Raw genomic sequence first — 72,089 nt, 5'->3', positions numbered from 1 at the left:
GGAAGCTGGTTAAATAAAACTGAACTCTAACATTAAGTTATCATGACACATCCACAGTCCATCACATTAAATACATTTTGGTTGTGGTGGTTTAACTTAAAATACACATTTTAACAGCAAAGTCAGCAAGTACCAGCATTCATCTGCCCAGCTACTGCACTTACTGTAAGTCTGTAGTATGAGCATTTTTGTGACAACTATATTAGATTCTTTGCAAATTACATGTAAAAAACTACACACAAAAATTAAACAATTTCCCTAAAATATGATGCATCAGTACAATTTAAACTAGTGCAATTCCTCCAGGCCTGCTACTGTACAAAATTAAAATAGAACTGATCAATAATTCAACACTCCGAGAGGGACCATTCTTCAAAGATAAATACTTTGACTTGTTTTTTATTACCATTTTTTTCTGCTACTTTTCACGTTAATATTGAAATTCATTAGCTAATGCAACAGTATTTTAACACTGCAGATTTCTGTATTCATCTAACACTAGGAATTGACATTATTATATTTCTACCTTGTTTTCACTGAACATATTTTCCTATAGTAACACCTCATGACACGTTCACCGATGTAGCAGAAGAATAGCACTGTTCATTGTGGGTGTGGCTGATATGTTTTACCTGAGTGTAATATGCGCTTGTTGCTTGAAATAATCTTCTTGTCCAAACACCTCACAAAATTCCATGAGAATGAATTGGACAGCCGTGTCCTGGCCTTATTTCTCCCTCCATTTTTCATTCACTTCATCCTTTGGTCTCTCTGTTTTACTCTTCCACTCATGTGGCTAATGTCATTTTCTGTTCATCTGTCTCACTCATCTCCGCTCTTTATTGTTCATCTGTCTCCCTCCCTCTGTCTGCCCCCAAAATCTACTGTAGCTGTAGAATGAAGGGCTTGTTTCATTGTTCTCCGTTAGCTAGAAAGCTAACCCTGGTTAACTACACTCCAAAGATAGTACCTGATGAAAGAGCACGTTGCTTTTCAGCTTGATATAATGTTAAAGTCTTTTTCACCAAAAACATCGATGCTGCACATATTTACATTATCTACTATCTGATATATCATCACTGACTTTATACCAGTTGACTACAGATATGGTGTATACTACAGTATTTATGTAGTACCAGGCACTATTGGTTTTCATTCTCATAGTGATATTAAAATGTGGGCATATTTGATCCATGTGGCCTCCACAGAAGTCTCAGCTGTCCCTGGGCTCCTCCTGTGCATTAGATAGTTGACAGTCTTCTTATAGCAGAAATAAGTGGAGTGCTCTGTGACTGATGGAGCTCCTCTGTCAGTGACGGGGGAGCTGCTGCTGGCAGTTTTGGGCCAAAGAACAGTACAGATTACATTAACATCAGTCAAGCTGTTGTCAGACTGCTAGGACATAAATAGGACCTTATTGATGCATAATGCAACAACTTTTCATTGTGAGGTTTTCTGAGTAATAGGATCAGAAAGTGAGTGTTACACCAAAACAGATCTGCAGAAATGTTTCAGAAATAGTTTATCAGGAGAAAAATGAAATCGTACAACAAAATATCAGAGGAAATCGTATAAATATGTCATTTTCTGGTTTGTCACCTTCTTACTGTGCAGGGTTGAACGTATAGTGGATGAACTGATGAATGAAGCAGGTTGAAACCATGGTGACATTCAGAGGGATACAACATCGGTGGTCATCACCACTTTAAAAGCTGCATATTCAGCAGAGTGCTGTGACAGTTTTGTAATGGGAAAACTCAGCTTTACGCCCAGTCCTTGGCACTGAGCTGTTTGATCACTACTGACACTGCCCGCACTGCATCTCTCCTCCCACCTCCGTACAATCAGCTTCACAGAGACTCACAAAATACAGGTGCAGCTAAGAAAAGAACTGGTGTGCACCCAAGAAAAATGCCACTTTACTGGCACAGAGAGCGCCAGCATGTGCTGCACTGTCATCAAAATAGAGCCTCATGAGCTCTGGATGCACATTGTGCTCCTTTAGCGCACAACACCGTTCTGTTTGTTACCTCGGCTGAAGTTTATTTTAGGAAAGGATTACATACGTAGGATATCAATGTCTGGATGGTGATCAATATTGTAAACAGTGGAGTTGGATGGATAGAAAAATACAAATTAATGTGAACGACAGAATATAATGTCAGAGAAAGCTTTTTATAGGAAGTGTAGTGAATTACATAGAGACCATTTCTGTTCTTGGTACGATTCTAAATATTCGAATGAAATTTTTATGTTTTGTGTGAAGTGTCTTTTACTTGGAGAGAAGATGGAATTTATGACTGGCCACATCGTCTTTTAGTTTTAATCCTCCGTCCTTCCTGTGTTCCTAAAGAAGGCAGAATTTTTGTGCTGTGGGCTCGAGGAGAGAAAGCTGAGGACAGTTCCCCGGAGTCCGGACACCAAGGCCCCCAGGCCTCCACAGCTCATAAACAGATGTGTCCTTGTCCCCAGCCAAGCGCAGCCACTCAAGTGGCAAAGCAGGGGCCCAATAATTGTGAAGAATTGAAAGCTAAATATTGGCTTTATCTCCTCAGTAATAAAAGGGCCATGAAATTGATTTAATGCTGCAGCGCTTCTCTTGGGTGGCTTCTTACAGCGTGAGCACAAAACAATGAGCAGCAGCCATCTATTAATTAACCCACCTAATCCTGCAAAGTTAATCTCTCACCACAACTTTGCCCGCAACTAACTTCCAAGCCAGTGGGTCTATTGGGGGTGTCATGACAATGGCAGCGAGGGGAAGATAGATTCAGCACTTAGGAAAGACAAGAAGAGAGAGAGAAGAAGAGGCGGAGAGGTTCTGCATGAAACACTGGTCCACACAGCAGCCGTGGGGGCTCTTAAGTGGAAATGCAGGGGTGCATGGCCGTCATTAGCATAGCATCAGAGTTGATTTGTGTTTTTGTGAAAAGAGGCTGGGAATATCTTTGAGCGGCTGGAATCAGATCGTGGTCCAGTGCAGTGGCATAAATGTGGCTGATTTATTTGCTTTCTTTTTCTTTTTCCTTCCCGCCTTAGTCCCTTATTCTCTCCTGAGCTGTTAGGTAGTTTGGGGAAAAGTGGCGTTTCTTTCTCTTCTTCACCTGCCTGCCCATCACAGTGTGATGGCACCTCACACCCCACACACACATTCATGGTCATATTGTGTCGACAGAGTTGTGAATTACCTCCTTCTCAGCCGGCTGATGAAAAGCTATGTGTTTTTCTCTTTGGCTGCAGCTCATCTGACCCAGCCCCCCACACAGACACACACCCCCACCCCCACCCCCAATCAGTCTTTTGTGTGAGCCCCTCTTCGTGGAATAGCAATACAAGGCTGGCTCGGAAAATAGGTCACCCGCTGTTGCTCCTCTCACCTCCACAGCATTCAAAAAATAATCCTCTAAGGTGTCCTGTGCCATTTTGTAATATCTAAACCACAGTCTCCAGAATATGGTCAAAACATAAGACACACACATTCAGCTAAAAAATATCAAGAAAAACTCCAGTTGAGGCCATTTTGAGATTATTTTGTTAGTGAGGAAAGCATTTCCTGTAGAGATAATTTTAGGAGGCTGATTAGGCAAAGACGGTGTTGAGCCCAGAGTGAAGAATCTCATCACCACCACTAATGACATGCCATTCCTGTGCTGAGAAAGGAGCCCAGGCCCTGGGCATGGACTAGCCTCTGTCAGCCACCTCGAACTACTGTGTTCATTAAGGCCAACAACGTAATTACAATTCACAGATACTGCATTCGCTTAATTACCCACTGATTATTAGGCGGATATTTGTTGGAATAATCGGACCCTAAAGAAGCGGATTTATATTTGCATGGTATTAAGGTCTTTATATTTTATTAGTGAATCATAAACTGACAATTTGGACACATTTAAAGACGTGTACGTACATGATATATTTTAAAAAACAAAATCTCAGCGCTGGAAAATATAAATTTTTGTATAAGAAGAAAGGAACTCTCAAGAATTGTTCAGTCTTCATGTAAACTAACAGATTGAAATCTCTTCTGAGTGACAAATCATCCGACAGATGTCTCCATCTGATTGTGGGCGACGTTATTTTTTTACTGTATATCTTCCAGCTGAATAGCCAAACAAAAAAACAGTGGAATACTTTGCCTCTTGCTTTACAGTGGCTGATTTTGATTCCATAGAAGCTCGCTGTAATTGGGAGCACTCCCGAACAAATGCAGGGATAGTCCCCAGAGGTAGAGCTATTATGCCCATGTCTATGCTGCTCAGAAGTGGCTATAATCTTTCATCCAAAGCATGTGACATAAACACCCCCCAAAGCCAAATTCTTCACTAATATAATCAGGGACTTGGTGATTTGCAAACACACCCAAAGTCAGTTTACAAATGCAAATCAGCTCTTTCTCCACATGACAGAAATCTACTATGAAAAAAACAGGGGATTTTAATTTGTAGTAAATAGTAGTAGTAAATATAATCACCCGTTTTTAAAGTTTTAAAAATCATAAATTCATTCATTTTCTTTGTGTGGTTCTACATCATTTGATATTTGTCTCATGAGGATCACTGCAGTCTTTACATATGGATCTTTGTAAACATATAATTGATTGTTTGAAAGCAACAGTAATCCATAAAAATCTGAATCAGTCTGGATCATTCTGAAGGTTTCTGAGCAGAGTATTTTACATGTGTTCAGTGTTTGTCTGCATGATTCAACAGTGGCGGGGTCAATGGCCGCAACAACTCCTCACACCTGAATGTGTGATCCCTGATGAAGTGTGAGGTGCGAACACGTGCACAGGATGAATTTACAGGGACAGAAGTATTGACTCTGTGTTTGCTCTTGACCAGATACTCCATCATCATGATGTTCATGTTATTCAACCTTTATTTAACCAGCACGTCTCTTGAGATACATTACCTGGAAACTGCACTTTAGTCTTCTTAAACATCTTTTCCCTCCACTGTTCAGTCAGTTGCTCATAGCTCCCTTCCTGTTTCTTCCTGTTTCCCGTGTCTGTGTGGATCTGTGGATCTGCAGGGTTTTGAATATCACAGTGGGTTCTGTAAGAGTCTGCTGATAGATGTTGCTCTGACATGAGCCCCCGTCTCTTACAGCTATAGTTTCATCCCGTAGCTCAGCGCAGGTATCAACATTCTCCTGTAGCTCTGGGACATACTCATCCATGTGCAGGAAGTGATGTATGTGTGTGTATGTGTGTGTGTATGTGCCTGCAGGCTTCCCAGCGACAGCATACGGACCGGTGGCGGCGGCGGCGGTAGCAGCAGCGCGTGGCTCAGGTAGGGGGGCCCGTGGAAGAGGCGGCTACTTGGCGTACCCACAGAGCACAGGGCCAGGTAAACGCTCTGTCCATGTTCTGTGTGGCTGCTGCTCTCTCCAACTTCTCCTGCTCTGCTTCCCCCCATAGACATAGTCCCCCGAGCCCCCACGCACACTGACAGCAGCGTACACACATACAGGAGAGGCTTAAATACATGTACATGGTTCTCATGTTTCCAGGTTTGAGTTAAGATGCTGAAAGGTCAAATCTGCTCTGATTCATTCATCAACCATCTCAAAAAAACATGATGTTTCTCAGCCTGAACAGGACCGCTCTCAAACCAGTGCTTCTCAAACGATGGTCCATGGTCTTTCCAAAGGACACTTAAAGAGGGCTCATGGGACCGAAGCAGAATTAGATGAATTATAGTCAGAAAAAAGATTCCTGTCATGGTTGTTAACAAAACTTAAATGAAATAATCTGTGGTCTAAAACATCTGTACCTGAAGCTTCTGAGGGTTTTACATATATTTGCACATACAGCAAGAATCTAAGAGGACGTTTCAGTAGTTCGAGGAGTTTTTCCTTGAAACCTTCGGGCATCAAACATCTTGGTAAATAAAGTTTAAACGTGTAGATTGATCATCTCTGGAAACTAAGCAGTACTTTTCCACTCCATCTAAATATTTGACTTCCAGATTGAATATTTTCTTTGCCAGATAAGAAATAATTTTTCTTTGTCATTTGATTAGATACGTTATCATCTGTGGTCTGTCTCTTACAATAGTACTGAGTAGAAAGATAGAAGTGTTAAACAGCAGCAGTTTAACACTGAAGTCATTTCTTCTTCTTCTGTGACGTCGGATTTGATCACTTTAGTCGAAGCGCCCTGAACTTATGCTACACGGATACAAAGCGTATTCTGTAAAGTGTATGAGTAAATACACACGTTTAAAGATTCAAATAGAAAAAGAAGTCAAAACACACAAACAATCCACTGAAGCGTAATCCACTCTATATTAACATGCTGCAAAATATCTGTCCCAGATTTTTACCTAAAACAGGAAGTAAGTTTCTGTGTCTTAAACACAGCATTGCTTTTCTTGTGGGCTTCATTTAGACATCCTGCTTCTTCCCTGCTTACAACTGTAGATCATTCAATAAGTGTCAATAATAGTTCCCCTGACTGAACACTCAGCCTCTGGGCTTTAGGGAAGTGTGTCTCTCCTAATCAGACACACTATTAGACGCTTGTTGGAGGAAATCTGTTTTAATTGTAATTCAGATGTTGTCTGGTCTGTGCAGCCGCTCACTGATGTAAAGTACAAAGACATGTTATTTAATGCTGTGATACCTGAAGCTGCACACCAACACACAGACACGGTGTGGCTTGTGTGCAGACCACCTGCATAGACACAAACATACAGACGAACAAATGAACCCACCTGTCCTCATCTGAACTTAATTCAAATCGACAGAGGGAACACTGGAAGCCACTCAGATGCTCGTTTCTTTCACATGAGGCTGTGTGATTTCACATTTTCAAAACAAACAATTTCCCCAACAATTGCAATGAACATCACTAAGAAGCGGGAATGTTGATTTGTGGTTAGCAGCAGCCAGGGAGCAGGAGACATGATGGCGACTATTATGTACAGTTTAATTCTGACAGCTGCAAAAGGAATGGAGACAAGTGAATGATTATGAACGGGGGGGAGGGGAGAGGGTGGGAGATGGAGGGTTAGAGTGGTAAACAGTGACATCATGGGCCTGTTGTCGAGCGCTTAAACAGCCATGAAGCAGCTTTAAGGGAAATATCACTCAGAGAAATAGCTGCGTCCTCAGTGTGTGGCAAATCTGTCTGCAAAGCAAGAACATTATCACAACAACAGCAACAAAGTCTGGATGAAAAATGAGATTTGAAAATATCTGTAGCTTGTTACCTCAATCAGCTGTGTTCTGTGTTATCGTTGCTGTTTACGAACAGTTCTGTTCTCTAGAGAACATCGAACAAGTGCAGTCCTTCTTATGTGGTTAATCCGTCCAGCGGTCTCTTCGTTCTGTGCAGACAGACAGGACAGAGGACATAGACTGTTTAGTCTTGACCTTCCTCCCTGTGTATCATCAGGGGATGTCGCTGCATCTCTGTCCCATCTCAGTTTAATTTGCAGCACACTCAACACAAAATCAACCCAGGGACAGCGAGTCTAGTGGTTTCCGTTTTGGTTCTAAATTCTCTCATTTTAGTGCAGATGAGGGTTTTTGTTGTTAAAAAAAAAAAAAAAAGCTTCATGTATGATGTCGGTGTGGATTCTTTGGGCTTTGACTCCACCTACAGTTCCCATAGAGCACCACATACTGTATACTTTGTCTACCTTGACCCAGCAGGAGGGAAGCAGGGACAGCAGGGAGCCGCCTAAGAAAGCACAGAAAAAACAAAACATCATCAGAAATACTGAAATCCTCCTCATTTATACTTTGCTTTTTGTGTAGACGTTGCCTTGGTGTGAGCTGAGACTTTGTAGATTGTCAGCGATGCTCAGAGTGTCATGAGAATGTGGAAGACATTTTCCATCCTGACAGAGGACACTTCCTCTCCACTCCCAATGCTCAACAGACAAGATGACAGCATGCTGACTTCCCTCTGTGTGACAGACCGCTGCTGATGACAAGGTGTATTTTAGGCTTCTCACTGTGACCTGGCACTTGTGGCAAACTGTAGCCCGACCACAGATGCAGCAGCAGTTGTGTATCAGGATGAGAAAAGTTACTGAAGATGGAGACTCTGAACCATCTTTCAAACTTTGCTAAGATACTGAGATATATCCTACATACAGTATATGTTCATCTTTTTCTATTTCAAAATTTTGCAACAGCTTCTTCAGTATACTAGTAGTTCTCCAATAAATTAACATTTGAATATTACACAAGAAATGGAAAGCTTTACTCACTGTATCAGAAAATACAAGTTGAGGTTTTGAATGTTTGTGACAGCAGACAAGTTTCCAGTCTTAAGGTCAGAAATCATCATCGTGATCAAAGGAAAAACAAAACACTGAGTTAGTGGTTACTACTCAGACAGGCGAGGTGACATGTTTTATTTACTAAAGCTGATGTTGTAGAGGTGGGTATTTTTCTGCCCTGGTGTCCAGCTGGGAGCACGTTTCACCTCTACAGTGCAAGAACAAGGATCTTGATGATGTTTGTGAGGACATTTGAGAGACTGTGGCTCAAGGCGAGAAGCAGATCAGAGAGATCTTACGAGCGGACAGAGTTTACCTTCGCCTGGAGGTAAAGTGGTGTCAGCTCTGGCTCGCCTTTGTTGGCAGGAATCGCAGTTTGAATGTGATCTGAAGCAGTGCCACTGGAGGATGCAAAGGGCAGTCACATGAGCTGAAAATCTGCACAGTTGGTTCAGCAAGGACCTGGGCTGCATTTAGTATACGTGCACTGTGCTTTAAGTATAAATGTGCTTCAACCTCTGCTTTAGAAACGACAGATAAACAAATTGTCCACAGTTATCACTTTAACTGAGAACCACAGGTTCATTTATTGGAAAGCTGAACGCTAACATTCATATCAACAATATGTACAGTGAAAATCATTCTAAAGACATTTAATGGATTTAATGTCTGATGAAATAGAATGAGCAGGTCCATAGTTTTTTTCATTCAGTCTTCTTCATTTTAAAGTAGACCTATCTAAAATCTCCTGTGCTGCTTTGTCAGATAAAAACAGTGAAAAATGCAGGTGATGCAGATGGTTCTGACAGTCCAGGGAACACAGGCCCCAGTCTACCCTGGATGAGTGTTTCCCGAGTCCTCTGAGCTTTCTGAGAAGCTCAAATGTCAGTCTCAGATCCCGGCTTTACCTGGAGTATACACAAATCCCCATTCAGCTGCTTTTAGAGGGTACTTGCTATGTACAGTACACCTGAACTGACTCAGGTGTTCCAAACTGAAATAGAGTTGGCTGTGGTCAGTGTTGAGCAGAAAGTGGACAACAGTATGAATTGCAGAGGCGTCCAGTGTCCGGTCTCCACATTTGAAACCTCACTCCTCCCCTCAGTTAGTTCTTTGTTTGGTTCTCTCTTTTATTCATCTCACTTCTTCTCCCACCTTTTTTTTTTCTTCACCAGTGAAACGATGGAAACTCATGTGACACACATTAAGATCATTATGAATATCCTCCCAACAAGGTCGGTGGTCTTCAGCAGCGCCTGAGAGGAGACCAGGGACGCTGTGTGCACTGGACTGAGCTCAGGTCCATTTGTCCCAGATGCTAATCTGCAGAGCTCAGCTCTTAGGCCAGAAGTGCTCGACATGTATTTGGTGCAAAATAACATGAGCATGCATGCCAAGCCCATCCTGCCTGGGTTTTTGTCTCAGGCCCAGGGAAAGATGTGACACATCAGGGAGGGCGAAGTGTCCCTTTGTGCCTCCACCACGAAGCGGCGGCTCTCACAGCTGTGGGTAGCAGATGCTCTGAGGTTACAGCCACAGGCCTTCAGGGACATCACTACTCTGCCCTCCGGGGGCTGCATACATAACACCCCCCCCAAGAAAACTTAGTGAAGGCTTAATGGGAGTAAGGTACTTTGTCCTCAGATGGAAATACAGAATGTGTTTTAAACATTTCTTTACTTTTTTGTAATAAGATACAGATAGATAGATAGATAGATAGATAGATAGATAGATAGATAGATAGATAGATAGATAGATAGTTAATACTTCATTACACATGATAACATCATGTACTGTTTATGACATAAATGCCCAAAAATTGAATTTGTAATATCTTAGTAAAAATTGCAGTGAAGCATAGTTCCTCTTCCCTCTGTATCTAAATGACCATGAGACACTCTGATTTCAGTCATAGTGAGTCTTAGATTTCTTCAGACCACATAAGCCTGACCAGACATGTTTGAAAAAATGTGTTGAGCCAAAAGGTCACGGCTGTCAGCTCTGAGCCTACTCACGATGGGATAATCTGTGCCGACTGTCGATAACTGAGCGCCCTTTCTCAGTCCCAACTTGACCAGATCCCACACAGGTTAAAATCTGCATTAAAATCATTTAGTGTGGCCTGTGTGGGCTTCCCTGCAGCAAATTAGTGTGAACTGATTCACTTCACTGTTGCACATTGCTTTACCCACGATTCACTGTTCAAGTTTTCTCCTCCTCTGTAACTTCCCACAATCATTTCCAGCCAAGGTTGAAGGTAAATATAAATCAGGAGCTCTGTTGAGTTTGTCCATTACTGGAAAGAACAGCAAGAAAAGTGAAAAGCAGGCATAAAATGAAAAGTCAAAAAACAGAGGCCTGAGTATGGGTGAGTAAATGCAAGAAGAAATCATCTGTTAAAATTCATTAGCCAAGCTTCTCTGAACACAAAATGACAAGACATTAAATATGTATTATTTATGAAATGTCTGTGCTCTCTGAAAAGGGTGTCTAGTGCTGTTAATTACTCAGCCATTCATTCAGAAAAGATTATTTCAAATGGAAAGTGAAAGCAAGGCTAGACAGCAAAAGAGCTGTTAGTTTCTTTCACGCTATTTTTAAATGACATTGGTGAAAATGGAAAAGCTAATTATGGTAGCTCTAAAATTCAAAGCTAATTTGAGAAGCAGCATGTCAGGTTTATTGACATCTTCTGTAGAATGATGTGGTTTGATGGCCACCAAGAAATCTCACTGTCACCACGAGGGAATGGAGGAGTGACTGCATAAAAAATCACTACTTGCAGAAATGAAAATAACTTCTGCTAATAGATTCTTATATTCCCCAATTCCCAGGAATCCCTGTTTGTTGGCTGTAGAAAAAAGTAGTGCATTCATGTATATTCAAATAGTCCGCTTATATATGAAAAGTCAACATGTTGATTATCAGAGTTCAGAATAAGGGCCTTTTAAATGATGTATTTTCAGGCATTACTGATTTTAGCAAATATTTAACAAAAACATTACAAAGATACACTATTATTTGAATTTTCATAATTCAGCATCTTAATGTTCAGAACAAATAAACAAGTGGAGATTTTAAAAACAAGGAATCTTCTTGTTGAACCAAATTTAACTTGATTTCTGACTCGTTGAGCAACTGAACACACTTCGTTCTCTCCGCAGTGGAAATCAAACATTGTTTAGATCGTTTGTCCCAACATCGTGTTTTCACTTCCTGTCCACTTCATCCCAAACCAGCTCCATGAGGTTAAGGCTGTAGACTGAGCTGGTCTTCATCATGTGACCTGGTCTTTTAATGTTTGGCTCATCATCTGTAGGATGAAGCTCTGACCAACCAGTCTGACTTCCTCTGTTACAGAACTACTTCCTGCAGTGTCTTAATGAAGCATCAGAGGGTGTAGGAACACCTGTATCAACCTGTTGGGATTGTTTGCATTGATTTACTTACTTTAATTTATTTCCTGCAGGAAACTGTAAAGTTCACCAGTTTCTTAATCCCAGAAAAAGGCCTGTTTTCTATGAAACGCATTTGATGTTTCAGTTTTTTCACCTCAGGCAGTTTACCTCTTAGCTTTGTACTATCTAGGGATTTTTCACTGGATGATTTACAGTTCAATAGAAACTGTAAAAATTTTCTCAAATTCTTGACAGGTAGTGCAGGTTTTTTGTGCTGGTGAGGTTTCTGCTTTGTTAACACCTGGATCACTGATTATGCCTTTAAACGTGTGTGTGTGGATATAAATAAGGATAATGTCAAACTCGGTGCAGACCACTGGCAAACTTATGACAATATTTTTCAACATCCCAAAGTCACAGCAGCTCAGGGAGCATGACGCTACTTTTTATCATCAGCGTGATTAGTTTTATTTTCCGACTGCTGAGAAGAAGAGCCGCAGCACTTTCAAGCTCTGTGATTCCTCCTTAAAGGCAGTCACCTGGCAAAGTGAGAACAAGAGCAGAGCATTTATCCACTTAAAGAGAGCCACCCCGATGATGTCAGTAACAGATGATTGCAAGACACTCCCCTCTCCATCGCCTCACAGCCAGCTTTGGTCACTGAGGGCAGAAGGGAGAGAGGGTGGGGGTAGGGGAGATAATTATCAGTATAAATGAAGCCCTGCAAGCGATCCGCACTGCTGGGTCCCCTGATCTAGTCTCCAAGGCAACCTCACCACGCTCATTTGTTTTGTAGATGAGTAATTACATCCAATTAGTGGCCAGTGGAAAAAAAGGAGTCCAAGAAAGGCCCATTGTTCTGGATAGATTGTGTGAATATTAATAGTGGGACGGTCTGAGGCACAGTGATATGATCGGTGATACTAATGCAGCTGTGGGCCCAGTCTCATCCTGCATAACAGATCAGATAGCCACTGATGAAAATATATGGCTTTGAGAATATGTGGCTGCATGAGCGTCTGAGCCGTGCTCTCGTCCAGCTGCCTCTCTCTGGTAAACACAGCCAGTCTCTCACCTGAGCTGCCTCACCTGCAGACAGTGCAGCGCCATGCAGGGTCTGAAGATGCCCAAATGTTCCTTAAAATCTAAAAACGATGTCTTGATGTGAGGAAACATACATGTGTGCAGTACATGTTTTTGTATTTGAAGGGTACATTCGATAAGGTTGGTGCTCTGGGATAGGTTGTTGTTTTGAATGGCACTTTATGAGATTTGAACTTTTCATGAAGCCTAGCAGACGCTGGATTCAGCTCGATTTTAACCACAAATTGGTTGCTGCTGACTAATTTTTGAATCGTGCCTCTGTGAGATTGGTTGTCAGAGATTTTGGTCGGCTGTCTTGCAGTTTGAGCAGTTCCACAGTTCGATTCCCCATATTGCTTCTGTCAAAACAAACTGCAGTGAGCTTGTTTTAATATTAATGGGGTGGTATTTTACATTTTGTGGCTAAGACTGTAGTCAGCTGTGATATAAAACTGATCTCTGCCACACAGAACAGACAATCCATATTGTCTGCATCTCCAAGCCATCTGCAGTGTCTTCTCACTTTCCCTTCAAAACAGAATTGCACAAAGTAAAGCTGCTCTGTCTCTTCTCATAAACATTGCTGAGGAGTGATTGTCTTGTTTGTTTAAACTTTATTAGGATTGTCAATGGACAAAATCAGTTCCATGTTCACGTTTAGTGTGGCCGGTCACTTCATTTGTAAAGTGTGAGTATAAAACCGCAGGTTCTGAGCAGAGAGGCCCTTTAACACTTATAAAATGTGTTAACACAATGGACAAGATAATAAAATATACACAGATGAATGTGGGTCAGTTACACTGACACAACCTCAAATGAAAATATCTTCCCCATCGTCGTCTCCTGCTAATAATATTCTGATTGAATATATATGACACTCAGTTTATTTTGGGTTTGGTCTAAAAAACAATAATAAGAAAATAATAATAATAGTAACAACAAAAAAAAAGAATCATATGCATTTGATCTAACCCTTTCAATAATGCTGGAACTACACTTTTACCAAGATTACAACATGCTTAATTTTCAGTTTTATATTGTCTGAAAGTGAAGTCTGTTGAGTTACAGTTCACTGATGAAATATAATGAAATATTTTACAATAAAAAGTAATAGACAGATAGATAGATAGATAGATAGATAGATAGATAGATATGTACTTTATTTTATTTAATGTAATGCCTGTTTCCAGTTTTACACTCTTCTATATTTGTGACATATTTAGAATAGCTTCCTTATGAATTCCCAATAACACGGTTTGTGCTATTGTCAAATGTTTTTTTTCCCCGTTATAATTATTCCATTGATCCAGTTTTCCTCATTAGCAAGGCCAATCAATTTTCAGTGACATTTGTCTAAGTGAAGTAAATGGAATGATTGCTTCCTGAGCTTTGTTCAATGTGTCAGGCATTATGTGACGTACGTGGGAATCCTGCCATATTTGGAGCCTATAATTTGATGAGTGGGCAGACAGCCCACAAGTGGTGAGATCAGAGTGCTAAAAAGCATTGGCGGGGAGAAACATGGCTGGTGCTTACATTCCATTTGGCAGAAGTGGACTGTCTCACTCTGAACGGGTAGAGGTGAAGTGGCTTTGAATGGCTGTTCGCTCCAGGACCCAAATAAAGAAAAAAAAACACAAACACACAGCAGGGAAAACCCAGCATGGAGAAGCCGGTGTCACCAATCTGAGTCCCTCCGAGTAGATTAACTCTGTTATCAAGGAGGTGTGAGAAGGAGTAGTTTCTTTTAATTGCACTCTTTATATGAGCAGCTTGTCTCAGATTAAGAGGACAAGCAATAAATGTCAGCACGACTTATTGCTAAATGACATTTTCTAAACTGTTGATAATCCACCATCTGTGTCAAAGAGAGAACCGTCCAATCGGAGACGTGCTTCAATTTCAGACTGACGATCATCAATAAACATGAATGTCTCTGTATCTCATCCACATAAAAACCTTATTATCTTTGCTATTGGTCAAAAGGGCTTTAAATTCATTATTGATTGGTGCGCTTTGTGTTTCTTTTCTTTGAAATGACAAAAGCTTCCTTCAGGTATTTTGACAAAGAAATGTATTGACCTGTGTTTTAATTATGCTTTAGTTTTATCTCACTCCTTAGTGGTTGCAAGATAACATGGGGACACAGGTCAGTTCTGCAAAAGCCAAAGTACCAAAGTTGAGGCTTTTATATTTGTGTAAATGTCACTGTGTGTTCTTATTGGTCCATTTGAAGTAACTGAGGAGGTTTTAATTGTGTGCTTTCAGGGAGAGATGATGATATCCATAATAGTAGAGCTAGTGTCTAACATACATCTGAACATATCAAACAGACCTTATGCCAGGGGGCGTGGCCTCATGGCAGGAGCTGCTGGGGAGGGAGGGCAGGGAGGGCCACTGACAGCAGATAAAAACACAGCACCCAGCTCTGCTCAACAATCTGGACTTTGACTTTGAAAGTGAAAAAAGTTGATTTCCACAATGATGGAGTCCCCTCCCCTCCCCCTCCCCACCCTATACTGTATCTCCCAGGCCTCCCCGATTATGGGTTTTACTCTGCGCCCAGTGACCAGAGGGGGGGGCCCTGCTCCTTTGCTGACTATGGCTCCCTGGGGCCCCAAGCGGCTCAGATGCTGCACAGTGAGCATGCCACCTCCGCCTGCAACTCCCCCCTCCAGCACCTACACAGCCCGGATCAGTTTAAGAACCCAGGTTTGTATATGCGCATCTATCTCATCCACGTTTTAGACTTTTCAGTTTAACTCATGACATTATTCCATGCAGAATAATTTTTCTTTTTTTTATACATTTTCTCTTGCTTTTGTTAAGGAAAAAAAATCCCCCCCCTCAAAAGAAACGTCTATAAAACGTCTTGCTGACAAAATAGCATTGCATGTTTTTCCTCCTTTTTTCAATTTTTAATGTAGAATTTCTGTTTCTTTGTGAAGTTATGTTCCAGCCCCTGCTTGCACATAGGGGGACAACACGCACAGTACAGAATGTAGTCCTTCATTTGCATGTGAACAAAATAACTACTGATGATATGGAGAGTTCGCCGGCCTCTCCATCAGAGATCAGGTTCATGTGGATCTCGAACAGCGAAGGAGCGACGAAGTGTGAGAGTCTTTTCATAGTCGAGGCCTTTAAGCATTTGAAGTGTAAGAGTGATTGCTCGTGTTACTGTGTGTGAAATCAGTGGAAATGCTCCACAATGTTGAACACTCAACAGACAACATTTTCTGCATAATGCAGCCATTACTCTACAACACAGGCACATGTCTTCTTCTGTGCTTTTTCTGATGTTATCTTATCTACCTTATGTAATCACAGCTTTCAAAAGCCAAGGATGAGATTCCTCTGACAAGTAAAATATAGACTCTACTTCACAGTGACATTTCAGTGACTGCACGAAGTGCATAAAAAAAAATTATAAATTCATGCTATTTCTTTGAGAGCCACACAGTTATCAACCTTTCTGACATGCTACAGTATTTATATTTAGTTTTTTTTAATTATGAATATTACATGATCAGGTTTGCACTGACATGACGTACCACCAGTCTTCACTGTAAAGATGTAGGTAAAGGAGCTCTAGTTCAGAGGAGGGTTTTAGTGTTTTAATGTACTGACCTACACACAGCAGTTAGCTTCCTGTGTGAGACTCATGTGGCTCTGCTGTGCCTCCATCTCCACTTCACAGTAATGGCTGCAAAAAAAAAAAATCTGAAGATAAAATTTGGACAAATAAAGTAAGAGGGTAAGTGTGGGGCCAACTCTCCCCCTTATGGTTCATGTGTTGGCTGGCTGCACTGGAGAACTGTTGGCATTTCCTACAGACTCTCTGTACGAACAAACACACAAAGGCAAACTGTAAAAATACAACAACTATACAAACACACTGACTCTCTGTTGCTTTATCTTTGTTGTACCATTTGTGTTTGTGTGGTCGCGCTACAAACATGAAGTAGTTCACTACACTCTTCCTGTGGATCGTGAAGGTTTCTATTTTTCATGACTTAATGAATAATGAAATACAATGTGAAAGTGATTTATAGAAGATTATATCTGACGTAAGAGTAGAAAGGATTCACATCACCGCCGTGTTTTTACTGGAAGTCACTCTGTTGGACTCTGTCGCTGCTTCTTCCTGTAGAGTTTTGTTTGTTTGTAGAGGTTTGTCTCGCCTGAGAGGACACGTTCAAATCCCCAGTGAGTCAACACAGCTTGGTCGCATCGTAACACAATCTACATGCTGGTTGTTAGTGGAATAGACTTTATATTTGAAGCCATCCTTGACCCTAATGATATCAGATTCAGAGACAATGATACCACTTATTTGGATGTTTTTTTTTTTTTTGCTTTAAGTAGATAAAAGCAAATATAAATGATTTTGAGGAACTGTAATTGATTTTATGTACATTAGCAGCCTGATGATGATGTCAGGCTGGAGGTCATAGATCATATATCATGTATCACTTCTTTACTGTTTAAATGCTGGTGAGTAGCTCTGCTCCTCAAACACAAGCTCAGTCCACAGATGACAGTAGGAGAGTAGGATAGTGTCCATGCGCAGTTTGATGATTAATGCTTCTGTTGTGACCAGCGCCTACATCTGTCCTTCAGCACGATATAAAGTGAAGCAAGTACAAGTTAGAGACACACAATGTTCTGTATAGAGAGACATGATTTTCTTTTTTCTCGTCAGTCCTTTTTTGTCTACTGTCAATCTGCAGCACAAGTACCAAAAACTAAAGCATGTGACAGACATTCTTTATTTAAAAAACTTTAATAAACATACAAAAATGAATACTAACACATTAATCTGTGTTCCAGTTGACCCTACTGGCACTCGGGATTGTTTTGCTCCCAGAGCTGAATGAAGGACCAGTGCAAAATTTAAATGGAAAAAAAGCAGTTTCACAGGAACATGGGTAAAAATCACCCGTCACAGGAAATGAGGATTTCCATTTCAACTGAAAAGATCCTTAATTATATAATAAGCCAGCCTACTGGGGGCTGTGCAGCCAAGATAAGAGCAGTATCTGCTCACTGTTTAAAGTCCTTACAGTTAAACAGCAGTGTCAACTCCACTAGATGTGTGTTTAGTGAGACGGCTTCTATTTACTAGAGTGCTACACACAGATATCTAAAGTATGTTTTTTAGGTGCTTCTAACAGAGCGACCCTGTCTAATGTAGTGTTGGTAAATGGAGCAGTGATATGTTAAGCACGGTGACAATTATTCTCTTTTTACGGCTCGTTTGGATGTATTTTCTTTACATGTCCCAAAGACTTCCTCTCAGGCTTCACAGGGTTCATGAGCTCTTATATACAAGATCCAGCATTTTGTGTGGTCGCAACATTTTTCTTTTTAATGCAGCTGTACAGTTTTTTCACAGTCTGTCTGTGAATGAGGGTGAAATGGAGGGTTATGTGAAGCTGACAGCGGAGGAGATTGCTGTTAAGAGATCATTGCATTTTTCTTTTTTCCGGCAGATTTTTCCTGTATTGCCAGTGTTATTGGCCTTTAGTTGGCGTCTGGATTTTCAAAAGGCATTTTATTAGGCAGAGATTTCTCTTACTCACAGGGCAGAGGTGGTAAGTCATGTGCAGTATTTCTTTTTTATCCCCCCCAGAGTTGGGGCCTGCAGATGACCTCAGGTCAAGCTTTTATATTTCCCCCTTATGCCTCCTCTTGTCTCACCCACCTCTTCCAGTGTTACAGACTGAAAGTATGGCGACGGTCTAGAAGATTCGGCTGGTGTCTCTGAATCAGCTCATGTAGGAAAACATTAAGTAGTCTAAAGTATTTCAAATGTCTGGGTTCAAGTTGCTAAAGTGAAATCCTTAATAAATCCTTAATAATCCTGTGACTCTTCTAATTCAACAGCCAATGTTGTTTTACAAGTTCTCCTTCACCTTATGCATGACGACATTTACGCTGCAACCTTACTAGTTTCTTAGCATGGTGGAAGTATTTCTAGCAATGTGCTTGTTTTGTGTTGTGCATGATTATACAAAGTGAATGTTACTCCTGTGCATTATACACACAGCATGTAGATTATATTTAGAATATCATACTGGATTCACCCTATTTTTATTTGTTTACAGTCATGTTAAACTTAAATCCTGCTCTATTTTGTCAGTGGATTCTCACATGAAATTGAACATGAACTTTAACCTGTGAGATGAAACTATAAAAAAGTCCTTTGAGACACAAACATGAATCCAGTGATGTGTTCTTTTGATTTAAATGTGTCCATTTGAGTCATAGCGAGTGAGAATTGTGCCGATGGTTGTTGGGTGTTTCTGAGCTGCTCTGCCCCCTGCTGTGTTTGTATGCAGGCACCAACCCGTCAAGGCCCGGAGGTTTTCCTGGTGCTAACAGTCCAGGGCCTGTGGCCGACCTGTACGGACCTAGCAGCCAGGATTCAGCTGTGGGCAACTACATCAGTGCTGCTAGCCCTCAGCCTGGCTCTGGGTTTGGCCCCAGCATCACAGTGAGTTCAAACTCATGTCTGACAGCACTTTGAGCTCAGCTGCCTGACATTAGACACTAAGCCGATGCACTCTGCTTATGATTGTGACCATCTGTAGAGAGTATTACAAAGAGCAGAGCTCACTAATGACAGGTCATTACACTGAAGGTGTTAAAATAACCAAACCTGCCTCTTAGCAGGTTTCCTGAAGCCAAAGTAACTATTCAGTAGAGTCTGAGTGGTTCATTTCTTTCAGAGGTCCCATCAACATGTGTACATCAGGGTAAACCCAGTCTGAAAGTTATCTGTGTCAAATGTAGATATTTATTCCCCTCAGATGTCGCACATATCACCTCAGACATCGTCACCTTCCCACAACAGATCTGCTTTATTTTTAGAAGCAGCTGGAGTCACATCCCTCACTAGGACGATGTATAAGCCTACTGTCTCTCCTACTGTCCTTGTCCAGTTGCTCAGCCAGGTGCTGTGGCACTTTTCCTCCTGCTGATCAGTTAGCTGCCAGTTGCCATGTCAACTCATAAGTGCAAGACCATCAGGGCTAGTGGAGGTGACAGTAGGAAAGAGGTGTCTCAGTCTGACAGTGCCGCTTTTTGTGGATGAGCAGCAACCTGCAAAGAATCCCACCTCCTGCTCGCACCGTACGAATACACCAAGAATCTTTTATTGAGAGATCATCTTAAAGCCAGTAAAATGTCTTAACTCACAGGAGTGATTCTGAGGAGGAAGTTCACTATTTTTTTTAGATAATGAATTAAACATGGCCGCTCAGCTGGCCCCTTCCCCTACATAGCAGCAGGTGAAGACGTCAGGAGGCCCCTCTTCATCCCATCTCAGTGGCACCATCAATTCGATCTACAAAGTTAATCAAAAACTCTTTTGTACCAGTAATTCTTCACTGCATCATAATCTCTTCACTGTTTTAAAGTTAGCTGTTAGCTAAGAACAGACCAGATCCTGCAGAGCCCAGTCATTCAAGTGTTAGCTTCTCAATCCAAGTGAAATGTGGTTTCCTCAGCCAGTGACCCAGAGATTCAAATATATTTAGGACCTTGTTTTAATGATGAGGCTCAAACTCCCCAAAGAAAGCAATAATCAAACTATATTGCTTGCGTGTTAGTCTACCTTGGACCTCACCGGATAATTAATCTAAAATTGTACCGACTGAATTTTATGGCTCCTAAAAAGCAGCAGCAGGGCTAAGCTCCTGGATTCACTGCAAGGCTTGTTGAGGCATGTTTGTAATGTCCTACATGACTGAACTGAATGACACGGTATAGGTTATGAAAATAACACCTGCTTTCTGAAAGAAGCTAATTAATGCATGGCTTAACTGAGGTGGAATAACGACAAGCCCATTAGTGCTGCAAGACTTACAGGGTGAAGACTCTCCAAACTTTACAGTCCACATCATTAACTGGAATTTCCTGCTAAAGTAATCACAAGTACAAGAAAGATTATTCTTGTAGTTATTTTTAAGTTGAGTTTAAGGCGTGTTTATCATTTCGAATGGCCATGGCAAGCGGTTAAGGGGTTAGTGTGGCCGTGCATCCTTGACATGGGATATTGTCACTGGGAGCAAAAAGCTCATGAAAAGGCAAAACAGCTCACTTTAATTTTAATAAGTCAGTGTAATTGATTTATGATATGAAAACAAACACAGAGCTTAACAAAAAAATACATTTTATTGGCTTTTTGCTTCCTAAGCAAAGCCCTTCTTATTAATTGTTTTAGGTCCACTGGCTATCTGCCATAATCTGTTGGTCTCAGTGTAGGAAGCAAAATATTTGTTATGAAAGAGCAGCCTGGCTCATTTTCAAAGCAGATTTACCAGCAGATAGTTTACAGATGGAAATGAGGCGATTTGTTTCCATTATTTTTCATTTGTTGTATCAGTTCATAAAAACAGTTTAGTGCTGAATGTAAAAACGATGCAGCAAATTCTATAAAGAAAAGTGCAATTTGTAATGTTTCCCTTAAAACATTTCATTAATGAAACTGATGAAGAATATAATGAATTTTAACCATGTAATTAAAGGTGCTATGTGTAAGTTTTGCTATTGCTACATAGCTAACATTAGCATTAGCAGCTGTGTACTCACTGGTCTAGAGAAATGTTGTGAGTTCAGCTTCACACTCCATTGCTTTACTCACCAACAGCTGCTTCTACTTGTATCACGTCTTTTCTACTGAAGTTAGCATGCTAACCAGCTAGCTCCAGCCCTGTCTGCTAATACTACTACTACTACTACTACTACTACTACTACTACTTAGTGTTAGTGTGTCACTGCAGCGTCCAGTGTGCTCTGAATAAAGAGGCAGCACTGATCAGATTCTACCCTCTGTGTTGTAAACACAATGAGGCTGAAGCTGTTAGACCTCCATCATCATCATCATCATCATCATCCCCTGCTCCTGGAGAGAAACACGTTCAGCAGCAGTAGAAACTGACATATAGCACCTTTGAGATCAGGTGTTGTGCTTCACTTATAGGATGTAACGGTGCCTGGGATACTGCTGTGTATAAACCCTTCAGAATCACCCAGTGAATCAAACAGAGTGCAGCAAAGCGGAGAGGTGATGCGGCAGCCCTCTGACTTCCTGCTCTCGAGATGATCTCTCAATTCAGCACATTAAAAAAGGAAATGACTCAGAACTAAAATGTGCTTAATAATTCATTTCTTTACTGAGGATGCTGTTGAAGTGAATACATGTGAGCTCATCATATGCCACAACCTCATGGATGACTTCACTGATTCACTGATCTGTCCCTCAGTCTCACGCTCCAGTGATTTTATTAATCCCTTTAGCCAATATCAAAACAGCGACTGTGAAGAAACAGTAATGAACTTAACTGTCTTTTTATACCAGTCAATTAGAGTGCAATTAGTTGATTGAGGTGATAAAGACAGATAATCACTGTTGAAAGTGCTTCTCTTTTTTACTGATGTTTTTGAATCTGAGGATTTGTGCAGACCTATCAAAGCTCGCAGTAACACACTGATCTCTGTGAGAGCTGTTTATGATCCTGTCCTCTGCATGCTCTCAGATTAAATCAGTTGTGTATGTTAGCATGAATGGGGATTGTGTGTATTATTATTATTATCTCCATCACATATTTTTATTCTTTATTTTGAAACCTGAGTACTTCATTGTAATAGAAAATTGAGGTCTGTGTATCGCTGCAGGCTCTGGTTCTCCAGCACAACAATATAGAACCAATCTGTCTCATATATATGACATAGTCTCCTCCTCTGTTGCTCAACATGATCACATTCATGCTAGCTGAAAAAGTTGATATGATACTCACTTTCTCTCCTTGAAATGCACTGACAGAGGCACTAACTGTTACTTTTAGGGCCCGTTGATTGCAACAGCTTTTACAAATGGATACCATTGAACAGGTGGCCGGTTGCCATCTCATCAGAGGTATTGCATTTTATTTACTGTGCATTTCTATCTTTCTCTCTCTCTCTCTCTCTCTCTCTCCCTCTCTGTCTCTCTCTCTCTCTGTTTCTCTCTCTCTAATATATGTTTATCACATTATTGATTGTTTATTCACCTCCCTCGACATGACAGAGCTGGTAGTGAAGTGTGAGTGTGACGGAGGTTTATCTCTTCTTGACGTCGCATGTTTGATTAACAAAAAAACAATCAGAGAATTTTAAGGTTAAAGTTTATTCTCAGTCACACACACACAGATACTACCTGTTCTGCATAGTGTTATAGTAATACACAGTATTAACATGTGGAAATGTTTCCACCTTAAAATAAAACACATACTTTAAACCATATGTCACTGTTAATTATACAGTATGTTACAGACCAGCTCAACTATGATCACACTTCTTCAACATGTAAAATCCCAATCATGTAAAAAAACAGTACAGACAGTAGATGTTAATGAGGAAGTCAATATTTTGTCTGTGCAGCACATCCTCACTAACTCCGTCCCTCATCCATGAAACCCTTTGACAATGAGCTTTATATCTGCCTCCAGTTGTTTTTGTAGAAACAATGTGTGTTGAATTAATTTGCGCACACGTGTTAATTATGGTATGATGAAGTGGATAGACTTTTTAAAATGTGAACATACAGGCTGTTTTATACTGTAATTATGTGGATGTATGTCAGTTTTGACCTGCTGCAATTAATGAACATTTCTTTGTTTCATGCTACTGTGCCTCAGTAGGCATCAAAAATACTGCATCAGAAGTCAAATGAAAGACCACAGATTTCTGTCATTTAATGTCACAGTAAATCTCACAGAGTTCAGTCTTCATGGTCAGAAACTAAACAAACTGTTTCTAATGCTGTTGCTGTGTTTCTTTATCATCCAGCAGAGTATATCTGGTGGCCCAGGAAAGACAGGACGAAGTTTCTAATTGGCTTTGTGTGCAGGTGATGCTAATCCAACTTCAAGCACTACAGTGTCACCCAGGCAAAAAGAACGAAAGTCGGAACCAATGAAGAAGAAAAGAAAACGTTAGTCATCTCAGAAAAATAACAACTGCTGTACTATAATCCAAACCTCCTATAACTTTACAACCTGGTTTGGTATGATGTTTCACGTCAATCTCATCCACCTATCTCCTTCCTCTGTTAGCTTTTCTTTTGATTAGTTTTTAGAAAGTCATTTTAGTTTGACCTTGATTTTGTGTCATTTTATTTGATCTTCTTCTAGTATATTTGTGTAAATGGATTTTGTTTGAAGTGCGGGGGTCATAGCCAAGAATATCTGCAAGTCATGTCTTCATCTTCGTATGGGTTAGTGTAAAGGAAAAACGATGGGATGTTCCATTCAGTCTTTCCGCAAAAAAAGAAGCTTGGAGAAAAAAAAAATCAATTTTAAGGAAAATTTAAAGAAGGTATCTAAGTAATAAATCTTAGTAGCTGTTTTATTTCTTGTGATGTCTCATTGTTAACCATAATTACCTATTTTTGGGCAATACAAAGAGGACTCCAATATTTTTATGGTCCTTTTTTATAAGTGTTGTTTTTGTTGTTTAGAAATATATATATATGCTATAACAAATTTCATATAACTACATTGTGAATTCAAACTTGAGAAAAAGAAATGTAGCTGTATATATTATTCCAGTCACTGCATATAACCAACTCAGTGAGAGAATAGCATATTTTTGTGATGGTGTGTCAAAAGAAACATGTTATAGCGTGTGAATAGAAGAAAAAGCTGTAAACAGTTATTATTATAACGACCCCAGAGACAAACAGAACACACTTGCTCTGTAAATACTGAAGCTGAATAATTTTACAAGTGTCATACCAGCAAATTTACAAACGGTGAGTTAAGTCAACACAGTTTTAAGAGATAAGAAGAGAAGAGCCTGATCGGTATCTTTTGTCTAACTGTTCAGAAATCAGCATCATTTCAAAGAGAGAGAGAAAAACAGACGATTTAATCCAAAGCACACTGTACTTCGATGTGATGATTAGAACTTGAACCAGGCATTTTCCAGTGCTCTGTGCATCCTGACACTTTTATACTCCTGAGAGGAACTTGTTAGATGTATGTTATTGTTTGTTTCATCCTGCTTGTTCCTGATTAATTTTTTGGAACACAATATCTGGGCTCTGTGCGAGAGCCGCTCTGTAATGCTTGTTCTCTGAATCATTTCTTTTTGAATGAATTAGGAAAGTAAACATTTTGATACCATACCTCAGCCTTTGTGAGTTATATTGTGGAATCATTGGCAGGTTTAATTTATTCTCTAGTGGCAAAACAAATGAAAACACTGAAAGGTAAAAGGCGAGTAATCATTGCACTGTGAGTAGTAAAGTACAGGCCATTTTCCTATTTGCACATGTATATGTTGGCTTTTTAAAAACGGCCCTGTGCTTTGGGACAGTATGAAGGATTTCTGGGTTTGTGTGTTCTTGACGCGACAAACACGTCAAAGTTTAGTGGTGAGTTAACAGCTTGGGAAGTAGTAACTGATATGTTGGGTTTCTTTCTATATTAGACCCACGCCTCATCGAGAGATAATTACACAGGGTCAAACGATGACACTGAATTATTCACTCTCTGTCGCTGCACCAGGTTTTACACAGTATGTGTGGTTAATGGTTTTACTCATGACAAACATTCAATAATAATATGCTCCAGAGTGCAGTCCAGTTTTTAATGTCATTGATGGAATGAATGGTGTGTATTCTGAAATACTTTACCTGCTGCAGATGTGTTTGTTGTTTTCATTTTACTCACTTCCTGTCTCATTTCTTTTGTTTCAAAACAACCAGGTAAAGAAATATGCTGGAAACTTCTAAAGTAAATGATGTGGAGGTGTTGATCAAGTAATAATATAAAGAGTAAAGAGAAAAAAAACCCTTGTAATGTTCAAATGTAAAAGAAAATAAGAAATACAAAACTATATAAAAAAAAGAAAGATGCTTCTTTGCTGATTTCAAGTTTAATCAGAGTTTTATTGATACTTTGTGGTTTATATATTAATAATTGTAATATACTATTAAAATGTACTGTGCATCCATTGCTTTCTCTCTTTCCATTCCCCATCCTCAGAGATCTACTATCTTTTGTTGATCATTCATGTATTTCATTAGTGTGTAAAGAAATCACAGTTAACTTGTAAACAGAGTGCTGTCTTTGATACCAGTGTAGTGCTCTTTGTTGTTCTCCCTGCTCTACCTCTCCTTTCTCTCATATTTATCCCTCTCCCTCTCGCGCTCTTTTCTATCTCCTGTAATTACAAAGTAGATGTTATATAGGACTCATTAATATAATACTTGTAGTGAATAGTGGATTTAGGACCAGTCGAGATAGACCTTTCTCTAAATGATCATGTTATTCTGATATTTGCCGACAGTTATTTTGATAGAGGTTCATTGTAATTTATTCCCTGTATGTTTTATTTTTGGTTTTGGTTTTGCCACTCTCACATGGTTTCAGCTAACCAAAGCTCTCATGGATGAACAATAGAGAAACAGTTGCTGTAAGATGGAATTGTACACAAGGCATTATTTGGATCCCCACCCTTGAATGTTTTAAAAGGGGTGTGCCATACTACCTTAAATGCTAACGCTAGATATGCAAAACTTTTATTTTTGATTCTTTTTTAAGAGGGACACAAGCTATAATCATGGAAAAAACATTTTATGTAAAAAATATTTCATATTTTTTTAAGAAACATATGATTACCACAGTAGTCCTGATATCAGTCATAGTGCTGTTTAAATTACCTGTTATATCTTTTAATGTTTGTACACTTTGGAAATATCCCAATTATTTTTAGATGATACTGTTTCAGATCTCTTATTTCTCTCAAAACCTTTATTAACTATTCTAATTGTTTTAATCTCAGATTCTGGGAGCTCCTTTTGTTAGAATCTGTCATCAATGTTGTTCACACATATGGACTCTATAGAGGCATTACTGTAGAAATGAAAAAGATCCACTGCAGGAGTGTGTATCAAGTTAAATTGATGTCCTGACTCTGGACCAGCATCTGAAGCTGTGATTATTTAAAAGATTCAGACTTGAATATTATCACTCCAGGTTTCTGTCCAGAACAGACCTGTTGGATTTACACAAGCTGCTGTGTTTCAAGCAAAAACAAACCAATTGTAAAGACAGTTTAGTTTGTGGAGCTCCAGCTGTGTTCATCCACATGTTGACTTATTTTGTGAGTAAATTCAATTAAACATAATTTAGGTTTTATATCAGTTATTTAATTCACCTCATGAGGTTTTAAATTGAAACGCACATTACATTAATAAATAACAGTAGTGTCTATTTATTCTTCTCATCTAATATAGACTGTCAAATTACACACAGTATGAACAGAACGGCAGCTTTGTTAGATTCGACATTAATAGACAAATTATTCCAATAAATCCAGCGAGACACTGTTACTGAAAAAAGAAAAATTACAAAATGATAAAGTCCATGTTTGAAAAGGTCAAATAATAATAAATAATACATTTATGATAAAATTATCAAAGTCATTGATTGTAGGAAAAATACAGTATTTGCCCAAAATTATAGTAAAACTCATTTATTTAAAAATATAATTATAAATGTTTATGTTCACCTTAATTGCACAGTTTATAGTATAATATACAAATACAATAGGAATCAGTTATTTAAACTAGGATCAAACAAAGTGTTCCTCCTGTTCATTTGCAGAATTGTCCCTTGAATTTAACTGAAATAAAAAAGTCAAACTCCTACAAGAAGCTCACCAGGAGCAGTTCTGCTGCTTTTCACCTGAAAGACAAACAAGTCTAAAATACATTGTCTGTGTTTTCTGTTGAGGTGCCTGGTGGCTGTAATTGGACTGTAATTAACACTGTAATTAACCCTTTTTGACTGAAGAAACATTTTCCCTTAAAAATATATAAAAATAGACTCTTCTGTTGTTTTGTGATCCTGTAGCTTGGACTTTAAGGTAGCATGGCTCTGTTGCTGTAATTTAATTTTATCTCAAACTGACAGCAGTTTACAGCTGATGAATGTTACACATCTTAGTAGACTAGCTTATCCATTTGGGGAGAGGGGAGGGGTCTTGGTTTAAGAAAAAAAATAATCAAAAAAGAAAAAAAGTCAACCTGGAAGGTGTTGACATTTGTAGTGTACTACCGTATCCATTTAAACTTGAATCTTGAGGCAAGTGCTAGGCAATGGCCAAACAATTGATCCCATCCGTAGTGGGAAGCCACCCTGAAACCACACACACACACACACATACACACACACACACGTGAGGTTTTTGTCGTCTTGGATTCACGTCTGTCTTTGTGAATATGAACAACTGTCTCCCAGAAGCTGGGACATCAGACCAAGACTGTTTCAGGCTCCGCTCTATTTTAATGAATCAGACTGACTTTGAAGGCTCATCGATTGTTAAGGAGTATTTATACATGAGAGAGGCTCATTCATAGTGGTGCTAATGGTTTTAAACCAGACAATGTGCCCTTATCTCTGAGAGATACTGTCACAGTGACCACAGTGACTCACTAACGCCACCATCTCTAACAAAGATCTGTTCATGTCCACAAATGTAGACTGAGCTCTTCAAGGTGACAGAAACTCGTTCAGCTGTTGTTTCAGGGTGAAGTTCCCCTCAGTCCAAACCATTGCCATCTCACCCATGCTCATTACAAATATATACATACAATTGCAATATATATGTGTATAGATGAATATATATCTGCAATTTTTTAGTGGCTCATTTGAACAATTTTAGACTGGAGACCTCAGCTGTATACAGAATATCCCTCACACAGCTACACCCAGGTTCATATAGTCAAATGTCTTGATTATCTTGCTCACCGACACGAGAGTTCAGCCGTGGCGTGTTGTTGAGAGAGTAGAGTGGAGCCTGATGGACGCAGTGTGAGGCTCTGCTGTCTCCATGTTTCTGCAGGCTGAGCACAGAGCTCTCCGCACTGCTGTCTGCCCATTCCTAACACTTGCCCCTTTTTTTATGTTAACCGACTTTTTATGGCGAGAGACAGACAGACTTGACTGACATCTGAAAGCATCTTTCAGGTTATCATATGGCTTGCTTAAGCCCTGTTGTAAAATATACTAAAAAAAATAATAATGATAATAATAATAATGGATGGGGGTCTCTCACATATCAAATGTGGAAAGTCTAATTTTATATTTGTATTTTCAAATAATAATATTGACAAAAAAATGTCTGTGAAAGGTTTCCATCCTCTACTGTGGTCCAGAAATTGATGTGTCTGTCTGGAAAATAAATAAAATAAACTGAATTGTTATATTACTTGTTTTCAGTGTTTCGCTGTATTTTTATTTTTTTGAAATATATTTATCTCAATGTGTCAATATCACATGTGTAATTATTTAGTGAACCATCACATCAAAGAGAAACATTCACTCTACATACTGTTCAGCATCAGCTGACATCCCATGACCAGACACTGGGCTGAGCAGCCAACTGTTCTGTGTGTTTTCTGTTGAGTACATTGCACACACTCACTCGACCACACACTCGGCACGTCGGCCCCGGATCCTTCGAGGTCACTCTTAAGTCAGCAGGATTAATAGAGTCTGACTACTAAAATGCATTCAGGGAAAACAGTGAACAAACAAGCGCTGGCATGTAATTCTGCTGCCCCTCAGTGGTCTCTCCCAGTGCCTCAGAAAGATGCAGCGCTCTCAGGAAGAAGCCATGCCATCACACCAGTGCTTTATTTTCCATCAGCAGTTTCACATGGAGAGCATCAATATTAGCTGAGGATCAGTGTGTAAATGGCTGAGGATGTGATGAGTAGATGAGCAAACAGGCTGCTGCATGACAGGCTTAGAAGTAGAGACACCATCAGAAAACATGGAGGTTTGTCTTTGATGTGTTTTGTCACAGTGAGATTAGCTCTTTCGCTGAGAGGGAGAATTTCACTTCAGGTACCAGAAACAAAAATCTGACTCTGTCATTGTGAAAATGAAGATGAATTAAGATTATACCAGTTCTCTAACTGAATTATTTTTTCAAAAGTGACTCTAGGATGTTCTGTATATCTTGACCTGGTCACCTTAAATGTAATATTGAATATGTAATGAGTTTAAATATCTGTGTGCATGTTTACTGTGATAGATTATGGCAGTTAAACATAATGTTACTGTTACACTGACACTCAGGGATCAGGTTTTAATTTGGGTGCTTGTCTAACAGTCCAACAGCTTCATCACTCATTCAGACAAGGTGATCTATAACGTGGACGGAGATCGATTCTGTTCCCAGCTCTGTCTCTCAGAGCCGAGGAGCAACAAGTTCAGACCACATCACTGAGGTTTTTCTACTCTGTAATGGTGTAATGAAACAATGATCATCCATCTGACAGTTTGGACCATTGTCTCGCTTCTTGTGTTTGACAGTGTGGAGCTCCAGTCATAAGGTATGTCCATAACACACAGACATGTCACAGACTGATGAGATGTATAAACAGGTTAAATACAGCTCATGTGTTCAGACAGTAAAACTGCCAGTTAGATGGTTTTGGATGCCGTGTAGTTTTACATTTACTTTTGGTTCAATCACAATTTAGAATTCACTGTAAATTAACACTAATATTAGAAAATATATAATCTCTGTCTATTTAAATCCTAAAATGTACAGATGCAAAATTATTGTAAGCAAACTTAAAAAAGAGAAAAAATACAATATGTTTGAAAGGATTGAAAAATGTCTCCAGCAGAACTGCCTGGGTGTGTCCAGATCCCGGTCACTGTAATTAGCAGACAAATTCTTCAAACAGCTGATCCTGCCGGTGTCTGTGTTTTTAACTTACGGGCCTAACTGGCTGACCTTTCCAGTCCACCTGCCTTTAATTAAGTGCTAATTAAAAGTGCCATTATGATCAGAGAGCTCTGCACTCACTGTCTCTTAAATACGAGGATTCAGGTCTTTGTGGAACACTGAGACAATCAGCATCATTATTGGAGCTAAATGTCAGATCACAGCAGAGAAGAGGAAGCTGCTATTAATCTGCGAAAGGAAAGTTTGTGTTAGAGTTGAAAGAGTGTGAGAAATATTTGAGCACGTGGAGCTACGCTATGCAAACCTGTCACCTGTATATGATATATGATGACATGTCACAGACAGGTCTTAGTCCGCTACAGTTTCCTCACTGAAGTTCAGGTAAAAACCTGTTCATTTCTTACATTTCTCTATTTGTAGAACACATCTTTAATATCAAGCCAACTTCTGACTGGCAGCACACACACACACACACACACACACACGCACACAGAGTGATACATCAACGTTATAGGATGTATGTGTAGAGCGGCATGTCACCGGCTCATTTGATGGCTTCACCTCATACCAGTGGCTCTGTGTAAATTTCCCATGGGCCAGTGCTAACAGGCTGAATGTGACAGCTCTTGGCAAACACAAACAAGCCTCAGTGTGCAGAAATGCCATTGTGAGGATGCTTGCATGGCAACAACGGCTCCGGCCGCCGTGGAGGTGGAATGAAGAAGTGCTAGTTCAAGAGGCAGACTGCTGCCACCTCTGTGTGCCTGAGCAGCAGAGGACAGGGCTGAAGAATACCTGGCTTGTCATGCATATTCATGGTGTGATGTGGTGCTGCAGGAGACTCACATCCCCTCTCATCAGGACCCCTCAGGGCCCCTCTGCATTTATTAACGGTAATTAAGAGCTAGTCTCAGACGCTGGCATGTTTAATTGCCAATTACAGGTAGGTTAGATATAGATGAAAATGGCAGCTATTTATATAAGCACATAAGCCTAAATAATCAAGCTGTGTTTACACCTTGAAAATGGGAATGAAATGAAAGGTTGGGAAGCGTCCAGGATCCTCACACAAGCCTCACATTGTAGGAATTCAAGTGCAATAATGAGCAATGTTCAATGGATATGCCCTTAATTTTATGTGCATCACTAAATTATCTCCCTGCACAGCCATGTAATGGCTGCCCTTCTTTTGAAGCGGAAAATTTTTTTGACAGAGCTGTGTAATAGAGTCAATAGTTGATGGGAACACTGCAGTGGATGGGGAGATGAGGCACTCAGGTGGCTGTTTCCTCCCAGACTCCAGGCCTAATGTAGCCCTTGGCATGGAAATTGACGTGACATTGATGGGCACTCTCCCGCCAGCACAGAGTTCTGTGCCTGCACAGCCTTCCAATTCACTAATAATTGCTGATTAAAAACTAGTTAAGAGTCCATGAAAACTCAAATGTGGATTAACCAAATGACCTTCTGGGAATGGCAAGTAGTCTGCAGCCAAGAACCAAGAACCAAACAATCGAGGGACCACAGGTCCCTCGATTGTTTTTGAGAAGGTGGGATAAGAAAGAAACAGGAGCGTGACACAATGGCGTTTCTGTCAAGAATGACTTTTATTTGTGTTGTGTTTTTTTAGAAACTGATCTCGAGCTCATATAAGTGTTTCATCATATAATAGACACTGCAACATGACAGCCTTTTGATAGATTGTAGTTAATGAAATGCGTAAATTAACGTTTGTATCTACACGTTTCAATTATTTAATAAAATTATATTAGTTAATTTTCTATCTATCTATCTATCTATCTATCTATCTATCTATCTATCTATCTATCTATCTATCTATCTGGTTAAATGCAGAGAGGACACTGTTTCATCTTTCTCAAATCAAAGTGATTATAGTCTCAATGATGTGTAAACTGTATGAAGCCAACAGCATGAACGAAGGCATGAGCAAACTGACTCTTCTCTCTCATTTCATCCACCAGATGAGGCGATGCATGTTTACAAAGGCCATCAGTTTTGGCCTGATCTCAGCAGCTGTCTGTTCCCTGTCTTCATGGATCCGGTGCTCTAGAATCGATAGCTGCCTTGGAGCAAACTGGTGAGCAACAGACTGTAGAACGCAGGTATAAGTGTCAATTATCACTGGAGGACAGAGCAGATACACAAAAGTAAATGCCAAAGGGGGGAGTATTGGTGTAGATAGGATCATTACCCATAGATTAATGATGACTGGATGGATGCTGTTTTTAAAGCTTTACAGCCTGAAAAAAACATGAGCCCAGGTTTTCGGCCCAGACCTCCCTGTGCAGAGGAATCCCAAAACTATTATGACAGCAATTAAATTAATGGGATGATTTAGTTCATGTGCAGCTGGAAAGAATGTTTACTGCCGAGGTCAAGTGGCCTGATAAATCTCATGTTGTTTTAGTAGAACACAGTCTGACAGAACCTCTTACATCAGAACATTTAATACAATATCTTCATGCTGATTATTTTCCATCACAATACATTATTTTTCCTGTCTTCATGGTTCAGAACTCCACTTCAAAGATAGTAATTAGCTGTAAAAACACAAACTAAAAAGAAAAGTCTCGACTCAAGCACTATTTGTGATATATATTTTATGAGAGGAGTTTCATACTGTATTTACAGGATTTGTCAATTTAAAAAACAAGTGTGAGGAACGGCAGCAGCTTCAACAAAGAGCCACATCAGAGCATGCTGAAATCCAGGTGTGAGGGAAAACAAAGCATTTTCTTTGGTAAACACTGCCACACAAACATCTTTCTTAGATAAAAGGTGATTTGTGTGAAATCTCAGGTGATTTGTCTCAATATCTGCTCATGATAGAAACACTGCAGATTCCCAAGGTCAAGGTCATTTGCACATCTCACCAGACAGACTTGATAAGCAGCTCACTAATGCAGTAATACATCAAGATACGTATACAGGTGTGTATGTGTAAAGAAAGTAATAAATGATACAAATAATCACCAAGCACATAAACTGCATAATGTTGCACAATATAAAAAAATATTGTGATGGTAGAAATGCACCTAAACCTGTGCAAAGACACAATTAGATTCACTGCGGTTACAGTTTAACAGCAGCATGAAGGTTCAAACAGTTGATAGTTTTTTAAGTAGGTTTTCTTCTATTTTGTGGATTGTAAGAGCAGAAGGCTACAACAGCATGCTGTGTGTGTGTGTGTGTGTGTGTGCGTGTGCGTGTGCGTGTGCGTGTGTGCGTGTGTGTGTGTGTAGAAAATACATACCCTTATCAATCTCTGCACAATAACAGAAAAACAATTTGCTAATGTTTTGAAAATAGCTTTCCCATCCCCTGCTCCAGCGTTGAGAGATGTATGCACAATTTCATAAACACAATCAGAGCGCTGAATGGCGGCACTGATATTCTGGAAAAAAAAATCTCATTATTGTTCCTGAGCTATGGAAAAAGCAGTCAATGGCCCATATCACACAAAATACCCCCCCACCCCCTCCCCTCCATAACAGCCCACCAGCACACAAAGCTTAATTCCACCTAGCAGCAAACAATATGCAGCAGTTTGCAGAGAGAATATTACTGATGACCAACAGGAAGTCATCAGCAGGTCAACTGCTGCTGTTCACATCATGTGGAGACACTGTCTCATCATCTACTTGTTTTATATTTTATTGCAGCTGGATTTTTTCATGTCTGATTCCAATCATCTAAATGTGGATGTCTTTGGTGCAGAAGGACACACCTGTGTCCCTGTACCTGTCTGTGCATCTGGACGTCCAGTCCTTTATAACTGATGGAAGTTAACAGGAAATGAATGCACGGCCTTGTTACAGGTATAGTTCACTGATGAGCAGACCTAGGACTGCATCGTGGGTAATGTAGACCAGATTTTGACAGGAGGAGAATACAATTTTTGAGTGCAACATCAAATCATTTTCAGAGTTATTACAGTTTGTCCTGAGGGAGACGTGAACATGTGTATGCTGCCAAATTTAATGGCAATCTATATAATGTTTGTTGGGTCATTTCATCCAACCACATGAACCTCATGTTGTGAGAAAAACTCTGAGAATTCGTCCTCTGTGGATATCTGCACCAAATCCAATTCATCCATTTGTTGTTGAGATTTTTCAGTCTACACCAAAGTGATCCACTGACTGACCAACTGACATTGCCATGGTAACACTTTTTTTTACACATTCAGAAAAGTCATCCAAACTCCAGGTATAGCTAATTTACCAACTGGAGAGGCCATGGCAGTTTTTATCCTCTAGGTGGCGTCCTTGTTGGCATCGCCCTTTGAGGTCAGTGCTGAGGTCAGACAGAGGAACTTCTCCCTACATGAAGCTCACCTCTGAGTAAGTGTCTATAACCCCTTATTCAAAAATAAATTTGTAGCTTTCCCTTACAAAATAAAACCATAGAAGAAATGTATATTTCTAAAACATAGAATTATAAAGAGAGCACTGTTAACACTGAAATATTAGCCATGTAGTTTAAACTGTGGCAGGTGCTTCAGTCACATTTGACGATTTAAGGTTTATGGTGATGATCACAGATCACTAAATGTCAGGGACCCTCTGGTCAGAGCTGATGAATTCATCCCCAAGAGCAGGAGATGTACTCGGATGATACACTGCTCCTGGTTTCTGTCAAGATTGAACAGCATCAAAATGTGTGAGAGCTTTCAATAGAATAAACTGACTATAAAACAGTTCTTGACCCGCACAACTGAGAAATGTCATATATCATGTTTCTGCTGTTGGAACTTATGAGACCAAACCTAAAGCAACAGAGACCAGGGATTATTGAACAATGTGGCACAAACATGAAGCTGATAACAGATGCACAATTACACAATGCTTCAGACAAGGGCATAGGTTTGCATATGGACGGTAGGGACATGTACCCACCAATATTTTGGGAGGACAGAATTGTCCCTACATATATCTGAGTGAACTCGTTCACACTATGTTAGAGTGACGTCATATTAGATCATTCCACTGTGACCTGTTAGAGGCTAGGTCTAGGTGAGGTTTATGCCTTACTATACCATGATTTATTAATGAGGTGGTGCAGTGTTAGGACTGACGCCTCACAGTGAAAAGGTTCGAACCCCAGGACTGGGGCCTTTTTTATGGCTTTCTATAATATAACTTTTTTATTACGTATATACAATAAAGTTTTTATGCTTTATTATAATTTGTCTTTTTATGCCTTACTATCGTATGAGGTTGTTATGACTTACTGTACTATGAAGTTTTTATGACTTCTAATGCGTTGCTATGACATTCTTATGGCTTTTTACGATTAACAATACTATGATGTTTTTATGCCTGACTACACTGTGACGTCTTTATGACTTTTTATGACTTACTATACTACGATGTTTTATTATTCCTTACTGTACTGTGATGTTTTTATGCGTTTCTATGCCTTACTATACTATGTGGTATTCATGTCTTTATGCCTTAATATACTGCAACATTTTTATAACTTACTATGATATGTCGGTTTTACTTTACTACGTTGTTTTTATGACTTTTTATGATTTGGTACACTATGACATTTTTATGCCTTGTTATACTATGACATTTTTTGACATTTTCATGCCTTACTATACTTTGACATTTGTTGACATTTATGCCTTAATATACTATCACGATTTTTGACATTTTCATGCCTTACTATACTATGACATTTTTTGACATTTTATGCCTCGATATACTATGGCGATTTGATGCCTTATATGCTATCACGATTTTTGACATTTTCATGCCTTACTATACTATGACCATTTTTGACATTTTCATGCCTTACAATACTATGACATTTTATGCCTTGCTATACTATGACGATTTTTGACATTTTCATGCCTTACTATACTATGACCTTTGTTGACATTTTATGCCTTATTATACTATGGCGATTTGATGCCTTACTATACCATCACGATATTTGACATTTTCATGCCTTACTTTACTATGAAATTTTATGCCTTGCTGTACCATGATATTTTATGCCTTACTATACTATGATGATTTTTGACATTTACATGCCTCACTATACTATGACATTTCATGCCTTACTATACTATGACATTTTTTGACATTTTATGCATTGCTATACAATGACGATTTTTGACATTTTCATGCCTTACTTTACTATGACATTTCATGCCTTAGTATACTATGACATTTTATGCCTTGCTGTACTATGATGATTTTTGACATTTACATGCCTCACTATACTATGACATTTCATGCCTTAGTATACTATGACATTTTATGCCTTGCTGTACTATGATGATTTTTGACATTTACATGCCTCACTATACTATGACATTTCATGCCTTAGTATACTATGACATTTTATGCCTTGCTGTACTATGATGATTTTTGACATTTACATGCCTCACTATACTATGACATTTCATGCCTTACTATACTATGACTATTCTTGAAAATTTCATACCTCCCCATACTATGACATGTTTTGCCTTACTATACTATCACGATTTTTGACATTTTATGCCTTACTATACTGTGACATTTTAGGCCTTTACTATACTATGACCATTTTTGACATTTTCATGCCTTACTATACTATGACATTTCATGCCTTAGTATACTATGACATTTTATGCCTTGCTATACTATGATGATTTTTGACATTTTCATGCTTTAGTATACTATGACATTTTATGCCCTACTATACTATGACCATTTTTTACATTTTCATGCCTTACTATACTGACATTTTATGCATTGCTATACAATGACATGTTATGCCTTACTATACTATGAGGATTTTTGACATTTCATGCCTTACTGTACTATGACATTTTTTGACATTTTCATGACTTACTATGCTATGACATTTTATGCCTTACCATACTTTGACGATTTTTGATATTTTATGCCTTACTATACTGTGACATTTTATGCCTTACTATCCTATGACCATTTTTGACATTTTCATGCCTTACTATACTATGATATTTTCATGCCTTACTATACTGTGTTGTTTTTATGCCTTCTAATGTGTTGGCATGTTATGATGTTATATGTACTTGCCTAACTTATATTTCTGTACTTTTTATTTAGGTATAAGTTGGTGAATGCACATTGACTTCTAACAGAGTATTTATATTTTTGCTTCTACTAAAGTAAATGATGTGAATATTTTCGCCAGTGACGACTTCCACCAGTCTGTTAATGTGTCATGGATCTATGTCATAGATGGAAATTCATTTACGGTGAAGTAAATATTATTTGTTGTATTATTTATTAATAATGTTCGTTATTTCCATTGACAGTGGAAACAAAGCTGCTTGTTGCTCAAAGTGAAATGAATCTGTCATTAAATGTGATTAAATCATGGATTAAGGTAATGGACTGGAAGTCTGTTTTTCATTTTAAAGTGTGGCAGCACATATTGTATATTGTGTTCATGTTTTTCAGATTTTTCATCTTGCACCAGTGGCAGCAGAACAAATGTATTTTAATGGCAGTTGATTCTGCAGCATCTTTTCCTTTTTGTAAAGACATTGTTTTCTTTGCTTGTCACAAAGTGCTCGTCCTTTTTGCAGCAGTGCTTAGAGTTCAGCATCTTGTTCAGAAACACCTGAGCAGAGATCAAACCTTTTAGTGACCTTCCATCACAGTGGACAATCTCTCTCCGGTGCACTAACCACCGAGCTGCATGTGTCCTCCATGAAGTACACAGTAATCAAGGTAAAATTGAGGGGGTGGCAGTAAACACTGGTTCAATTCTATGGACAGAGTGGAAAAGTGTGTGTATGTGTGTGTGTGTGTGTGTGTGGTGAATATGCCACATGCAGTATAAATTGGCAGGCAGTGTCCTCACAGTATCAATGCAGGATTTATACTGGTCTCAAATACATATCTTTATCTATAATAAGGGATGAATTCAATAATTTTCAGGGTGTCATATGATGGAAGTGAGCATTTAGCATCAGCTGTTTTACATTGTTACATTATGACAATTTTATTTTAGAAAATTGATGATATTGAAAATAAGGGAATATTAACACAATACAGTAAAATAAAATAAACATCAATATTATGTCATATTTAGATATATTTCACAAATTATTATAAATATCTGCACATTACAGGTCAAAGTTAAAGCTGGACTTGGATCAATTGGGAAACCAGATTCATTCTGAGCTGAGCTGTGATTTAATTGACATCAGTTCATGTGTGCTACACTCTTCATCCACCAGGGGGCGTCTTGGAACAACACTGTTCACTGATGAACCCGATTTACAGCTGCTGTTGCTGTTGGTGACCAAAAACATTACTTACTTCTAACTATTCAATGAGTAAAACTTTTATTTCTAATAAATACAGAAAGGTTCATGTGAGTCTGATTTGTACTTATTGTCACTGAGAGTTCATCTTTTCATACTTAATATTTCACTGTTTCACATTTAACAGAGATAATCATAAATAAAAAGGCTGAATGCAGCCAGAACTCCAGGGGCCCCCAAAGATGCAGAAGACCCCAGGTTTTCTGCACCCCCTAAAACATCCATCCATCAGCTGTAATGCTAAAAAAAGAAACTTGATTTTATAATGCACTTGAAAGAAATTGATTTGCATTGAAAAAAGAATGCAATATTTTACATGTTTGGAGAAAATTAGAGGTTAGGACTGAATTATAGACTAAAGTGACTAAAACATAGTGGTGGAGGAATAATAATGATCCTACTTAAGTAAAAGTGATAATAATGTAAAATACTATATTACAAGTAAAAGTCAGTATTAAAGGTCCTCAGTATTTTCAGCTATATTAAAGCATCAAAAGTTCATATAGTTATAGTGTGTTAGTAACATAGTATGAAAAATGTGAATTAGTATAGTAACTAGAAACAAAAACTTTCAATAAATGTGGGAGTGAAAAGTACAATAAATGTTTAAATGACCATTAAATGGAAAAACTCAACTGGACTTGACTTCCACTACTGATATTAGGGCTTTAAGGTGGGTCCTGTTTTACCACCTATTGTTCTGACTCAGCTCACCTGTGACCAGGTGATTTCACATCACAGCTGTAACAACTCATTCCTCCCCCAGGTTACATGACTGTGAGTACTTCAAGTTTTCAGTCTTATCTGTACTAGTCCCTGTGATGAAAATGATGTGTCATAGTAAACAAGTCAGTTTGAAATATATGAAGAGGCTCAGCAGCATCACTGTCAACACTTGTGCTACAAGCATTTAACTAATTTTCCATTCACTGGTTCAAACCAGGAAAAACAACACACACAACGCTGAATTCTTCATGAAAATTTGACATTTTAATGGAAACTAAAATTGTGAACACTGGAGTTTTCTTCTTTTTTTTTTTTAATGACTCTATTACATTGTTTGGAATTTGAGGGTTATTATCATGCTTTAAAAAAACAACATTGTAATGTGACACTTCTGTTAAATTCAAAACAAAAATTAAATAATCAGACTGCTCACTTAAAAAGTCAACCTGTAAGACATCTGAGAAAACAAATGCTATTGCCTCTTATTTTAGGGGGGCACTAGGTGTAAAAGTGAGAAAAGAATGAGCAGACTAAAAAAAAACAAAAAAAACTACAACAGCCATTTGAGATGACGAATAAAACAAAAAGATGACTCGGCACAACATCATCACCTCCCTCTGAAGACACGTTGTTTTCTCCCCATGTGGAACCAGAAACACTGTACCTCAGGTGTCACTGAGTAAAACAACAAAAAGCCCCCTAAATTAAAACATTTCCACAAGAGGCAATGACAGTTTAAAGGAGGGACAGTTTTTTTTTTGTTTGTTTTTTTTTGGTTTTTTTTTTGTTGTTTTTTTTTTTTGTTTTTTTTTTGTTTAAATCGAGCACAAACACCAAGTCCAGCATTTCCCATTACAGACAACTGATTACTGGATGAAGAAGCAGCACTTTCGGTATTTGTTTTATCTTTTTAGATTTCTCCTCTCACACCGTTTAACACCACACTCAAAGTGACATTCAGCTGCTACAGTAGTGACTTCACTAAAAACTCCTCCAAACCCAGCACGATGTCAGGAAGCTGGTTATGACATCATCAACAACATCCCCATCTGTGCGTTTGCCATTCAGTAGCTGAATATCTGAGTAGTGTACCTTTGGCGAAAGCAGATTCAGAGTTGTTGAACTGCACATTAACCCCCCCCCTCCCCTCCCCCCTCCCCCCTCCTCCAAACATGATCAACAACACTACGACAAATAAAAATATATTAAGAGGAACTCTGGGACGCAGTGAATTTCAATGCTCATCACTCCATCACAACTATCTGAAGAAATGCATTAAAGTAATTTGTATAAAATCTGCTGGAAAAGAGTAACTTGAAATATATTAACACTGGTGCTGTTGGGGAGAAAATGGGTTTTACATCAGCCTTAATCAATAACTAAATCATCTACTACTTATCAGAAATGAGACATCTTGATTCTGTATCATTGCTTCCTTTTAGACTCATCCTACTTGTGCATCTATGGATAAATTAGGTTATAATTCAAAAATAAAATGTTTTTAAAACATGTTAAAACATTAATTTGTTAAATCAATTCAAATTAATTATGTGCTACTTCAGACATGAACTAGACAATGGACTGGCATGAGTATACACCAGTGAGCGTCTGTCATCCGTCCCAGTCAAACTGATTTTGGCTTCAGGTCACACTTCTGAACAAAAGCCACAAAAATTTCAAAACACACAAAACGCTCATCGCTCTCAGCTGCATCCACGTCACTTAAACAACAAAGTAGGATTAGCTGTGAAAAAACTTTAACAGCAAATGTTACAAAAAAGAAGAAGAAAAAAATGGCACGGATATATGCTGGAAGCTGATTTTAAACAATCAAAATTGCTGTAAAAGTATATTTTTTCACACAGGCACCTGAACATGATACAACGGGAGAGGGGAGGGTGGGGGACAGGGGTTCAAAAATATATGAAGAACTTGCATATAATAGGAAGAACTCGCTATGCACACACACACACAAAAAAACAAAACGAGGCCAAACTCGCCACTCAACCTGGAGCCCTGCTTTAGCGTCCTTAAGGTGATTGCACATCCTGAGGGGGTGAGGGTATAAACTCCTCATGACCAGGCTTCTCTTTCTCCACTCACCCCCTTCCCCCGTCACTGATTAAAACATCTACTCAGCTTCAAGAACCTGTTTTTGGTTTGCAGGCTACAATGCTAATAGTTCTGTCTTTATAAATGCATATTCAGCGTAGCCTTTTCGCTGTATTAAGTGCTTGAAATAGAGGAGCCTTGGGGTGGGAGGATAGGAGATTCTCTTTTTTCCCTGTACCAGGTCCATCCTCTCAAAAAACAACACAAAAATATTTCAAAAATTGTAAAAATCATTGTAAGACTACAGTAACATCACAGACGATTCATCGCGATCACCCTGTTTTACAATTAGAAGCTTACAGATGCATCACTGTCCACTGATAATGCTTTCAGCCTGAAAAATTTGGCATTAACTGCATGGTAACCTGATTATATTACTTGGTCTATGGATTATGGGCAGTCAGAAAAAATTAAACTGCAGGTTTTGTAACTTTATGCCAGATTAAACGTCAATTTCCAACAAGCACAGAAAAACACAAAAGTCTAAATGCTAATGGGAAATATCTCCTCAAATACCCTTGCGTCCTCTTCAACCAAATCCTGACACAATTGTTCTTATTCAGAGGGCAGCATCTGATAATACACTCATCCATCATACACTATACAGTGGAAGCCAAACAAAGCATTTGAAACACCAGAGAGCTGATGGTGATTAGACATGGAAGTTAAATGTCAACTTTTACAAAAACATGACTTTCTCTCTGCTCATGGGTCCTCATCAGGACACAGTAGAAACAAGTGTACTTGAAAGCTTATTCCCAGATTGTAGCCACCCCATAAAAACACCACTGATGTTCAGCAATAATAAAATTAAGAGGCGCTTCACTATGAACACATGGGGAAGAAAATGAACCACCAAAGATCAAAGATTACAGCCTAGTATACATTGAAAACAGCGCATGGAGCAATGTGCTTATTTCTTTTCTTTTTTTTTTTTTTTTTTTTTTTTTTTTTTTTTTTAAAAGGGGAAATTAACATTTTAGAGCCCAACATGATCAATGACAGCACCTTGCATGTCATGAGTGTTTTCCTCAAAAGTAATTATTTGGTGTTTTGTCACAACATCATATGAGACTCTATGTAATAGGACTCCAATTCAACAGTTCCAATTTTGAGAACATTACATGACAGGGACCATTTGGCAAAAACAATATTTAACATAGTCATGGCTTTATCGACACTACCTGAGTTACATTTAATAATTCTGTATTTATCAACTTTTTTCTGAAAAGTAACAGCCCAAAGCCATTCTTTCAAGGAGTATTTCTTGTCAGTACATATAGATCTCTCTAGTAATTAAAGATAAAAGCAATTAGTTTACATAAAGTGCTATTAATCCACACATTAACCAAATCATATCTTCTAGAGCAAAGAAACCTGGACAGTTCCTTTATGTTGAATAAACCAATCCTGATTTGGAGATGGTGATGAAAGTGATGTCACAGCTGGCCAGTTAGCAGTTAGCAATTTTGGGCTCCACGGACTTAATTAGATCTTTCAACATGAAAAAAACAAAAATAAAATAAAATAAAATAAATCACTTGTGCAATAAAGTGAAAATGCACCTTAAACATTTTGAACAAACAAATGAACTGCAGGCCACACCAGAACATTGGGTGATGATTTTGTAGCTCCATATAACCCATTTCTCTCGTTGCATGGATCACATGGTGTTATTGCACACTGGTTTGCAAAGGTTATCCACAGTAAAACATAAGAGTACAACTCATCTTCACATTTCGACATAGTTTGACAAAGTGGCTAGTCTGGGGAACCTAGATTAGTATTGTTGTTGTGTTACTGTAATCTTTGTGTGGCGATGAACAGTGACCTCTGACTCATTCATTTCCACCAGTAAACATGCAGGAAATACAATGCCATAAGACCGAAAAATAAAGACAAAATGCTGAGTCAGGGAAAATAAAGAATCCCTAGTCATTAAATGCAACATGTTCCTTTGAAAAGAGGAGTAGAACGAGACAGAAATGCAGGCAAAATAATCTGTATGGACGTCCTGAGTCTTGCTGCTGAACAAACAGCACAAAACACAGGAGACTTCATTGGAAGAAATGTCTCTTACTTTAGTTTGTCCCTCAGTTTCTTCTTAAGGTCAAAAGTCATGAATCTGAATTTAAGAACAGTATGCACTGACCTGATAACAATCTACATGAAATGTATGAAAAGCTTAGAGATTCAAAGGTTTTTTAACAGAGACCTGATTTTAAAATCTTTAGCAAAACCTGCAATAAACAATAAAATGAAGGGGCAACACTTTCCCTCAACCTGGGCACTTGTGTACCTGTGCTCTGGGGTCATACTGCAGTGCAGATAACACTCATGTTAGGTCAGACCAAACGGTATGAAAGAAAAAGCAAGTATTTCATTTCTGGGCTCTGATTTAAGACAAGGTTCTCCCTTCCTGGATGGGGCCTCACCTGTGAGCTTCCACTTCACTTACAGTTTAACTCCAAAGATCCTTCTTCGAGGCATTCTCTGCAGTGTGTTCTCCTCTCATTCATCATGAATTCAAGCTTGCACATAGATGTGTATGTATAACGTCTAACATATCTACAATGAACTCATTTGAATGCGTGAAGAACGACAATGACTGAGGCATCCCATAGTCAGACTGACGGCTGCCGCAGTTCAACGGGATAAAGGCTGAGGGAGGCACAGTCATAGAAACCTTCCTTTGTTGAACTCCCGAACATCATGAGACAAACAGCTTAAAGTTGCAAGTGTCCATTCATCATGTTGGAGAGGCACCGATCAGCTCCTTTAATGTCCCTCCAGAGTGTGAGTGTGTTTGTCTGATGCCCCCAAAGAAGTCTGTTACTCCACCCGAGACTCCAAGGAAAATCTGTCATGCTAAACTATCAATGTTTTCACAGTTGTCACTTTATCTATCCAACAGGATTTATGATTTCCAAGGTAGATAACTGCAGCACCCAGAAGAGAAGAAGGTAAGTACTGTAGACCATCTACCTCACTGATCAGGTCTGTCCTTGGCTTCATCATAAACCACTACTCTTTTTGGATCTACAGCGGAGGAGAGAGACAGGAGGTTCAGTTACTGACGATGAGGTGATTTATTGACTCAATCGCAATATTACAATATATTATTTAGGCAAACCTTCTTTTGTTAAATAACAGCAACAACACCAACACTGGTGTCAAACACAACAACAAAACTCAGCCCTTGTATTCATGGAATATTTAATTGTAGCTTGTGGTGGATCCACCAGCTGTACGTCACACTCAGTAACTTCACTGCAGTGTCTGTCGGTGACTACCTTGAGTCTGTTGTTCTGTCTTTGATGGACTTACTGAACAGCTGTCTGTTCTCTAGAGACACGTCAGAGGCTTTAAAGCAGTGCTCATATCTGTCCTCAGAGTTACAGCAAGATGTTTGGTAAAGAAGCTTCAGGTTGTTTCTGAGCAGGTTTCCAGTATTCATGAACTGACGTGATATATTCAAAACTTTTATAATATGTTCTTACATAGATCCAATTCTTATTGACAAAACTGAACTGTCTAAACACTTCTAAAAATGGATGTTAGGAAAACGTAACAGACTCAATTTACCTTGTTTTTGTATGTTGAATATGGATTCCATTTCTGTTGAAGAAAAACAAAATGATTATTTCAACATCTGCATTAATTGATCATGAACAATTATTTTCAGAAAATCCAATACTGATCACTCAAAAAAAAAACATTGTTTTTGTTACTGCTGATTTTTAATGTATATACATTAATGGTAAAATACTTTTCACTCTCTGTCAAATCAGAGCTGTTGATGGCTAGTGCTAATGCAAACCAAACGCTTCACATTGAACACTGCTGACACACGGGGTGGCTGTTATTGTGAAGCACTGACTAAAGACAAGATATATAGCAATAATAACATCATAATAATAAATTTGTCACTAAGGTTTGCACTAATACATGATTGTTCGTGGGTCATGTTCTGGTGGGGGTGGTGAGGGTGTTCCTGGCCAATGTGAATTTTTCCTGTGTTATGTTGATTGACTTATTGCCAAACAAAAATTAATAAATACTGAATTATTTTACACACCTCCAACTTCTCTGTCATGTGACAACGCATTGCTCAGCATGAAGTCATAATGACTGACTGACTTCTTTACTAAAATGTTTTTTTTAAGTTTGATTTTTGCACTGTAAACAGACCAGTTGTTCTTCTGTTGTATTTCTGACTAAACAACCTCAGGTGTCACTTAAGGAATGAAAACTTAAAGATTAAAACTTCAATGTTTAGACGAATTAATTTGATGAACAAAGTTAAAGTTACCTTTAGTGTGATAAGTGACAGCAGCTTTAACATCAAAGGAGCCCCAGCTACACCTTCTGCCAATGTCTTTAGAGTGGGCCTGTTCTTTAGATGAGCCAAACAGCAAAGTGGTTAGCTGGCCCTGCGCAGGCTTAGCACCGTTGTCTTTACTGGGGGCCGGCGTAGCAGAACCTGCACCCTTGGCCTCGACTTTTGTCTTTTCCTGGCCACATGGCTGCAGCTTGTTCTCCTCCTCACTCATCACACAAGCAGGAGAACAAGCATTAGACACATTGCAGGGGGCACAAGTCCTTTTCTCAGGGTCTTGAGCCAAAGTGCCAGGCTCTAAGAATGACGGGCTAACGTCAAAGCAGGGCTGCGCAGCCTTGGCTGCAACAGCCTGACACTCACTTTGAGGTGTGACCACAGTAGTTTTGTCCTCTGCAGGCACCTGTCCACTTCCTCCTTCTGGCCCCAAGTTGGGCTCATTGATGAAGGAAAGCCCCCACTGATTATGGAAGATGTCTCCCAAGGCTTTCTGATTTGTCTGAGCAGCCGGTGGGTCGAGGTGACGAGCACTGGGGAGCACAGGTTGCATATTTAAAGGGTAAATTAAAAGAGTACACTTTCTATGCTCATATGCTTCTCCGTCTACAGGACTGGTTGTAGAGCTACAGTTACTTTCCAAAGGAGATGCTACATTCTCGCCACTTGGGATAGATGGGGCTGGTGGAATACTACTAGCAGCAGGAGCAAAGAAGGTACCCACTGACGGGCAGCCGTTTCCATTTCCAGAAACAGGACCATTAGTAAAGCTAGCTGAGGTGATAGTTTTCATAGCAGACATAGGGACCTGTGACAGTCTAACAGGAGGAGGCAGTGCCTCTCCTCCACCTTGAGCTACTTTGTTGAGGTTCTCTTTTACTTTACTTGCATAACTGATCTTGGGAACAATTTTAGCACTGCTATTGTCCACAGGAAATACTGGAGGGGGCTTGAATAAAGTCCAGGAGTCCTCTTTTGAAGGTGAGGAAAGCTTGGCTTTGTGCCTTTCCTCAGTCTTTTTACCGAAGGTGCCAACTGTTTTGCCATCAGAGCTTTTCCTCTGAGATTCACCCATTGTAGCCTCTGACGCAACAGCCCGTCTAGCTGCTGACTGAGCTTCTACTTTATGGGTGGCTCTAAAGCCATCGAGTCTGGAAGTCACCCCCTTCTCAGTCGTCTCAAGATTAAAAGCCCCAGCCTCCTGTGTAGTGTTGCCCTGCTGCATGCCTTTCTCCTTGTCTCTCATCACATTATCAGTGTTCTTGGCGTTGTTACATCTGGCCTTGCGTTTCTTCGGAGTAGTATATCCACCTTCAGAACCGCTTCCATCATTGTCCTTGCTAGAATAGCCATTTGTAATTAAGCCACAGTTTACGACGCCATTTTGAAGCAACACAGAGTCTTTCTTATCCAAAGGTTGGCCCTCATGATGATTCAAATCCAGGGCCTTTTCCTTGTCATTCTTAAGGTCCATATTCTTCTTATGGTCCAGTCCTTTGCTGCTCACTCTTGGAACAGTTGTGTACAGCTTTTGTGTTGACTTCTGCTTCACATTTGTATTACTTGTGTGTCTGTTACCATTGCTGTTGGGGGGATGTGACATACCAGCAGTATCAGACAGGTGTGTATTCTTCTCCCCCTCCTCGTCACTGATGTTTACTTTTTTATTGCCTGAAAGGGGAAACAAAATCAGTTTATACTGAAATGATGGAACATCTCAGCCAATCTGTGAAACATCCTTGTAGAACTGCTGGACATTTTACAAAAGGCTGCTTCAATTAATTTTCCCTTTCCCACTTATGGAAAATAAAATATATATAAATATTTTGCAATAAGTAACTTTTGGGTACTCTACTCAATGTTTGATAAAGTATTTATAATGCAGTAATGAGTAACACAGGACCGTAGCTGGAACTGGTGTTTCCAATGCAAACCAGAAACCTGCAGTATAAGTTTGAAAACAATTCATTTGCTGTTCACAGTAACTTTATTCTGAAAATAATCACAGTAGTTAATGTTGTTATAAGAGCTTTCAATTGTAAATTGATATTGTTGTCCAACAGGTGAGACAAGGACAGACCATCAGACAAGAGAATAAAATACCTGGGCCATTGTCAGTTAATGGTTGTGGTGTTGCCTGAAAATAAACCCCCTAACTCATCCAACGATGAGCTGGTGTTCATTGTATTTAAGGTGTCATGGAGATGTGATGTATTTCTTATAACTGCATACTGGGCTGTTCGTTGATTAGCTTTCTGGAGAATACCTGATATGACATCAAAGACCAGTTGTTGCCAGGTGTAAAAAAGAGGGCTAAGCTGCATTTATAAATACATTTTGACTGGCAGTGAACCATAAAGAGGTCTATGCAGCGAGACATGAGAACTGCTGTGTCAACGTGGGATTTTCCCATTCAGTGTTACTGCCCCTCATGTCTGTGGGCCACAGCACACTCTGCACACAGCCCGGTTCACTTTAGTTTACAGAACTGGTTTCACAGACGTGACAGCTGCGAGCAAAACAAGGTCGATGGTTACAGTATGTGTTAAGAGCAGCAAACCAGGGCTTTATCAAGTGGTCATAATGAAGCTGCTGCGTGGCTTCACGTTAACTGGTCAACATGCAACAGGCCTGTCAGAGATGGCTAGCGTTAGCTAATGTCAACTAACCAGCGGCTCGCTCGGTATTAACACGCCCTGGCACCAATACGTGGTTATGACATAAGATAGCCACCCAACCCCCGCAACCAAAGTACGTTTAAAAACGACCACTACATGCCAGTACGGCAACGCGCAGTGGTTTGACGGAGATTCCTTACTAGCCAGTAACAGATGATAGCATTAGCTAGCAGATATATTCTAACATGGCCGACAGGAAACGGCAGCTCAGAACATTCCAGTGGAGCCGGCTCGTTTTCCTAAACTGGACACAGGCATGCTGAAATGAATTAGAGAAAGCTTAGACTATTGTTGAAGACGATACACCGTGCACATATAACAGGTGACGCGTTTACAATACACGGTGACCCAGCGTGATTCTCTGAAAAGATTTAGTTACGTTAGCAGAAGAGAAATGGGTGGTGAAACCGGCGCACAAGGTCAATCCCCGATATGTCAAACCACCACCAGCGACAACTGTCACGCAACGTCAGCTAGCCAACTAGCTAACTTGACGGTTAGTTTGCTGTCCCACAGTAGCCAACTGTCGGTGTAACCAGCCAGCTGCTCGCCAGTTGTAATGTCTCTTAAAATATTGCGGCCAACAGCTTATAGTATGCAGTAACAGCTAGCGAACAGGCTAAGCCCTCAATCACGATGCTGTTCACATTAGTTAGCAAATGCTAGTCGGCTCGTTGACATTAGCTGACTAAGGCTAGCAAGCGTTAGCTAACTTTTCCGGATGGCCCAACCTGTTTTCTTCGTCTGCGTTTCCTGATGCTGGCGCTGGAAGTGGCTCTGATCATGTTTTAGACAAGTTGTATGTTGAATAGAGTTTCTGTCCTCTCCGTGGTGGTGGTACTGTCTGTCTTGTGCCCGATCTTTGGGCTGTTCCTCCATTGAAGTGTAGAATGTCGGACTTGCTCAGCCAGTGTGTTAGCTCAGTGGGTAAGTAGAGAGCGGTCCAATCACTACCAGTGTAAAACGGAAGCTATTTGAAGCCTGTGTAAACGTCAGCAGTAAACGTCTAAAAATGGCACTGTTTTGGGTGGTCACCGCCACTAAATTCAGGTCCTGTCTTTGTGTTGAGACGTGCAGGGGACATTATCCAGGACTTTTCACTTCTCAGCAGATGTTTAAACTGACATTTCACCCTAAATAACGGACACGCGATATTAAAAAATGTGTTCAGGGTGGGCAGTAACGGGGTGGGGTTCGTGTATGATCTAAAATCATATGACCGGAGGCTCTGCCACGTCTCCAGCCGGTGGACACACTTTGGTGAAGGGTCCCGGGGAGACCAACCCCACTCCCAAAATGGAAAACCAACTTAATGCAAATTCACTACCTCTGTCCTCAAACATTCCCAATTAACTTGTTAGTGTATAACCATGTCTCGAATGAGAAAATAGAAAAATTGAGCCATGTTCCTGTTGTTTGTTTGTTTGTTTGTTTGTTTGTTTGTTTGCATTTGTGCCAAAATGAGCAAAAATAAAAGACTATACTCAGTAAGGGTGCACACATAAATAAGCAATGTGCAATATGCACAGCACAATATGTGAAACACTTTTGCACACTGCATAATTATATATCAGTGTTGTGTGATACATTTTATATGCTATGCATCTTTCTTGCTCATATAGAATTGAGCCATCTTACATGTAATAAAACAGCCAGGGTTCTGATCCACCGCTTCCTGCATACAAAATACATCGAGAGAGTCACTTGGAAAGTATTCCACCATCACAAAACACAAATAGACAATGAATGTATCTAATGTGCAAAGATTTTAGCACTTATCCTCAGTGAGTGTTTGCATCACCCTGTTATATAACACGTTGATCTGGCTTAATTGCTTGTGTTTGACAAGTCAAACAGAGAGTTAAAATGTACTACTAGGGTTTGGGTTGGATTACAGTAACTAACTCACATTGTGTGAGAGCCATAGTGTAGGCTGACATTAAATTCAAAGTCTCACTCAAAAATGGAAAAAATTAAATAAAAATAAGAGCAGTTATTATATTAGACATTCCACATTAAAATCTTGTGCAAGTAAGAAATTGTCTTGTACTGTCCTGTATGTAATCTTGACTGTGTGGGTAAGTGTGACAGTGTAAGTTGTTCACATGGGACATAAAAGAACCAGCAGCTCCCTCTGGTGGCCAGAGATCCAGACTTTGAATCAGAGGTTGTGTTGTATAGATGTGACAAACTGTCTTCAAGAGTTTCTGTCCTTGTCTTTGGTGTGGATAAAGTTCTGGTTTTGGCCATTCCTGCTGTGTGAAGACAAGCTTAATGTATCAGATCTAATGATTAAGATAAAGTATTTTGTCTTTTTTAAAGATACATTTTATTACATAGGACAGTTTCTTTAATAATGTATGTATGTCACAGTTCTTAGAAAAAAGAAAAAAAAATCCCTTTAATGCTATAGAGCACCCAGCGCAGCCTTTACTATATGCAGCCATGTTCTTCCCACTGTATATGCATGTGACAGCTGCCATTTAAATGAAATATTGATATGACAGCTTCATTTTATGACAAGATTTATTTTAAAAATGAGACGAGCTCTCTAGAGACGGACCAAGTCCTCAGTGATGTGCAAACAGAAATGCTAATCCAGCAATATGTTAAAACCTCATGTGCGAGGTACTGAGCTTCAATCATGGGAACAACTCAGACACAGCTATCAGTGGCATTTTGCACATTTACTACATAAAAGTAGAGCAAAGATTAAGAATAACCTTGACTGAGAAAAGTATTAGAGGGACTGGTTGGACACTTCAGGCCTCAGAGAATGACACAGTTTGAAATGTTAAATATCAGAGTGAACATTTAGTGAAATCCTTGCATTTACAGAGAAGAATAAAACAAATTTTGTCATATTACATATGAGGGTTAAAATGAACAGATACACTATGATGCATTCAGCATTTCAAATTAAAGCATTTCTTTATTGTATATTGACCAAAGACCAGGGAGTTTCAGTTTGTTTCTTATAGTAAAATTAACATAGAAAATGTAGTCTCAGTGTAAAACATAGCTGGGCTTTGTTAAACATCAGTGCAACACCCACAGTGAAATAATGTGCTTTTATGTACCTTAATAAGCCATTCCCACTACCCAGCAAACTGAATTCAACCTCATTGCTAAAATGATATATTTAATATGAAGATATCTACTGATTTAATTTGAATGGAAACTAATTGGAATACTGCACCACTCTCCAGAACATACAGTATCATCTAATATTATTTCATCAATTAAATTAATTTGTTACTCTTGTTGAAGGGTTGACTATTGATGATATAAATCTCTGGACAATATGCAAGTTTGAAACTGAAAGCTTGATCTGATGGCTGAAATGGTTGAGATGAGTGATAAATAAAAGGCTAAGTGAGTGCCATGTCAATATATCAGTACACAGTGATGTCTAAAAATCCTTCCTTTCCTTCTTTACACACTGAGGGCTTTAATTTAGATTTGAAACACATTTCAACAACAGATTTTTCTGGTCTTTATTACAGATATGTTTCCTTTTAGGTGCTTCAAAATGTAATTGAACTGATAAATATTATTTTAGATAAAATAGTCATGTTGTATAAAATAGCATTCAGTCCTAAAAGATTGCAGCTGACAAAGAAACAAAGTATTTTAGATGAATGTATTTCCCAGGTCTATAAAGCACAAAGGTGAGAAACACAACAGTTGTTTCAAAGTGTAATTCCCACTTATATGATAAATGTGATATATGTTTTGTCTCTGTGATATGAAACCTATGGCTCAGGACACTGTTGACCAGAGACAGTAGTACACCAGTAAAAAGTAGTGCTGCAATCTGAATACATGTGCACATACAGTATACAGGTGATATAAAGACGTGACTGCACACTGACGTGTACCATATATATACTATATATATATATATATGTATACGTATATATATATATATATATACACATATATGTGTGTGTGTGTATATATATATATATATATATATATACATATATATATAATGTATAAAGCATCAGTGCCAATAAAAAGTGCATTTCTTTGGAAGTATTAAAAATGTAAAGAAATCGTTGGACTCTTCCATGTCACAACACATCTGGTATGGCTCAGCTGAGGACTCTGAGCCTGTAAATGTTTCAGTGAGCAGAGCAGAATCAAAGGTATCCAGTGTCTTTATGGCCCTCGGTTGTTGTGATGTCACAACGCGGCTTGAACGTCTTCATGTCGTAGAACTTTGTAGGTAAGCCAGTACAGGACATTAAACATGAGGAAGCTCATGGGGAAAACAGCTCGGGAGATGGTGTCAATCCTTTTAGCCCGATCCACAAAGCGCCTGCGTATGTCATAGAAACCTAAACCTGGAGGTAAATCAGCAAACACCGGGGTCGCATCCATTTCCGGCGCACTTCCTGTTGACAGTGTGAGTCCAAAACTCTGGAAGAGTAAACCCTGCTGAGCCAGCTCCTCCTCCTGGAAGAAAAGACACAGCACAGAGTAACTCTGCTCTCACTGAGAAACACACGTCTATTTTAGTATACGTCTGTTGTCTTTTTGAGGCAGTGATCAGCTGGTGTTAAACCGCAGTACACACCCTAGCACAGGCGCTGCACTGCTGCCCCCCCCCATGAGGAGCACTGTTGCCTGACGTGTTGTTTCCTTTCACTTTACTGTCACCACTCCCCTGCTGATGGAGACAAAAAGCATGAGACATGAATCCAATCATCAAACAGACTGCGATGTTTTCAACTCCGCTGTGCTGCATATATGTTTCAAACACTAACAAGTAATCATCATCGTTTCTTACTAAGTGAATACAAGTCTGACGTTAATGTGAAGTGAGACAGCTTGAAGATGTCGTCAGATTACATTTCAGTGGCATTGCATGATCCAACAACTGAAGGATTTCAGCAGATGGTTATTGTATTGTGGTATAAATATTAAAAGGTATTAATGAACCCTGCAGCTGCCGTCACACTGCTTCACTTAAGAAATATTTTACTTTAAAGGTGGTTCAGCCTGTTCTGTCTCCACTATTCTTTCTTCTTCTCATGAAATCCACAGTGAGGCAGCAAGACGTACAGAATATTCAGCCAGCAGTGGGATAAGGTAATGGCTTAAATTAATTACAGGTCAACGCTGTCTGCGTTTCCCGGCTGGGGTGCAACATGCAGCTGAGTTGTGTAGCTCGTGCATAGCTGGGCACAGAGAATAGCAGGTGACAGCCGCCTGGGGGGCTGAGTGGGTGGGTTGCACTCACAGTTCTCTGCCGCTGCTGCTCTTTGAGCTTCCTCCTCAATCTGAAGAACTCCTTGTGCTGGCGTGAAACAAAATTAACGGCTGCATACTCCAGGAGTGCAGCAAACACGAAGAGAAGACAAACTGCCATCCAGATGTCTATGGCTTTCACATAAGAAACCTGAGAAACCATGAAAATATCAAATGACTCAAGTCAGATTCTATTAGTGTTCATGACGTGTGAGGCAGCGACATGAAAGTCTACGAAATTAAAACAAAGTCAAGAATGAAATGTCAGATTACACTGTGTCTTCATTGATATTAAACAGAGGCAGCAGTGTAAATATTATTTAAGTAAACTTCACTAAAGTAATAGTCTAAGATAATAAATAAGTATTAGTACAAAAGTATGAGCAGCTTTATGCTCTTTATGCAGAATGATCCCTCAGTATTATTAACATGGAAACGGTGCTTTAATATTAAACACTAGGTCAAGGAGAGAAGTGTAACTGCTTGATATATTTCTGGTTTGATGATGATATTATTTATTACCTGACGATGTGTTCTGTGTGTAAAACTTTAATCTGAGAAGTAACTGGTAACTGTCAAATAAATGTAACTGAATGAAAAGAACAAATTTGTCTCTGACATGATGAAAATAAATATAAAGTAGCAATAAGTTAAATACTCAAGTAAAGTACAAGTACCCCTGGACGTAAGTACAGGACTTAAGTAAATGTACTTAGTTGAGAATTAATTAATTAAAATTTGAGAAGGTGCAACTTTATACATTGTAGTTCAAACTTTACCAGCCACAGCACTGAAATACCTCCATTATAACAATAATTCAGTATTATAATACATAATAATATTTTAAACTGTAAATGGGCCATTCTGCATAATCAGAACTTTAACTCTTTGATATTTCCTGAGAACATCTGAACTTTTGCCCAAAACCTTTAATGCAGGACTTTTACCTGTGGATTTTAACACTCCTTTTAATTAAATAAAAGTCTGTGTACTTTTTCCATTATTGCATTTTTAACCGTTTCCACAGTCCTGGGACATTGAACCAAATATCAGGCTCAATGCATCATCAATGAAATGTGGGGTTGAATTGACTGGAACAAATAGTTCTGCACCTGTAGTCAAAATCCGGCAAAGTTCACTTTAGAGCGGATTCAGAAAACCAGAGTCCAGCCTGAACCTGTGCGGTCAGGTTCATTTCTTATCTTATTGAGATTATTAACATCTCTGCTCCCAATAAAAATAAAGATGAAAATGACATGATGGTTTCTCCTCATGAGGCAACAGGAAGTAATTAAATTAAAATTAGAAAAGTTCAGTGCACACATTCAACCCAATGACCAGTTTTTCAAGAATCTATAATAATCAATAAGTAAGTTGCATCTTCTACACACAAACCAAAATGTCTGACCTTTGGCAGGGAGGCCCTGGAACCGGAGCTCTGCGTTGTCATGGTGAGGACTGTGGTGATGCCCAGTCCCACTCTGGCTGGAGCTGCGTCCATGTTGATCCAGAACGACACCCAGGACAGGATGACCGTGAGCAGGCTGGGGATGTACATCTGGATCAGGTAGTAGCCCATCTGACGCTCCAGGTAGAATTTTACCTCAATGCAGGTGAATTTACCTGAGACAAGAGGAGACAGGTGCAAACTGACAGTCTTATTAGAAGTTGATGGCAGCATCTGTCAGGCGTGTTGGACGGCAGCTTGTCATGCGTCATGTACCTGTGTTGTAGTGCTTGGTGCAATAGCCAAGGCCTTTCTCCTCTTTCAACACAAACTGAGGGAGCGTCAGGTCGTCGGCCACCTGCACCGCCCCCACATCCAGCCATTCAAAAATCAGATCGTTCATGGTGTAGCCGACTGCAAGATAGACACAGGTGTATGACATGTTATCAGTTTATGAATCTGTGTGTGATGTCATCCCCACCATGAATAGTGAACTTACAGCTTTCAAGCTGCATGGTGCACGTCTGGCTGTCCATGGGGAAGTTCTTCAGATCCATGGGGCAGGAAAGAGTAAGAGTCAGCCTGGAAAACACAGACAGCACCTCCATAAAGGAATGAAACCCTCACACTCTATCCATGTCTGGATGTGTGGCTCCTCCTAAACCCCACAGCACCAGCTATTTCCTTCTCACTCACCGACAGTAAGACACACATCCAGCTGCTCTGACCCCTCAGAGCGTCTCCTCTTCATCTTTTTATTCCTCTGTACATGATGTGTCATTACAGAAGAGGACCTGTACACTTATAGGGTGTTGCATGAGTCCCTGAACCCCACCATTAAGATAAAAGAGAACGCACTGAAGTGTGGCACTGAAGCAGCGGTGAATCGTAGCGTAATGGTAAGAAGTTGTAACTAGAATAAACTGTAGAGAAGAGGATGCCATGTTTAAAGCTCTGTTAGTGATTCTGTTCACCTCAGAGGACCAGAGCTGCTGACAGACAACATTTCAGCCTTTTGAAAGCCCCCCTCCCCCTGAACCCGCTGAGTTTCTTTAGCTAACACAGCGTCCTATGTTGAGTTATGATGTCTGTCACGTATTTTACATTCTGTTTTTCACTGTGTTAAGGAGAAGAAGAAGAGGGAAGTGATTGGTGTTGGTGCTTCAGTGTCATCCAGAGATACTGTGGTGTGTAAGTGACTGATTCTGACTGTATGAGCCTGTTGCTTTGTTGGTTGATGGTTAATCCATTAAAGGTTCATCCAGAGAAACTGATGATGTTTCATGTGTAACAGAATCACTAACAGAGCTTTAAACATGGCCTCCTCTTCTCTACAGTTTATTCTAATTATAACTTCTTACCATTACGCTACGATTCACCACTGCTTCGGTGCCACACTGCTGACCTAATCCTGTGTTAGCCTGCAGTTACAGTGTGGGCTGGAAAACACAACTGAGCTGAACTGAAGTGAAACAAACATGTCATTTATTCATTTGGCCACTAAACAAACCCTGGATCTGGACTGTTAGTGTCAGACAGAGACACATCCTGGTGCATCATCTACAGTCAGGATCACCTGATGCTGTAGAGGACATTTCCATTCTGGAATATCCGAAGCAGTTTGTTGTCCGTCGTAACCTCATGGAAGTTTGCTCCCTTCTCATTTGCAAAGAACAGGTCGGGTTTCCAAATGGAGTCCAACATGGAGGGGTCCAGGTCCAAAGAGTCATCTGGATACTCCTTATATGCCAGTCGAGGGTCATTCCACTGCTGTCTCAGAAATACATTGAGGCGGTAGTCCTACAGTACAGAGTTAAGCCATCATTAGTTTCAGATATTTTGCATCTAATTATAATTACACATTTTGATAAACTGTGTGAGAGTGCTGAGATCAAACAGTAAGTCAGTCAGAAACAAATGAAGCAGCTAAGGACCACTGTACATACTGTACATGCTGACTGACAGCCTAGAACGGCAGCAAACAGTTTACAGCTTGATCAGTTAAAAACTGATGAGTCTTCCCAACTCTAAACTTGAATAAATACAAAAAACCACCCAAAACTCTCTATGGGCCTCCTTAATACAGGATGGCCCTTGACGTGATGAGACATGAGAAAATCATGGCTAACATTATGTAATGAACTTAAAGAGAGTGTGTTTACAGTCACTAATTAGTCATAATCTAATGACAGGATGTTTGGGAGTCATGAAATTTGTTCATCCAGAGAGCCAGAAATTCTTCAGATGAATCAACATCTGCTGAGTGGGCATTAAGCAGCTGTATCCAACAACATGGACTGAAGTCCCAGCATGGCAGCACTGCACTGATGGTACAACATACGGAAATATTTCCGCTCTCTAATTCAAACAGCTTTGAGGTATTTGTACTTTAGTTATTCCATGTTTCATGACTATTACTCACTATTTTACTTTTTACTCACTTCATTTCCTGACACTTTAAGTTATCAGCTACTCTTCAGATCCAGATCATTGATGATTATATAGTTCAAATAAATGATGATTTATTATTTGAGAGGAAGAATATGAACACATTAAAATGAGCCTCATCTTGACCAACTACAGCATTAAAGTGATGAGCCACTCTGTGAGCACTCTCACTTTATGATGGTAAAACTTTAAAAAGTACTTTAACTTCAGTAAAATACTGACTGACTCTTAGAGCAGAATAAACTGATGATCATCAAATTCTCACCATAGTTGTTTCAGTGATGGACCCGAAGCTGTTGATGAAGATGTTACAGGTGACGTTGACAGGTGGACCTGACAGAAGCAGATCACACATCATGTTTTCTTAAATACTACTACAATGTTTTCTGACAAGAAGAAGGAGGTTCCTTTCATAATGAGCCACACTTTGTCCTGATACATAGACTCATCCATGATAACCAGAATGAAATTGTGTTGTCATTTCCACTATGCTCCCATTAGTGTAGTCCATCTGTCGACCACTGAAACTGTAAATATTTCAGTGACTCATTTCCTAAGAGGCAATAATTTATTGATTCTCCTTTAGTTACATTAGTGTATTTATAGATAATCGGTCGGGATTTACCCAGCATGCACTGACAAGGATGTGGAGCAAGTATGAAATATATATGAAATGCGACCCCAGAGGCTGAGGGGGAAGTGTGTCAGAGAGAATCTGCTGGACTCACTCATGAGAGAACTCATGAAAAAAGCCTGTGGTGTAATATACAAGGGCAACTGCACATTTCTGACAAAGATCTGAAGGAGTGTAAAAATACCACAACCTGAGGCTGCAGCACAGAAACAGTGACAACACATGACAAACAGAAGAATCAGAGCCTGCAGTGTCTCTCACTTCTGACCCATCTGTGGTTGATTTGTGCTGCTTCGCTGCCCCACTGAACAGCGTTCTCACACCTGTCCTGACACAGGACGTCCTCCCACCGCCCACCACACCACCCTACCTTTGAAGTTCGGTCTGATGCGGGCGTCATAACCAGATGTGCGTCCCATCAGTTTGTCCAGAAAGTCAGATGGAGAGGGGGGCTTGGCTGCTCTACTGGGGAACTTCATCTCCTTACAGAGCACAGACCTGCGAGGAGATGGCTCATCACACTCTGATTCTGATGATTCTGAATACCTCCAAGTATTAGACATTCATTTGTGCTACAGATGTTCAACATCGGACAATTCAGCTAGAAGAGGTACAGAGTTTAGCATCATGCATTTTGTAATTGATAGGTATCACATACTGAACAAGGCTCAGATCAGATGTTTGAATATCTTCAGTGAAATCATCAGTGAAATCACTCGTTCGTACTTTAATCCTCCATCTTACATTAATGAACATTTTCAATTAATGGAACTGTTCTCTTAATTATAGATTACAAAATATTTAATGCATGATTCTTTTCACTTTAAGATAACCACAGTGTTGACATGCCTGTGGTCAAAGAAGCTCATGTCCTGCCTTCTTATTAACAGTACTGCCATCAATGTCAAATCACATTAAACACTGTCAAATAAACACGCTGTTTAATTCTCCTATTAACTGAATGAAGATTGAGATACTCCAACTTTAAATTGTGTCTTACCTGCCTTGTAGAAAAACGAAAGATGAAGTCCACGTCATACAAAAGATGTGCCACAACATTCTTAGTTTCCAGAAACAACAAATGTTTAAAGGAGAGAAAAATAAGAAAGAAAAACACTTAGAAGAAGAGAAGTTGTTGTTAGCTCTTCCAGTCAGACTCTGTCTTCTGGGCTCAGCTCAACCTCCCTCTCTGCAGGTGTAAAATACAGGAAGCTGCTGCTGTATAATTCAAATCCAAGGGAAGTTTTTTTCTGCCTGTTTGTGTGGATGACTTCAAGCTTTATCTCTTTTTTATGGCCATATGCATGCTGAAGGAATTGCTGCAAGAACATTTAAAGAGACAGGACCACTTTCATAGCAGAGTGGCCTCACATTGCTCATCATCATCATCATCATCATCATGACAGTATCAGATTAGCAGAAACATTTGGGATTCGAACCAGAGATAAAAAATATTAAAACTATTAAATATAATTTATTCTAAAAGATGTTATATAAAGATATATTTGTTATATCATGTTGTATCATTGATCAGTGATTATTAACCCACATCCAAAGACTTGATGAAGCCAGTTCATATGAAATATTCAATAACTAATTAAAGACTTTTGTCTCTTATTTCAGAACCTTCACATCAGATTAACCCCTGACATCGTCCACTGTGTTTTTCACAGTGTGCAAATAAACTATTGATTGTAAAGTAAAAAAAAACAAGCCAACATTATCAGTATATAATGTCCTATGTCTACAGATGTTTGGAATAGATTTTAATTTAGATCAACTAAGGAAATCATTTAAACCAATTTAAAAAATCCTTATCAACAAAGAACATAACGTGATCACGGCATCTTCCAGACTGCAGATTTCAGACAAAGGTCTGTTAACAAGATCATTGTTGCTTTCAAAAGGGTGAAAAGATGAAGCTCCAATTAATTCAAGTCCAACACATTTCTGTGAGTGTCAGTACAGATTCAGAGGTTCTTTATCTTAAAGTTTCTGGTCTAATTATTTCATTTTCAAATCGCTGGTCAAATCCAGATACAAATGTAGAAGCTCATGTTTATTCCTTCATACAGAGGCAGAGGCAGTTCAGCCATTTACTCATGTAAAATTAATGTCAAAGAAAGCAATGGGACGTTATGGCTGCACGTGTTTGCCTCATACTTGAAAGGCCATTCCACACTTCGCTCTGAAGCCCACAGTGTCAAATAGGATGAGAAATGTGTGAGAATATGAAACATGAATCCTAATAACAAGAAGCCCACAGTTAGAATAAACTGTTTCTGCATGCTTGAGCATTTTTACCTCCGGAGAAGATAAGTAGGCCAAGCTTCATTTCAACGCTGTTTTTGTTGAAGAGCACATTGGACCTACTTATTTAGATTGTAATTCCACACACTGTAAAATGTCATTAATGCAAGTCTGCCTGTACAACATTAAGTGCTTTTATCTGAGGTTAAACCTTCAACATGGCCTCAGTCAATCTTAAGGTCCATCACAGTAAATGTGCCGGGCAGTACACACTGATGCTTCAGGACAGATGAGCTGAACCATCAGTCACAGCTCAGATTAATGCAGGTCAACTTATCATCAGAGACATTATCAAGAAGCACAAAATGAAAATAAACGGATCAGTCCAATTTAAAAATAGCTTTTATTGCAGCTTTTCTCACGACAAGCTGCTGTGATCACACAGATGATCCATGTTTAACATCTTCAGCCTGGTGGGAAGCGAATATTCAATCACACGAGTTTGGGCGTAGCAGGAAGATGAGACAGTGATTTCTCCTGAATAGAAAAAAAAACTAACGAAACAGGTGCAGCAGATACAAATTTCAAATATGAAAATATTTCAGCCACATGACATAATTTACATTGAACGTCCAGTTTTGTATGCGTGATCATTTGTGTCTTAAACACAGTGGCAATGGCTGCCAAAGTTCAGTCTTCACATTAACAGCTCCATCATCTTAATCTTCGTGGATGTTGAACAGCTTTGCCACTTCGTTCAGATCTGCGTGTTCCTCTCCATCCTTGATGATCTACAAACAGGAGACAAAGACCATTTACATGAACCAAAGATACTGATTATTGATTACGATGACATGTATTTTCCTTACAAAGGGACAGAGTGTACCTTCCTTGCGATGGGCATTCTGTTGAACACATTCCACAGGATGATGCCCACCACCACCTTGTCTCGCAGGTAGAAGATGACTCCTTTGCCGTAGCCGTCTTTGTGCTGCTCCACAGCAGGTGCAGGTGTTGAAGAGGCCACTGGGCTCACGGCTGTGTCCTCCGTTTCACTCTCTGAGCGGATCCCGGTTCCTGCAGCACGTTTAACGACAAAGGCTCAAAGTTTGTTTTTACTTTGTAGGATTGAGATTTTTCCACCAGACAGTGAATGTACCTGACTTCTCTGTAGCAGCTTTAGGTGTGTCCTTGGCCGTGGCTTTGGCAAACACTCCTACTGTTGGAAGGCTGCTGTCAACGATCCCGATGGCTTCATAGCCCACATCAGGGCCCAGGTCACTCCTGTGACAAACCACATGGACCAATGGAAACATATTGAAGCTCTCTCTCATCACAGATTTCTGTTTCCTGTGCTATTACAAGACTTTTCAGTGCAACAATATTTTCATATCCTAATGATGTTGATTTTAAGCTAAGCCAATATATATTGTCAATGCACATATACTGTAAGGTTAAACCAAGTCATCTCAACTACATCGTCTCAGCAAACAAAATCTTCAGCAGATTTTCATCCTCAGTTTTGTGTATGTGTGTTTCCACTGCAATAACCCATGTTGTAGGTGTCACACTTCGGCAGCTGGTAAAAACAAAAGGCAGCAGTCATCTGTGCAGTGAGGACCACGCTTCACTCTACTTCATAGTTAGTAGAGTGGTTGGTTTAGAGGTAGTTAGTTTAGTTAGTATTTTGATGATGGGCTTGAAAACTGTCTGTCTGACTAATGCAGCCCTCCGCTGCCAACTGCTGCCTTAATGTCCTCTAAAAGCATTTTAAATATTTGATGGTATTCAAGACTTCAGAGCAATCAAGCATTTCATCTGACTTCTAAAAGGATTAAATCTGAGTCATTTGCAGAACTGTACATGCTGCCCCCACTTATTTAAATAAAACCTACAAGCGTGGACGAGTGCAATCAACAATTCAGACTGGCCCTCGCTTTCTAAAGTATCTGCTTCATGTCCAGTTAAAGCTCGTTTCATGGTTTTGAGCCACAGCTGTCATTTGGAAAACAGGAAGTAGTCTAATACCCACCAGAACATAGACTGATGCCAGTAGGGTTTGCTGGCCCCGGTCATGTTCTCTCCTGCTAGTCTACCACTCACAACAGCGTGGTCGTGGTGCTCCACCCGTCTGCGGCCCAGTCTGATGTCGTAGAAACATGCAGCATCTCCTGCCTGAAACGAGGATATGTGACGGATTAGAACGTGTAATTATCATTCCATGTTTAATAATAGCTAATGAGATGGTTTTCATAAAAAAAAAAAACAACAAAAAAAAAAACATGACTTGAGTTTTCATGAAGAGGACACTATAATCAAAGGACAGACTGAAAAGGTCAAACACGTCCAACACTGTGTGTAAACCACATTAAACCTTCTTTTTAAATCCAGTCAATAAAAAAACACTTTGCACCAACTTCCTTTAAAAGTAGGTGCTAACACGTTTCTCTGTGTTTAAATAAATACATGTTTGACCAACTGGAAAAACAAGGGTGAGAGTTCATCTACACATCATGAGCTCAAGCCTTTGAAATGAACTAAGATCTAATGTTCAACATTAAGATTACTGCCACAACCAGTGATGAGTTACTACATCAGGTGAACGTGACAGACAGCCACAGTACTGTACAGAGGTGATAATGTCATCATACAGGTGGAGGGACGATCTGTCAGCTCTTCATGATGATGCTGACTGTTGTTACTGGAAGACCTCAACCACCTCATGAGCTTAAACTTACCACCCAAATATTGGACCTGGCCTGCAGCTCCGCATTGACCCGAAAACCACCAAAGTCAGAGTCCACCTCCAGACCTGCTGACTTAGCAAGGTCACAGTTGGGCTCCAAGCCAACAGCTGCAACAATGTGATCCGTTTTCACCTGCAAGGCAAGGCACACAATAATCAGTGACTAATAAGTCTGTGGATTCCCTGAACTAGACATTACATGTGCAGATATGTGAACCTACCAATCGGCCATCCTTCAGCTGGATTTCTAATTTATCATCTTTGTAGTTCACAGATTTCACCAAAGCTTCAGAGATGATTTTTACACCCTCTAGAAAACCAAGGGGAGAATGTTTTTAACTATTAATGAAAAGAAGATTTTTTATATATGAAGAAAAGCTCCCAGATGAAATGAGGTTCAGACAAGCTATCAAGTGACATGAACCTTTCTTGACTTTTTCTGTTGTCCAGTTGCTCAGATACTCAGGCAGCACTTTTCCCATGTTGCCCTTCTCAGGGAACATCTGTATCACCTCCAGACCAGATTCAGTCGCTGCCAAGAGAAAAAACAACAGAGCATCAACTCACAGTTAAACATTGTCATCCTCATTTACTCTGTTCTGTCCTCTTGTCCAGGAGTCTTACATCTCCTGCCGAGGGCACAGGCCAGCTCGCTGCCCAGGAAGCCGCCTCCAATGATGGTGATGGAGCTGATGCTTCTGGAGACCTTGTCCAGTGATTTGAAGTCATCGATCTGTGGAGGAGAACAACTTTTTTTTTTACCATCACTTCCACAGAATATGACACTTTAGTGCTTTGCTTTGTACTACCAGAACAGAAACAGAGCTAACGCCCCCTTGTGGCGAAACACTGACCTTGCGGAACAAAGTCGTCCTCTTGGTCACGTCCTCTCCCGCTCTTTCAATGGCCTGTAGATTTCTTGGCATGCCGCCTGAGGACCAAAGTTCAAATTTGTTTCCACCAGGTGTAAGCCACATGCAGCGATGAATGCGTTGACACTTACCTGTAGCAATCAGACACTTGTCGTATGAAATCTCAGTGTCATCGTCCAGTTTCACTTTGTTTCCTCTCACGTCCATGTGAATCACCTACAACAGATTCAATCATGTATTTGTTCTGCTCACATAAAAGTCTAAGAACATATTTACAACTTCTAACTTCAGGTGTGAATCTTTTCTCCAACTGCCAACATGTACTGTATCTAATCATGAAGTGCACACGCTGTAGTGTCTGATAGAAAACAAATACAAACTGACCTTTTTGCCTGTGAGAACAGCCACACCCCCGTTTTCTGCACTATTGAATTCCTCCGGATGAATGTAGAATGATAGCGGCTGGAAGTAGATACTGGCAAATAAATAAAAAGATATTAAATGGATTGAACATTCTTTCTTGTAACCTGCTGAAGTAAACGGGCAGCAACTCAAACTCAAACCAGCCAAAAGTAACAAGAAATCTGAACCATACACCAGCAACCTTAGTTGATATTATGACAACAAGTTGTAAAGACGCTACATCCTTCAGGTCCAAATATCATTTACAACACAGGATGTGGTGCAACTTTTGTTTTGTATCAACAGGGGTTTGTTGTGACCAATGTGAGAAGAGGAAGTCAATGGTAACAGAGTGTCTAAGTGCTGCTGTGAACAGTGAATGACATCACAGTAATAACCACGCAACCATTATTAGAGAGAGACAGAGACAGACGTGCAACAGATCACCAGAAAAACACACCTTCTCTCCTTCCCATTCCACTGTTTGAATCGCAGAGTTTCTGTCACACCGGGGTCGTCAGAGAACCACAGCTCCTTCGACAGAGGAGGTCTCATGTATGGAAGGTCTGACTCCTCAGTAACAATTAAAACCTGGTAGCACACATGAAAACATTTAACGGAGAAACTCGGGTACAATGAGGTGGGTAAAGAAGTGAAAACAGAAGCCTGACTGACCCTGGCTCCGGGGTCTCTGGCTCGAATAGACCGGGCAGCAGCAAAAGAGGCGGTACCTCCACCGATAAGGAGGTAGGGGGCGTGTGACGGGACACTGGGAGAAGCAGGTGAGGAGTCCGCTGCTTGAGTTTGAGACAGTGAAGGCAAAAGAGAGCAAGCGAGAGAAAAGCAATAAAGAGAGAGAGACACTGTCAGTACATGATCTTACATGTTCATCAGTGCCAGTTCATGACCTACACAAACACACACAGGTAAATGGACCTGGTAAATAAAAGAAACTCATTCCTCATGTGAGTGAAATTAACCTTTATCATTACAAGAACCCAAACAATGTGACAGAGACATGAACGAGCAGGAGGAAAAGCTGTAATGAGAAAACTGTTAAAAATGTAAACAGAAGAGAAGCTTGTGTGAAATTAACATTAACATTATCAGAATGGGACAAAGTATCGGTGCCTTCCCACCCCAACCGGAGGTGGACTACGGTCTTACCACTCTCTGCCACGACTTCCGGCTGAGGCTCGGCCAGCACTGCTGCAGGCCTCTCTGCTGCTGCTGTAGGTTCTGTTAGTACAACCATCATTTCACCAGTTAAGACACAATCAACCCTCACATGTGGTAAAGTGCATCACTGGCTCCGTGCACAGCTCTGACTAAGTGCTTACCACTCTCTTCAACAGGTGCAGCTGGTACTGTTAGCTCAACTGGAGATGGCTCAGCTGGGAGTGCTGGTTCTGGTAGTATAGTGGTAAAAGTTACATAATGCCTCTAATGTGCACTAACCCCAATATGTAAATCCATCTTTCACTGAGACTGAGGTCAGAAGACATAAGATCTCCAACAGAATGAACAGACCAGAGGGTCTGCTCAGGTCTTACCCTCCTCAACTACAGGTGCAGCAGGTGGCTCTGCTGCCTCTTCTGGGGAAGCTCCCACCACCGGTTCATCTGCTGTTGAAGCAATCCATAGTTTGGTTTAGACTGAGCTCTTTAGAGATCATTGAAGGGGGGACTATCAGGATCCATGCATTTCTTCAGCTTTACCCAGTACTATTCTGCAGAGCATGCAAACTATCAGCACACTGACTGGAAGCTGCCCAGTTTGTTTCTGCTTGCACAGACACGTACTTAAGGTTCACCACATTATACCAGCAGCTTCTTGGTTAAAAGCTTGTCAGCAAGCTGACGTTACTGCTGACTCTGTTCAGTCATCCACATGTAGATGTTTCTGCATATTCACCCAGTTATTAGTAATCCTCTACTATCAAATACAACTGCACTTATATTTGACAGAAATTTTACAATAGGGCTCAGCATGCAATAATAAGTTTCATCAAGTATGACTGCTAATGTTGACACACACTGTTGTTCACACGTACAAGGGACTTTTTCTAACTTCTTGTTTAGATTAGAAACTATAATGTAATTCACGTTACAGGACAGCTTCCAATCATGAACTATATTATCACATTATAGTTCACATTTAAAAAGTACTGTGAGCCCTCCATTTGACACATGTCCCTCACATGTGATCATATGATAGAAACCTTCACAAGGAGCCGACACATTAGTAGAAACAGAAATATACAGTTCAGAATGGAGGAGAGTCTGAAGCTACACTGAAACTGTACAAAGGTTTGATTTACAGAGAATAATAACATCAGGCAGAACACACTGATAATGACACATGCATCATTGAATACAAGAAGACGGACACATGCAACAAGATGTCACAGTTGATGCAGTAAACAGCTTCTGGATACAGACACCATTAACAAGTTAAACATACCCACCGGGCCTCGAGTATAAATCCTGTCATCACCATAACATTGTATTTAACACATCACTCAAGAGTCAGGTGTGGTCTGTTATCTTGCACTCACCTGACTTCACCAGTTGGTGTCACTGAATCTAACCTACAACACGTGTACAAAGTGTATCTGTACTTTTTCCTATCACTTTTGGTTCAAACAGGCTTCATAAAGGAGGCCCTTTATACACATGCATTTAGAAGTGTAGGACAGAATCAGACTACCTGGGAGTGGTTCAGCTGATTCACAGGGGGCCGCTGCTTCAGCATCAGGGGCCGGAGGACTCGGCTCCTCTGGTGAAAGTGCTGCTTGAAGTTTTGGCTCAGGGACGGCTGAGACAGAAATTAACAGACTGATCAAGCAGCTATGAAGTGATCAACTTAGACTGATATTCAATATATCATGTGACATTCAGACAATTAATTAATCAGAAACAGATCAGGGAGAAGACATTTGGTCACAAAAATAATTTAAATACAGTTTGTTTTGTCCCAACATCAGCTGTTTACAAGCCAATAAGGAGGAAGCTGCACTGTGCACTTCAGCTGATTTTACAGCAAAAAACCTTCAACTCCAATTTAAAAACAAAGAGTCACACAGAAAACACTATATATACTGTTATATCAGATGTCTGTAGCTCATGAACAAGCTTTTTCTTCATTATCACACTGTATCATGGGTCAGTCAGACTATGTATTAAGTTATTGACAGAGGTCATAACAGAAGACATATAGTATTTAGTCAGACATAACTCACCTTCTGTCTCAGTGGCTTCTACAGCTAAAATAAAACAAAAAACAACAAAAACATATTCAAAATGTGAAATTCTTCATTGCAATCAGTCAAAGTTTTATAATCAGTAATACCAGTTATTAAAGACTCTCACCAGGAGGCTCTGATTGGGAGGGTATGGTTGTTTTTTGTGAGGCTGCTTTATGAGGTCTGGATGAAATTTCTGCCATACGTTCCATATATCTCTGTTGGTCTCCCTTTACGGTTCGGTAGGCCTATGAAAACAAAAAATGCTCAAATCTGCCAATCAGATCCAGTCAACTGTGAGGTGTGAATATCTGAACAGGCAAACAATGTTTATATTCAAATGAACCCAATAACTTTTGATGAATGTGCTGCATGTCACAACTCACATATATTCCCCCACCAAGGCAGGCAGCTCCGACTAGGAGGACGTACAGCTTATTTTCCCCTCCTCCCCCTGCAGACCCGCTGGACATGTGGGTTGCTGGTACACGTACTGCACTGCCATTGGTCAGCCCTGAAGACAGGAAACAAATAAACTGCATCAACTTCAGTCTTCAGAGCGTGTTGACTATCACACTGAACTTGGATTAACAGATTAAATCGGTCACGTTTGAAAATGACTTTAGTTAGTTCAGTAAAACACCAAAACAGGAGATCCTTTGTTTATGTTGATCAGGCTGCAGCTGTCTGACTGACAACACAGCTGAATCACAACACATCACTGATCAGTCAGTAGCTTACTGCTATTTGGCTGACTGAAGAGTGAAGATTGGGCGAGACACAACAAGCATGACACCATGTGTTCCACCATCTTTTCTATAGTCATACCATGTGAAGAGGTGTTTAAATGCATGAGTTACTAGCTTGGTGACAATGTGAAATATGCAGACAAGCAATCTCAAAAGTTGAAGCTATTTGTGTAAATACTGCTAGCTGTGTAATACATCTGTAGGATCTGCCTGTGGATGTTGGCAAAGAAAACATGTCTCATTTTATCTCTTTCCTCGGGTATCGGTCAGGACCCACTCCCCCGTCTCCAGCTGTTTCAAACTGCTGCTGCTCAGTTTATTACAGGGACAAAGAGCCATGATCAAATCACCCTGCTACTTTCCTCTTCACACTGACTCCCTGATTTAGAAATGATCTCAAAATGTCACTGCTCACCTTACAGGCCTTAAATCACTTTCTTCCTGAACACCTATCTGGTTTACTGACCAGGTGTGCGTCCTGTCCACCACCGATATCTGCTGGTGGATCCCAGCTGGGTCCTCCCAGGTTCGGCTTGTGACAAAAGGTGACAGGGCTTTTGCTATCAGAGCACCCACCCTCTGGAACAACCTGCCTGTTGAAGTCAGACATGCTAAGTCCTTTGCTGCTGTCAAAATGTTTGACATAGGTTGTTATTTAATCTGATTACTCCTATTCATTTGATCTTTTCTACCTTTATTAGGAAACATGTTGTATAAATAATTTATTATCTTTATTTTATTATATCACAAGATCCTCAATGTGAGCACCTTAAGCTGAATATTACATGTCAGCATTTCAGCAGCTTTGACTTGACAATCCCCAGAATGAAGGGACTCACACACTTCAACAGAATCCCTGTCTGTTAATTGTGTTAATTGAAGACAACACACACACACACACACTTTCCTCTACTGACTCCCGACATGAGACAGTCCAGTCACCTATAGTCATGTACCCATTGAATTTCTCCTGTCAGGGACTGAAACAACAACAACACCGTGATGGTGGTAAAAATCTGACGAGGTACAGAATATGTTGTACCACTGAACAGACACACTACAACCTGAATGCTAACGTGGCGGGAACGTGTTTGACAGTGAAACATTTTATTCACTATCTGTCTGACAGACTGTAACATCTACAACTAGTGAGATGCAGTATGGTTGAAGTTAGCAAATTATCGACATGTCACTTCTGCATGAAACTGTTTGCTAATTCGCTAAGTTAGCACTGTAACAGACAAATGTTCAGACTATAAACCAAGCTAGCGGACATTAACCTGTCTTAATAAACCGACACTGTGTGTAACGTGTGTTTGAATTGAGGCCAGCTAACCAGGAGACAGTCACTGTGCCTGGAGACTGACCTGCTCTTCTCACACTCTGCCGGCTCAGAGTTGATGAGTCTCTCGCCAGAGGAGCAAGCTTCTTCCACACAGTTCTACATTTCAGCATCGTGGCTTAGCTCCGCGTGACGGTTCCCGGTTCAGTAGCCGACTTGTCGGATAGGACCACTGGCTAGGTACCGCTGATCAAGTCCTATAGACAGCACGTACTGACAACTAGCAGCACCGCGCTACACGCCAAGGCCAGACACAGGTCATACGTTTGAAGGGAATCATGGGTAATTGTAACGTCTCTTCGAACACCTCAGATTGGTCACCGCTAGAAAACGAAGGTAGGATAACGCCATTGACGGAAAGATGGCGGCAGCGGTGAACGTGAGTTCGCTAAAGTCTCAAACGGATGGACAGGGTTTTGTTGTTGTGGTTGTGTTGTGACGGATCAGAGGATTTTACAGAGCTACAGTCACCAGCTACAGACTGAATGTTACTGCTTCTCACGTGACACACACTCTCTGTTTTAAACTGTGTAACACCATGTGGCACCACTTTCCACCTCTGTTCTTCAGGCTCTTTGGTGACTATCGTTAACTATAAACTGTAGTCGTAAACCAATTTCTTGTTCCCGACATTTCTGCAGTTAAAATACAACCCAGGTTCACTGCTGCCCTCCACAGACGGTTGAATGTACTGCAACTCGATCAGGAGAAATTTTCCAAGAAACCGAAACAACCGTCTGGGGGAGGTAACCGAGAAGTACAGCACATAATATTAACTTTTTGTGAGTAAATTAACCATAAACACATGAATATATAATATCAGTGAATAAAAGGAATATATTAAATATATGTCACTGAAAACACAGGAGGTAAAAAAAGTAGAACAAGAGAAAACTGCCCCTGTCATGTAAGTATTTATATCCATGGATTTGTATTTTAACTAAATGAAAACATTATTATTGTATGTGGGTGTAATGTAAGTCATGCAGACAAATCTTCATTGGGTTTTCACTGAGTCATAATGTATGAATATGAAATTTACCAGTGATGTGATAAACTAGGTCACTATGTCGCCCTCTGGTGGCTTAACTGAAATCTACAGAGGTGACATTGTGTCTGTTGACAGTATTTACTGACTGACTGAATATTGAGAGATCACACTGTTTCCCTCTGCAGTGGACTTCACACTGTGTCTGTGTCTGTTGTTCATGTTGACACAGCTGATTCTCCTTAACAGTTTTATTTTGACAATGAGGATGTATGTACTTCCCTTCAGAGAGGAAATTTAAATGATTCGTGGGATGTCTTTGTTTTTACTGTCAAGAGAAGTTAATAATGAACTTCTCTCACAGGATGAAAGATCATTTGATGTAAAACGAGCCTTTGTGTTGCTGTTGTCTTTTGTGTATTTCATTAGCTCATCTGTGTCTCATGTGTTCATAATGTATTCGATCACGTGACTGATAATCATGTTAAAGTTAGAATAATTAACACAAATTAGGGACTTATCTAGACTTAATATAACTGTACCCTACCTCTGGTTCTACCACTAATATTATGACCAACAATGCTACTATTATTAATATCAATATCGCACTCACACTATTATTAGTACTTTTACTACTAATACTCAATGTTTATTTTGGGCCTATATCACATGTCATAGCATCATCTAAGTATCTTTGTAAGAAAATATATTATACAAAATACACAAAAACAACACATATAATCAATGATAAAATAAAATGACTATGATTCATAATGAGTTCCTGATCCTCCAACCAGACGATAAGGATTTACAGTTCCTCATGCCCCTTCAGTTACTAAGAAACCAGCCTGAGGTCTGTGTTTTAGTCTGTTTCTCTCTGTTAAAAGCATTTCTTGTTTCTGTAGAGTTGACAAACCACATAAACAAACAAACAAATAAACAACATTACAACAGCAACATGAAATCAATAACATGTTCATCGTATTAAAGATAAGATCTTTGAACGACGTGACTCAGAGTCTCTGTGTTATTCAGTAGGT

The 72,089-nt window shown here is 39.8% G+C and overlaps 4 protein-coding genes across 9 annotated transcripts in view; 1 reads left to right on the top strand and 3 right to left on the bottom strand.

The window, feature by feature from the left end:
* The window catches only part of msi2 (musashi RNA binding protein 2), a 228,725-nt gene extending 199,758 nt beyond the window's left edge, over positions 1-28,967 (top strand). The window contains exons 11-15 of the mRNA XM_022745758.1: positions 5,232-5,351; positions 15,251-15,430; positions 19,063-19,217; positions 22,573-22,643; positions 23,555-28,967. Of these exons, the coding sequence (XP_022601479.1) occupies positions 5,232-5,351; positions 15,251-15,430; positions 19,063-19,217; positions 22,573-22,614 (497 nt within the window). The 3' untranslated portion in view covers positions 22,615-22,643; positions 23,555-28,967. The remainder of the gene's footprint in view (positions 1-5,231; positions 5,352-15,250; positions 15,431-19,062; positions 19,218-22,572; positions 22,644-23,554) is intronic.
* A 13,100-nt stretch (positions 28,968-42,067) lies between these two features.
* Positions 42,068-49,716, bottom strand: nufip2 (NUFIP2, FMR1 interacting protein 2). The gene is made up of 4 exons (XM_022745793.1): positions 49,403-49,716; positions 45,970-47,664; positions 45,243-45,275; positions 42,068-44,696 (listed from the first exon to the last, which is right to left on the bottom strand). The coding sequence occupies exons 1-4, from the start codon at positions 49,548-49,550 to the stop codon at positions 44,644-44,646; spliced, it is 1,929 nt and encodes a 642-aa protein (XP_022601514.1). The 5' UTR covers positions 49,551-49,716; the 3' UTR covers positions 42,068-44,643.
* A 3,017-nt stretch (positions 49,717-52,733) lies between these two features.
* On the bottom strand, positions 52,734-59,019 carry LOC111222368 (glycine receptor subunit alpha-4-like). The gene is made up of 8 exons (XM_022746079.1): positions 58,827-59,019; positions 58,088-58,155; positions 56,951-57,174; positions 55,874-55,956; positions 55,651-55,788; positions 55,336-55,550; positions 53,920-54,078; positions 52,734-53,132 (listed from the first exon to the last, which is right to left on the bottom strand). Exons 1-8 carry the CDS (start codon positions 59,017-59,019, stop codon positions 52,860-52,862), a joined length of 1,353 nt encoding a protein of 450 aa, XP_022601800.1. The 3' UTR covers positions 52,734-52,859.
* A 2,071-nt stretch (positions 59,020-61,090) lies between these two features.
* Positions 61,091-70,327, bottom strand: aifm1 (apoptosis inducing factor mitochondria associated 1). Of its 6 annotated transcripts, none has more exons than XM_022746014.1 (21): positions 70,087-70,327; positions 68,357-68,484; positions 68,098-68,218; positions 67,968-67,991; positions 67,436-67,543; positions 66,280-66,351; positions 66,067-66,135; positions 65,894-65,965; positions 65,402-65,523; positions 65,187-65,317; positions 64,709-64,799; positions 64,456-64,540; positions 64,307-64,383; positions 64,077-64,185; positions 63,877-63,984; positions 63,674-63,762; positions 63,445-63,585; positions 62,739-62,881; positions 61,866-61,990; positions 61,593-61,783; positions 61,091-61,497 (listed from the first exon to the last, which is right to left on the bottom strand). In XM_022746014.1, the coding sequence occupies exons 1-21, from the start codon at positions 70,172-70,174 to the stop codon at positions 61,426-61,428; spliced, it is 2,166 nt and encodes a 721-aa protein (XP_022601735.1). In that variant the 5' UTR covers positions 70,175-70,327; the 3' UTR covers positions 61,091-61,425. The 6 variants fall into 6 exon arrangements, with proteins under 6 accessions (XP_022601735.1, XP_022601736.1, XP_022601737.1 ...); XM_022746015.1 differs by having other exon boundaries at positions 65,402-65,520; XM_022746016.1 differs by lacking the exons at positions 65,894-65,965; positions 66,067-66,135.
* Between the last annotated feature and the right edge of the window lie 1,762 nt (positions 70,328-72,089).

The sequence above is a fragment of the Seriola dumerili genome, unplaced genomic scaffold (genome assembly GCF_002260705.1).
Source record: "Seriola dumerili isolate Sdu_G_001 unplaced genomic scaffold, Sdu_1.0 BDQW01000091.1, whole genome shotgun sequence".
Classification (NCBI taxonomy): Eukaryota; Metazoa; Chordata; class Actinopteri; order Carangiformes; family Carangidae; genus Seriola; species Seriola dumerili.
Note: the sequence above shows the minus strand (reverse complement) of the source record. Positions and strands in the feature narration are given on the sequence as shown.

Excerpts from the sequence above, each read along its gene's own strand:
- nufip2 (XM_022745793.1), bottom strand. The coding sequence starts at position 49,550 with ATGGAGGAACAGCCCAAAGATCGGGCACAAGACAGACAGTACCACCAC. Across the intron at positions 45,276-45,969 it reads TGTCACTTATCACACTAAAG|AAATGGAATCCATATTCAAC; the intron begins GTAACTTTAACT and ends TTTCTTCAACAG. Across the intron at positions 44,697-45,242 it reads ATTCAACATACAAAAACAAG|ATCCAAAAAGAGTAGTGGTT; the intron begins GTAAATTGAGTC and ends CCTCCGCTGTAG.
- aifm1 (XM_022746014.1), bottom strand. The coding sequence starts at position 70,174 with ATGCTGAAATGTAGAACTGTGTGGAAGAAGCTTGCTCCTCTGGCGAGA. Across the intron at positions 67,992-68,097 it reads CTCCCAATCAGAGCCTCCTG|CTGTAGAAGCCACTGAGACA; the intron begins GTGAGAGTCTTT and ends GTTTTATTTTAG. Across the intron at positions 67,544-67,967 it reads AGAAGCCACTGAGACAGAAG|CCGTCCCTGAGCCAAAACTT; the intron begins GTGAGTTATGTC and ends TTTCTGTCTCAG.
- LOC111222368 (XM_022746079.1), bottom strand. The coding sequence starts at position 59,019 with ATGTCTAATACTTGGAGGTATTCAGAATCATCAGAATCAGAGTGTGAT. Across the intron at positions 55,551-55,650 it reads CACCAAGCACTACAACACAG|GTAAATTCACCTGCATTGAG; the intron begins GTACATGACGCA and ends CTCTTGTCTCAG. Across the intron at positions 54,079-55,335 it reads CCAGGGCCTCCCTGCCAAAG|GTTTCTTATGTGAAAGCCAT; the intron begins GTCAGACATTTT and ends ATGGTTTCTCAG.